Raw genomic sequence first — 68,175 nt, 5'->3', positions numbered from 1 at the left:
GATTAAATTACTTTAGAACCACAATTTCATGATATAAATTATTATTCTTATTTTCTTTTATACAGTTAGTCTTACTATAACACATTAAACGTTAGGCCTATCACTTCTACCGGACTTGACTTCACGTTAAAATGTTTCGTTCGTTCGCTATCACTTCGTTCTTTCCTCTTTTGTGTTTGTATATTTGCAGTTTCCCGTTGATCACATATTATTTATATGTTTATTACTAAATCGTCTGGTTGCTATATTCTCAACATCAATGAGTTAGAAACATGAGTTCCAATAATTGTCTGCTTTTAACTCTCTTATAATAATAACAATAATCAAAACATACCATAAATCATAAAATATGTATTCACAAAATAAAGTAATTAAAAATATTTACACCAAACGTATCTTTTGTCTTTTATATCATGACAGCCAGTGTAACGCCTTTCCCCAATATATGGAAAATATATACAGGGTGGCCCGTAAGTCCCTACCTATCCATATGTAATAATAAACAACGTTATAATACTAATGATGAGTTGAAGGCAGCTGTTACCGCAGCATTTGGAACAATAACCCCTGCTATGTTGAGGAAAATGTCTCACAGAACATGGCGTCGCATAATATTATGCAGCGAGAATGAGGGATAGCACACAGATACACTGAATACATAAGATATATGGATGGGTAGGGACTTACGGGCCACCCTGTATATATATTTAAGTGGTTAAATTTCGATACTGTAAAAATGTTTATTATTTTTACACACGATATGAGAATATTTGCGTCATTAGCGGATGTGCAAGTTATCTAATTAGTGCTGTAGTAATTTCTAAACTTAATAAGCGCATCAGATACCACAATACTGTCAGATTCTATACTTTTATTTTGTGGAAAACAAGGTATGTGTAAAATATTGAATCAATTCGCGCATGAATAAATGCTTTAAAGTAGAATATTTTCACATATGGAACTAACTAGTATACCACATATTACTTTGGTGCTAGGTTTAGTACTTTTTATCATAAAACTCGCAATTTTTCTACAGTGCTGTTCCACTCACTACTCTTGGAAAAATAAACAACTGTTTGTGAAGACATCTTTGAACCACATACAAGCGGAGGGCCCATGCTTCTTGTACAAAACCTTGGTTACATTAAGTGGTTAGCGTGTTGAACTTTGGATTTAACGTTTTAGGGTTCGTAGTGAGATGCCGATGAGCACGCTTCGTACTTTAACCTGCGAGCGCATTATAAAAGTGACAGTCAATTCCGTTACTTGGCAGAAAATTCCAATTCTAAATCCCGTTATCCAGTTCACAGAATTGAACACATCCACTGTGACAGAGGGCGCTGCTGATTAGATGTCTTTTCTCTGATCCTTAGTTCAAAAATAAAGATAACCTTTCCTGAATCCAAAAACCCTATGACCTGACCATTTAGCCCACATGCATGTAAGGTGTCTCTTAGGTTTAAAAATCCAACTGCTAAGCTAAACGCTCTTTAGCCCTAAGGATTTAACACTATTGGTATAATAAAATCTTTAATACAATTTACTATGTATTGTAGCCTTCTGAAAGTATCTTAATACTATTAAACATAGATAAATAAATATATAATTATATTTCTTAACTTTTATGGAACCACTTTTCTTAATCAGATAACAAACATTAGAGCCGTGGCCTTTAGTGTGCTCAGCTATATTTTTGATAGTAAACGATCATTTTGTGTGTTTTTATGTTTCTTTTTGTATATTGTTTTAATATAACATTCAATTAAAGGTATTATCTTAGTTATTATGCTGAAAGTGTTATTTTCAGATAAAGTACATAAGTCAGAAATTCCACTTCTTGTTGGAACATTTAAATTTCTTTACGGTCTCTCAAGTGGCACAGCGGTATGTCTGCGGACTTACACCAGGTTTCGATATCCATAGTGGGCAGAGCACAAATAGCCCATTTTGTAGCTTTAAGATTAATTACAAACCAAAAAAGTCATTTCATATCATCATTCGCCACTGATGATCTGAAACACACGTGTATGGGTCTTGAAAGATTACAACTTATCATGAAAAACACATTCTAAATTTTCTCATAAGTATTTCTTTTTAATCCGACAGAAATAAAAAGAAGAACAACTGATTATAAGTTGTGCAACAGTCTGAATGACATCATTAGAATGTGTAATGTGTCGTTAGAAACTCTTTGCAGAATTTTAAAAAAATTCATTCAGGGTAAAATAATATTTACATATACTTCTTTCAGCATTGGTAATTCATGTGAAATTTCAGTATTTAATAGATTTTTCCTTTGTAACATCATCGAATACAATGTTTACCTTAACTGAGATATTTTCTATTCGGCTATAAAGATAATGACGACTTTGACGTAACTGGAGAAGTTTGGAACTCATTTCAACGATTAAGGACGTCTGTTGCAAGTGTGCCTTGATAATATATCAGTTTCGTCTTATGGTTAGTCACGTGAATATTTTTGAAACACTTTAAATTATTGCCACTAACAATACTCTAAAATTTTCACTCCTACGCTGAGTTTTCCTTTTTTAACATCGTAATTTAACCATATGAATGAAAGTATATAAATGGTATTGATGAAACTTTAAAGGTGAATTTTACAGAAAAAAGAAAACTTTGTAGTCAAAAGAACTACTCATACTGATTAATTTTGCATGTTTACATTTTTTATAAAAAATATGTGCTAATAAATGAAACATAGAACTTGGTGCAGAAAGAGCCCTTTCCGAGCGGCAGTCCGAAAGTTTTGGTTTTTACGTTTGCCGATAGGAAAAGTACTGTGACGTAATAGTTGCCAAACAAACCACCAACGCCAGCGCGTTGAATTTAAATAAACATGGCCAGTGCATACGAAGAAACAGTGGCGGAGACTGATTTGACTTTGTGTTCTGAACAGTGTCGAGTAGCGCCATATCAATTCAAACCTACTCTGAACGAACCTAGAACAGTTACTTTTGACACAGATCTGACAAATTCTAGTGATGAGGACAGTTCCACGAGCGAGAGTAGCGGAACTGTGAGTGATACTGATAGCGCCCAGGTCGGTTCCGAGTAGGTCATACCTCCAGTGTAAGAATGGTAAGCCTAAGTCATGCCAACAAATATGGTCTGTATTATTTCACGTGCAATTTTAAGCATCTCGAAACCTGTCTAGTGTTTATAAATTATTGGTATAACAGACTGGGTTTTATTTGTTTATATTTTGCCGACTATGGTAATTAATACTCGGCCCTTCCACAATCATTGTACCGAGTATTTATGAGTCGTAACAAAATGAATTTCAATTATACGTCATAATTCTGTCTATAAAATCAAACTAGATAAGTTAATTTAATATTTACCATAAATGTATAATTTATATGACATATTCCGTGTGTTTGTGCAAGGTGTAGGTGTGGTTTATGCGAGCAGATGCCAACCAGGAGAGAGTGCGTTTGTTGTCGTTTGTTCTTTTCGTGATGGCAAGGGATGGCTTCAGAGGGATGGAATTTGTACGCTGCAGGCTGAGATCATTCCTCAGCTCTACACGAGGAAAGATGGTGGGGACGATCCTGTCTACTGCCGATGGTTTTTTTCAGTCTCAACCTGCCTGGCTTGAAACTCACGGAATCCAAAAGAGTGGGATCCGACACAAAACATGAGTGTTCAAAGTGATCCTGACAAAGCTTTGCATGGTGCGAAGGAGTCCAGTTCTTCCTATTGACCATCCGCACCCACTGTCGCCACCTTGCCGGTTCCTTCTCCTTGCACGGAAACGAAAAGAAGCTTTTGTCCTATGCCGAACTGTTTTTACAACCATAAGCAACGCAGTAAACCATGTTATCATAAAACAAACATAAAGTAGCAATATCAAAACAAAAAAATCTCACAAAGTATGTAATCCGAAAAAATCGCCGATAGATTTACATAAAACACCAGCACTGAGAGGAACAAAATGGTCGGCGCGCAACGAAGCGCGTTTGGCAAGTATTACGTCATAGTTGTAAAACGTCACGGAAAAAGCCGAACGACCAAGAGGAACTTGAGTTCGTGAACCCGTATATTTTGTTTCATTTTTTACCCAAAAACTAAAGTGTTTAAAAATATGGCAACCACACAGGAATTATAAATTAAAATTAATAAATTTGTTAAAAATTCACCTTTAACTGTGATTCGTGTTTATGTACTCAACATGTTTTACATACAAATGAAATAAATTAGAAAACTACTTAGTCGATCCCCAGAAGCTCAATAGTAAGCTTGAGGGCTTATAACGTTAAAAATTTTGGTTTGAACCGTTTGCAGGCTTATTGCAGTTAACCTGCGATAGCCGTGCTTAATTTAGCAATGTAAGAATAGAGGAAAGGCAGCTTGTCATCACCACCCACCGCCAACTCTTGGGCTACTCTTTTGCCAACGAATAATGATATTGACCATAACGTTATAAAGTCCCCATGGCTGAAACTGCGAGCATGTTTGGTGTGACGGGAATACGAATCCGTCGTCCCCAGATTACCAGTCGAGCGCCCTAACCACCTGGCCATGCCGGACTGCCTGGAAATACTGAGATTAGTTTAAGAAAATTATTGCAAATGAGGACTAGTTAAAAATAAAATTTGTGAATAAGACGTAAAAATAATTGAGTAATTGGGAATTAGAATAAATGAATACCTAAAAGGTCGGAGAACTAAGAAAACAAAACACAATAATTTTATGTCGAAAATTAGCTTTGAAAGTTGAAACGTAGTCTGAATAAAAAATTCATAAAAAAGGATATATTTACATAACAATTTGCATATGGAGTAATCTCTGACCATCGCTGTGACTTGTGATCATGTTGAAAAATGTCTTGACATTCTTGTTGCAATTCATCTCATTCATCTTGATTTGCAAGTGCAGCTGGGACTCTAAATTAATTTCTTCTGGGAGGATTAAGTTATAATAGTTAGTAATGCCAAATTTTACTATTAAAATGCATGAAGCAGAAAATTTTAGCATTTTTGTAAAAAAAGAAGACATATCTCTTTGTGTTTTCTTATAGCAAAGCCACATCGGGCTATCTACTGAATCCACCGAGGGGAATCGAATCCCTGATTTTAACGTTGTAAATACGTAGACTTATCGCTGTACCAGAGGGGCACAGACGTATTTGTAGTATTGATCTATACCGGCAAAGCAGTGGGTCGAAATCAAGTACAATGGAAATTCATGATATACCACTGAAAGACATCTCTTCTGAACTTCTTTGATGTTGGATTGTTTAAATAAGACTTCAGAGGTCTACGTACACTTGATGGACTTTGAAAAGTTTGTTGAAAGGAGAGCGAACAGCATTGACTTTAGTGTTGTGCGCAAAAAGTCTCCTCCAATGAAAATTGCTTTGCAGATGTAATAGTCAATAACCAGAACCATCACATTAAAGAACATCGATGGTAGAAGAAGGGCTTGTAAAGTCCAGGTACTTATCATAGTACCATTACTCTAGACTGTAAACATCTTTCTGTAAACATTTTAGAAATGTTGGGTAAACACTGATTAAATGTAAAGATTTTTTGAAAGATTTCTGTTGTTTCTCTATTGTTAAGCACAAAGCTACACAATGGGCATTCTGTGCTATGCCCATCACGGGTATCGAAATCAAGTTTTTTAGAGTTGTAAGTCTTAAGATTTACCACTAAGCTATTGGTCGAGGCATTTTGAAAGAAACATGTTAAACTGAAAAAAATAAAGTAAATAAATTTTGTGTGTGTGTGTGTGTTTTTCTTATAGCAAAGCCACAAAGGGCTATCTGCTCAGCCCACCGAAGGGAATCGAACCCCTGATTTTAGCGTTGTGAATCCGGAGACTTACCGCTGTACTAGCGTGGGGCTAATAAATTTTGTAAAAGATTATTAATTTAAAGATATGTCTCGACACGATGCAGACACGAAACGTTTGAAAATAGAAGGGTAGACCTCAAGCGTAGAAGAATAAATAAGAAGTGGCAGTCCTTCTATGATAGTTCCTTCTTTTGTTGAAATAAATAAACTGTTAAAATATATTTGGTAGCAAAAAATGCCTTTATTTTATGTCAGTACTGGATATTCTTTTATGCACTTTACGAAAACGTAGTAAAGGTAGTCACAAGATCGAGATATGTCTGCAAATTTTCGAGAACATCCTAAAGACCATGTGAAGCATAATCATATATTTTAATAATTATTCTATTGTGTACGTATGTGTAAATTATATTACTCCTAAATTATGTGTTTATATACGTATGGTTAAATTATATTAGTCCTAAGTTATGTGTTTTCCTGAAGGATATCTGATAATTATTGCATTGTGTCCTGCAGATTATTTAATTTCTCGGTGTTTAATTCAAATCTTCTTAATATTGTGTTGTAGCAAAATGTTAGCAAATTAATCAGATATCAAGAAAAGTCTGGAGTTTTAATTGGTATCTGATTACACAGAGAGCAGACCAAGAACTGCTTGAGTGAAACCTAAGTCAGGAAAAATATACCTTAACGCTATGACGAAACCTTAGATCATTAGATCCACTTCCCATATTCAAAAGGCACAATCAACAATCAGTTTCCTAGCTATCTCTCTAATATATACCAAGCCACCATCTACAAACACTCACACATTTATTTATCTAATATATACCAAGTCACCATCTACAACCATTTACATATGTGTCTATCTAATATACACCATGATCCTATATTGAACCACTTACACATTTATTTATCTAATATATAATAAAGCACCATCTGCAAACACTTTGGTAGCAATCTACTTATCGTATAATAAGGCACCATCTGCAACCACTTACACATCTATCTATGTAAAATATATGAAGACACTATCTATAATCACTTACTTAGTTATCCACTTCACATATAACAAGGCACCATCTACAAACACTTAACTAGCTATAAAATTACATTGATTGTTTGTTTGTTTCTTTGTTTGTTAATTAAGTACAAAGCTGCAGAATGAGCCATCTGTGCTCTGCTCAACACGGATATCGAAACCTTATTTCCAGCGTTGTAAGTCCGCAGACAATCTGCTGTGCCAGAGGGGAGCTAATCCATTGATTTCAAGTGGGATGCATAATGATCGTAAACACACGTCTCGTCAGTCCAACCAGAACGATTCATGTAATGGTGTGAGAATATATTACAAATAGTCCAGGATATATCTAATGTTTTTGTTTTTATAACAATTAACGAAAAGAAACTGATATGTAAAGGTTTAATGAACTTAGGTTCTTTGTCGTATTAAGAAAAACGTTTTCGTACTTTACAATACTTCCAGTTGACTATAAATTAAGTTCGCGATTCAGCCACCTCTGAACTCTTGTGAGAAACAAGAGTTGGTTAAAGCTATTATTTAGTTCTCTCCCATGATTTAAATGTACTATAACTTAAGGATTTATTTGCTATTACTCTTCAGAAATTAACAATTTTTGTCTCTTACTCAGAGTATTAAGCAGGTTCAGTCCTTATAGTATGAGCTAATTTGACATTTATAGTTTGAGCTGGTTTGGTGCTTAAAGTTTGAGCTGGTTTGGAACTTAAAGTTTAAAATGGTTTGGTGTTTAGAGTTTGAACTGGTTTGGAAATTACAGTTTGAATTGGTGTAATTCTTAGAGATTGAACTGATTTGGAACTTAAAGTTTGAACTAAAGTTCTACATTATTAGTAAAAATATCATAACCTTTTTACTTGTATTTTTGCTTTTTATTAAATCGTAATCCACTAAAAATAATCTGAATTTGTTTATGGTTTTGTTACACATGGAGCTATTTGTGATATGACTACCCAGAATACAGAAACCCGAATTTTAGCATTATGTGTTCACAGATTTATCGCCGAGCCACTGGTGGAGCAGGACTGTTTTGTAAATTACTTCAAGTCCTCCTAATCGCATTGAACCAAACTATGAGTTATAGTTCGGTTATCATGAGACCATGAAATACTAATACACTAAACTAAACAGCTCACGCTTTATTCGTATATGAAGACATAATACAATAAGAAAGTGCCATATTTTTATCTGTCAGCTAAATATACATCATCAGGTCAGTTATAAAATACTAAATATATCCTGAGTTTGTATTTGCTAACTACACGGCATGATGTTGCAACATACGAAAACATTTATTTCATCATAAATTCGTAATTTTGTAGTACACGAAAGATATTATGTTTTTTTGTCTATTAACTGCTCACTATATACACGAAAAAGTAGCGTGTGTTTAATATGTCAATTTTTCCTCATGAATTTGTAACATATGAACACATAGTGTGTTTTTCTTTCAACTGTTCATCATTAATATGTGATATATGAACACATGGTGCGCATGGTGCGTTTTTATGTGCAAATTCATCATCATGCACTTATAATATACGAGTGTGTGTATGTGTATGTTTTTCCTTATAGCAAAGCCAGATCAGACTATCTGCTGAGTCCACCGAGGGGAATCGAATCCCTGAATTTAGCGTTGTCATAATACACAAAAACTTGGAGTGTTTGATGTATGAATTACTCAGCATCAACTTATAACTGGTCAAAGCACTAATTTTACACATATGTGTGTATATATCGTTTTTAACATATTGACTCTTAATCACTAGTTCTTAAAGTACAATCATTTTTATTTTTATAAATAAAATTTTACCCCAGAGGAAATTAACAGAGATATGCGATTTTTATGTGCACTTTGACTTTCGTATTAATTTTCGTAACGCTAGCCTGATAACCTTTACAAGTGGTGTGACTCACAACTCATTCGAAAAAAAATTGTGTTATGGCCCTAATTAACACGTAAAATATTATACTTTAGAATTATGTAACACCAAATACTACACTAAGTAACTCACTAAACGTCTTTGTTGCTCACAGGTTAGCGAGAAATAAGGTCAGAAGAGAAAACGATCCGTGGGGAAGACGCAGAACGTCTCCGAAACGTGAGGTAACTGGAAAAGGAAACATATTACCAAAGGAACTGTGTGAACAGAACACTGAGAGAGTCACATTACAATCAGACTGTGGTATCCGAAATATTCAAGACGCATGAAAGTGAAATAACAGATAAAGGAACACCATTTTTTCTTCTATAAAGCTCTGCTACTACAAACAGACTTAAATCTATGAAAAGTGACAGATCATGTATTATCTTCTGTATTGAGATAAAATGTACATATATATTTTTAAATCTAAATACTTTTGTAACCCAAATTCATCTCTACTTGAAACGTAATGCGACTACATTATCCCCAATACAACTTTTCAAGAAAGGCCAATTCAACATCTGACATTGATCCGATTGGACAAACACGCTTCGCTTCCTCTGTATTGGTATTTGGGTAGTGATGTTAAATACCCGGGAGGGTCAGGCGCATTAGACCTCTTCCTCCATTTCGAACATTGATGGTGTCTTTCGTTAAGTGTTTGTTAATTGGTATAACTTTGGGCCAGAGTATGACACCGTACTCAGGCACGTTTCAGAGCAGTGTCCATGCATAGTCTCGACAATATTTCTTTCCTTTTTATGTATATATATACATTATTTAATTATTTATTTTGCTTCTTCCATAGATAAAATACTACTACTACTACTAGTAATAATAATAAAATAAAAGTAAATAGAATAAAATAAGAAAAATAGGGTACAATAATACAAAACTAGGTTTAAGTGTCTCGTGCATGGTGGCCAGCTTGTTTAATATTTCTTAAATATATGTTAAAAGGTGAGAGGTATTTAGGGCTACTTTCATCATGTACGTAGTATCTGTCGAGATCACACATTAACTCATTTTTATGCCAATTCTTATTTAAATACTTTAGAAAATTATGCAAGAATCTTTCAGATATTGTCTCTATGTTTGCATACTTGTGCATGAATGTGGATGAAGTGCTACATGGTACTTTATAGGCCGAAGTTAAAACTGAGTTTTGTATTCTTTGTAGTTTCTGTAATTGTTTGGGTGCTGTGTTTATCCAGGCAGGAGATGCGTATTGTATTATGGGTCTGATGTATGTTTTGTAGATTTTAATTATGTTGTCTGGTGATGTTCCTTGGTTTTACCTGAAGGACTTCTTGCATAATTTGCTCTTTTCTAGATTCGTATCAGTATGCTGTAACTACGTTAATTTTGTATCATAATTTAAACCAAGAAATTTAGCAGAAGTAGCAGTCAGTGAAAGTGATCCATTCATGTATAACTTAGGTGGATCTTTTTTCAGTTTATTCAGTCTGCTGTATAATATTACTTGGGTTTTCGGAATATTTATTTTTATTTTATATTTCTGGCAGTATTCTTCGATATTATTCAGGACTGGTTGGAGGTTTGTTGCTGCAATTGAAGGAGTGGGGGAACTTGTCCAGACTGCTACATCGTCAGCAAATTGTGATGCAGGACAAACACGCTCGGTTAGTGTTTGTTTGTTTTTAATTTCGCGCAAAGCTGTACGTAGGCTATATGCGCTAGCCGTCCCTAATTTAGCAGTGTAAGACTAGAGGAAAGGCAGTCTTCACCACACACCGATAGCTCTTTTACCAACTAACAGTTGGACTTATCGTAACATTATAATGTCCCCACAGTCTAAGGCGAGCATATCTGGTGTGACGAGAATTTGAACCTGTGGCCCTCAGATTGCAAGTCAAGCGCCCTAATCACCAGGCTATGCCAGGCGTAGTGTTTGTTAGACAGCTACATTGTTTATAGTGACACGAAGAGATACAGGCTTTGTGATATTAGAAATACATCTTATCTCCCAGAGTTTTCTGAATAAAAAAAAAACTATTTACACACGCTAATGAAGTGGCATTTCGCCGTAGAAACAAGCTGCTATGGAGATTTTACAGCGCAATGTCATCAACATTAATTTCAGCTTCAGAATTATATGACTGCTCTTTCTGAATGAGAATTATTTATATAGCTAGCTTGTTACATGATACACATTCAAAAAACACAGCGTTAAGAAAAAATAGAGGGAGATGTCGTCACAGCTCTTCGTGGAAGCATAAATAATGCCGAGGGATAAGTTTTATAGCAATAAAGGGCTTCGAAAATATACACCAAAAGTCAAGTTGGAACAATCTAGCATCTGCAAATTAAAGACTGTGGTTACGAAAAAGAACCTTCCGACCTATAAAGCTATTGCAATATGTTAAGGAACTTTTACTAACACATTTAACAAGATAATAAAATATCACTTGAAAATGAGGTGAGCTCACAAGAGAAAAATGGAAGAAGAAACTGAAATTACAGTTATCCTATTTGACCACATAGTTGTCAAGTCCTCTTCGTACAATTATAATACTCTTTTGTGCCTTTTATTTTTTAACAAGCGTACTTGAAATCTGACATTCATGTTCAGCAGAGAATCTGTCGAAAGTCATCGAAATGTGCAGTCTAAAACTGAACTCACTGTCCTTCACTGAAGCTCATTACAATGAAAACTGCAACATTGGACATCGGTGAATTCCAGTCTATTACATTGGAAAACAGATCTGGGCATTATTGATGTCCATTATAATATAAACTACAGAGTTAAGTATCACCGAGGTCCATGATAACGGAAAATGTAATACTTGGTGTTAATGAAGTTCATTGTACTGGAAAGTGCAGTGCTGGACACCAGTGAAGCTCATTACAATGGAAACTGAAGCAATGAACATCAGTGAAGTTCATTACAATGGAAATTGTAGTATTGAACCAACTGAAGTTCATTGCAATGGAAACTGTAATATTGGAAACCACTGAGGTTTATTATAATAGAAACTATAGTGCTGGACACCACAGAAGTTCGTTACAACGGAAACAATAGTGTTGGACACCACTGAAATTCGTTACAATGGACACTGTAGTATTGGACAACTGCGCATAATCACAGCCATCAGAACGAGTACGTTCAACAATAGGGGAAAACTTCCATCATAAGACCTGGAAATTTTATAACTTGTAATTAACTCCCAGGAACCTCACTTTGTTTTACTCCTCTCTTTTAACTGAATAAGGTTTTTGAGATGACTACTTGTTTGATAAGTTTCATAGTTAGACTGGGTGAATGAAAATTAACCATTAAAAACATCTCTTCCCTTAGTTACTAATAAGCTCCTTGATTTATTACATCATGTACATACTATATCCGAAAACTAATTTAACAATAGAGAACCGTTTGAAACCAAAGACAGTTTTAACCCCAAAATATGGCATGACATGTCCTGGTGGTTAAAGGTCTTGTCTCGCCACCCCAAGATTGCGAGTTTAAATCCCCATCGCTGAAAATGCTCGTCCTTTCTACCGTGAGGAGCGTCATAATGTAAAGGTCACTCCCACTATTCGTTGGTAAAATAGTTGGCGGTGATTGTTGTTGAATAGCTAGCTGTCTTTCCCCTAGTCTAACGCTGCTAAATTAGGGATGGCTCATGCAGATAGCTCTCGTGTAACTTTACGCGAAACTCGTAACAAATCAAGTTCAAAAATATACCTGTATTCAAAGGCACGTGTACCGAAAAACTGTGCTAAAACCTAACCGAACAGTTTAGAAGTAGATGTGCAATATGAAACTCTTTCTTATATCAGGAAGCAGTGAACAGCCCAGGATAAGTACTAGAAGCTTTTCACTCAAAAGTATTCATAGTGTTAACGTTTTTTTTTTGTAATTATTAATGAAACATTAATAGCTATAAAACCTGCAGTACGTATTTTTTATAAACTATTTTATGTGCTCATTTCTTCAATTATTCACTGTTTTGTTTTCTACTTTCTCTTTCTTTCGAAACATTTACATTGAACAACAGGAAATAGAAATGTTTTCAACTTATAATTATAAATAGATAAGCACTGTAAGATATGCACGTGGTCTTATTTCCGTGTATACGTGTTCGAGCGAGCTGAGCTCCTCTCAATGTTTGTTTACTGCAACTCTTCGGTTTGTTACTACGTTAAGACTACAACAAACGTTTGACGAGGCATAGTTTTAATTCTTCCTTCGTTATTATCTGCTTTCTATGAAAAGAGTTTTAGTAACACAATCTATTAAGGAAGTAAATTAAAACAGTGTTGTTAGGGACCAGTTATTCCGCCTGTAAAACATAAATTTTTAACACGTATTTTTAGCTTCGAAGAAGGTTTAAATATATTGCATTCAGTTCTGTTTTTTATAAATTATGTAAGTGTAACAATTTAAATACACTTCAAACAAACTATTTTACATAACTTATATATCTGTCTGGCATTTTACCTGAATTCCATGTCAGACTTCAAAGATTTAAACATTTTTCTTCAAATACTGCATTTGAAAGTAAAAAAGTAAAACACAGATGGTATCAAACTAACTTCTTTTTTTATTCATCCTCAGGTAAGATATTATTTTCAATATAATAGTTAAGCTTGATTCGCCTAGTGTGACTTTGTTTCAAAATTCGAATCCCTGTCACACCAGACATGCTTGTCCTTTTAGCCGTGGGAGCGTTATAATGTGATAGTCAATCCTACTATTCGTCGGTAAAAGAGTAGCCCAAGAGTTAGCGGTGGGTGGTGATGACTAGTTGCCTTCCCTCTTGTCTTACACTACTAAATTAGGGACGGCTAGCACAAATACACCTCGTGTAGCTTTGCGTGAAATTCAAAACAAACCTTTTGTTTAGCGGCGAGAGCTTTTGTTTGACCCTGATATGAATTACTGTATGGTAAAAATTATAATTTAATCTAGCTCATAGACCAGGAATGGGCAGCTACTTGGCCACTGGCTACATGTGGCCAGTGGATAGCACAATTGTGGCCAGCTCAAGTTTAGGAATCAACTTTTTCCATCATTTATTTTTTGTCGCAAATTTGATAATCAGCAACTGCACTGCCTCACGCCATCGCTAATGTCGCACGCTTCATCACTGCCACAAATTCCGCCCATTTTGTAACGTCAGTCTGGTTTAGATGTTTGTTATTGAGTGTGCGTTGTTTTGCATGCACTTGCAAACGTATTTTTATTGTGCAACTTTCAAGTGTTTAAATATATTTTGTTTTCAATTCCATAATATAGATAAGTGGATAATTCGAAAACAAAAGAATCCAGATGATGGTAAACACTCAGAAAATAAAGACAATTTAACTGATTCTGGCATTACTGTCGAAAAGAGAATGGCGCGTGACTGGCAAAACGTGAAACGAGAATTTAATAAAAGTTGAAAGTTGAAATTTGCAGTGATTGAAGCAAATAATAAACCAGTGTGTCTTTTGTGTAACAAAGATTTTAGGAATAATAAAGTATACAACCCTAAGCAACACTTCAACAATTTTCACAACGAATTTGATGTAAAATTGCCAGTTGATAGCAAAAATCGTATGAATAAAATTAGACGTTTGAAAGCAAAACTTCATGAACAAAAGGGAGGCCTAAAAAGATTTTTATGATCGATAGCTAGCTACAAAGTAACTTGGATTCTAGTTAAAAAAAATAATATTCTGATGCTGAACTAGTAAAAGAAATATTGATTGTGGTAACTAAAACTCTGTTGGAGAATTATGATTCAAAAATAAAAGATGATATTCTTCAAAAGGTAAATAATTTGCAATTAAATCGAAGAACAATTGTCTGCAGAATGGTAGAGTTAGTGAAAGACATAGAAAATCAGTTGTTTGAACAACTAAAAGATTGTTTGCATTTTTCTTTAGCATTAGATGAGTCAAGATATGTTAGTGACACTGCACAGTTGATATTTTGGATTCAATATGTAACTTCAGATCTTCAAGTGAGGAAAGAAATGCTTGGCCTTTGTGGATTACGAGATCGAACATGCGGAAAAACATCTTTGAAAATTTCTTGAAATGTCAAAAAATTCAATCTGAATTTTTAAAAACTGGTTTCTGTTACAACATACGATGATCCTGCCATGACTGGGGCAAAATTAGGGTTTGTTTCGCTTTTGAAGCAGCATTTAATTGAAAATAATGTGAAGTCCAAGCTCCTATCTTTCCATTGCATTTTGCATCAGAAAAAGTTGCATGCTCAGATGTCTAAAAGTGATGAATTGAAAAATTTGAGGGACATTATTGTAAAAATTGTGAATTATACTAGAAGTGGAAGCTCTCTCATCCATCGACAATTTGTTGAGTCTTCGAAGAAAAGCAATGACTGTACTTTTGATGATCTTACTGATTTTGCAAATGTAAGATGGTTTAGTAGAGTAAAAGTCTTGGAACGATTTACTTCCTTATTTCCTCAAATAAAAGAGTATCTTGTTGAAAAGATTGAAAATTTCCCTGAAATTGAAACTTTTTTATGGTAGTGTGATTTTCACTTTTCATGCGACATGATGGCTTACATTAATAATTTGAATACGAAACTTCACTGAAGAAGTAATATAATAAGCGAGCAATCAATAGAATTTCAATTGAACCCAAACTCCCTTGCGGAACAATTACAAAAAATGATTTGACACATCGTACAAAATTGAATAGTTTCTAGAAAATAATAAGGACTATGATTTCTCTGATGCTATAGATGATCTCTATGTAAACTGGATCAAAAATCTATCTCAAAAATTTGAATCACGTTTCTCCAAATTTAGAAATATGAAATTGATAGTTGAAGTTTTGCATGATCCATTTCAATTTGACTTAGAAAATTTCAGTAAAGAAATTACATCTTTTTTGTCTTTGGATAAATGTGGATTTGAAGACGGAGATGCTTACCCTGCAAAGTGTAGAATACATAAAAGGTAAACAAAAATGTTCTATCAGAGACATGTGGTTCACTATTCTGACAAATGAATCTTCCAAATTTAAAGATAGCAATTTCAAAATTATTTTCCATGTTTGGATCCACACGGATGTGTGAGTCAACATTTTATACACTAGATTTTCTCAAGTCTAGATACAGATCTCGGTTTACTGACATAAATTTAGAGGCAGAGCTAAGATGCTCATTAAGCATAGATATTAAGCCAAATTTCACGAAACTTTTTGATGAAAACCCTCATCAATTTTCATATTGAAGGTTAGTTGAAATGCAATTATTTTGATTAAACTAACATCTTTCATTTTTTTAATAGCGTAGCCAACGTTGTTTTCATTAGCCATAGTTGTGACCACTATAAAAAATAGGTTGCTCACCCCTGTCATAGACCAATGTTCTCAATATTTCGCCACTGATTGAAGGATAACATATTGTCGAAGTATCAAAAATAAAGAATTTCTCGTTAAAGAAAACTGACACCAAATAAAATACAAAAAAAGTTTCATAACTTAATTTATTAACTGAATAACCTTTATTAGGATCATCTGAGGCAAGCATAAATGTTCCATTACATTTTATAAAAATGATATTTTATTGACGCCTCCAAGGTACTGCTTAATACATTTTGAGAAATAATACTGAATAATAATATGTCATGAACTATATTGTCGGATTCGCGAATAAGCTGAGAGCTAAACTATGTATTAAGAACAACAAAAATTGTATGTTTACATTAGTAATTTATTGCTTTCATATCTCTTGTTTAATCTAACTAAAATGGCATTTTTTAGGGAGAGATGGGATGGAAATAGCGATGGGGAATTTTATAAATAAATTCAACAAGGGTATAAGTTCTAAGTAGTTTGGAAGAAGTACCTTATAAGTTGAGTCACAATAACAAAATAAATCAAATTTTTACCAACAAAACATATCCATAAGAAACATTGCACCATTGAGAAACAATTTATTAATCAATATTTAATCCTTTGAACTGTATATGTTGTGTCTTTCTGACCTACAGAATATTTGTGAAGCTGGTGTTTACATTCCATGGATGTAGAATGCTGGTATTGACAAACATCCTGTAGATGTAAAATGTAATATCAATCGTGTGTTCAACCAGTTTAAGCACTTGCTTTAAGTTGCAATATCAAAAAAAAGTATTATTAAATATATCAATCCTCAGTGATATTAGTAAAATGAGTAATACTGAAAAAGAAAAACATTCTCGAAAAGAGAAAATACGTGTTAAGGAACAAGAAAATGATAGATAAACACGTGATGATAATCAAGATGGGAAGAATAATGTTCTGTTTTTGACTTTGTTTACTTACTTAATTTGTTTAAATGTAATTATTTAATTTTACTAGTATGTATTAGTTTGTTTTAGTATGTATAGAGCAAATACCGTTTCCTCCTGTTATGAATAATACATTTTTCAGCTCTACTTTTAGGTAGGTAGACAGAGGTGTGTAGGTAGATGTGTTTTTTTTTAAGTAATATATTTTTTCGGCGCTTCTTTTAGGCTTCGGTTTGGTTTGTTTTGAATTTCGTGCATAGATACATGAGGGATATCTGCACTAGCCGTCCCTAATTTAGCAGTGTAAGACTAGTCATCACCACACACCGCCAACTCTTGGGCTACTCTTTCATCAACGAATAATGGAATTGATCGGATCGTCACATTATAACTCCCCCACGGCTGAAAGAGCGAGCATGATTGGTGTGACGAGAACTTCTTTTAGGTATATGTAGAGGACTAATACTACTTGTTCCTTTTCTAAACATTTAGGTACAAAAGGTAATTCGCCTGGAAACATAATATCAACCAATTTTTATTTAGAAATATTATTCTAATTGCATGTGATGTCTGATCTAGCATAATTAATAACGAAAAACCATTTGAGAATAACATTTCAGGTAACATGAGGCGCTGTGCTTTGAACTATTTCATTTATTTTCATGTTCGTGAACTCATATTTCCACACAACTTTGATGGATATCTATTATCTCTGTCACATATTTAGTGAACAGTAGAAAAATTCTTAAAAACAGCTCTGTAGTTGAAAGAGAAATTATGCTATCGTAATTGGAGTGACATTGGTTAATTTTACCAATACATGGAGTCATCTTTCTACTGTTTTATATGCTAAAACAACGTTAATTTTCTTATTGTTTTTTAAGGAAATATTTCTACTCTAATTGTTCGATATGTTTTGTTGTTTTTTGTTTGAGCTATGTGGAAGTCACGTAACATACAAAAATTCGTAGCTCATTTACATTGCGCAATGATTGTTGCTTAGCAACGTTCTGACGGCAAAACTTTCAGCGAAGAAGAAAAAATTCCACTGGCGATATTTTCCTGACCTATTTATCGATCTGTTGTTATGGGTTATATATAGGTGCCAGTCTGATAACTCTCTCTCTTCGAAATGATCGAGAAAGCTTTATAAATCTTTTAACTTGAAGCAGTTTCAACACGGCTTAGAAACTTATAATTATTTAGGTGTGAAGTTAAACAGTTAATCTCATAAGAACTTAAAACCGTCTATCTCCTGCATATCCGCTAGAGGCATAGCCAAACGTTTTAGTAAGACCATTGTCAATTGATCGATATATTAAACTATAAACTATTTTTATGCTTTTGAATTGTTTATCTTATTCAAAACGATTGCTAAACTATTGTTACAAGCACAACTTTGTGAAATACTGGTAGAATAAAAAGAGCTTTTACTACTAAGTAAATACTAACTGAGCCATTATTTGTAACCACAAACAAATTTCACATTACACCTTTTACATATTTTATTCGCTTGTACTTTTAAATAACTTCCCAGTAAAGAGAACTTGTATGAGGCTATGACATCATTAGACTATTCTTGCTTATTTGTTTGTTTTTGAATTTCGCGCAAAGCTATACGAGGGGTATCTGCGTTACCCATCCCTAATTTAACACTGTAAGACTAGACGGAAGGCAGCTAGTCGTCACCACCCATCGCCAACTCTTGGGCTACTCTTTTACTCTTTTACCAACGAATAGTGTGATTGGCCGAAACATTATAACGCCCCCACGTCTGAAAGGGTGAGCATGTTTGGTGTGACGGGGATTCCAACCTGCGATCCTCAGATTACAAGTCGAATACCTTAACCACCTGGCCATGCCGGGCCCACAGGAATAGAAGTTGATATTCTTAAAACACGCTTGTGCCCTCTTACAATATTGTTTAAGTGCTGCACAAACACAAACGTCACAATTTTGAAGTTATAGACCGTCGCGTTTATAGAGGTCCCAAAGTACGAAGCATGTTTTTGGAAAACATGGGATGTGAGCCATGAGCTCTCAGGTTGAAAGTCATGAAATGCAAAGAACCAGGCTGTACTCACAGCCTCAAAATATGCTAATATTTTAGTATTTCAATAAATCGCTTGTGAATTTAAATCATTGCCCTCGAAGCAGAATGATGAAAATAAACAAGGATTCGAAGCAATCAATTTCAGTTACGGAAAGTATATATGATTACAAACATAAAGAGATATTAAACAACGAGACAAGACCGTCTTCGCATATTTGAATTCCGATATACATTTAAATAAACTTTAACGTAGTCAGGTGAAACTTGCTGGCACGGTATGGCTAGGTGGTTAAGGCACTCGACTCCTAGGGGCGCGGATTCGAATCCCCGGTACACTAAACACGCTTGGTGTCATGGTTGGGTTTTAACCCATTAAAAATTATATGTGAATATAAAATCGTTTTTCGTATATGTTATATTCATTATGATTATCCGACAAAGAGTTGTATTACGGTTAAAGTAGAATGGTTATATGTATGATATTGATACATATTTTCGCTTCGTACACTACCACAAGATGTAGTTTTATCATGTCATTAACATCTATTACGCATGAGCATTTAGTACAACGTTTTACATGTATTGAAAAGCACCTGAAACTTCTACTATTAACGATCATTCTATGGGAAATAATTTATTGAATTAACCATAGAGCTACACAATGAGCTATCTGTGATCTGTCCAATACGGGTATCGAAACCCAGTTTTTAGCACCGTGAGTCCACAGACATGCCGCTGTGCGACTGGAAGGCAACATGAAATAATGCAATTTACAATAAATTAAAATAAACATTTTCGAAAATGAATGTCTTCGTGATATATAACAATATTACGTAATTATGAGTATTTTTATAGTTTATATTGTAATTTTAAATTAAAATAAATATTTAGAAAATGTTTATTCGATCGAAAATTAAATTAAAGTAAAATTGCTCTATTATTTATAGTGTTCGTTAGACGTTTTTTTATAAATATTAATACTAACTAGTTGCATTTATCTTATAGTTTTGTTTCAATGCGTCTTTTTTATTATTATTTTTCTCTAATATGTTACTCAACTTAAAAGATTCTGTGAGCGGTGAGGACACATACTTTTCAACAAGCGAGAGCTCTAAAAGACTGAAGTGTTATACGCCCTTCTAGTTTTCTACATAAACAAGGTATAGAGGAAATTCTGTCAGTTTGCGTTTCAGATAACATCAACAGGATATTTTTCTTTGACCCATATTTTGTGGATACATTATCTCGAAAGCAAAGTAGGGGATATTGGGAAATGAAACTTTGCCTCATGATAGATCTCATATAGTAGTTAAAAAGATAGCAACAGTATTAACCCTGTTGTTATAATTCTCTGTTGCATAGAAACTGGAAACGGGGGTCAGTGCTCTTTGTGTACATGGTATCATCCACTTTGCTACTTTGGTGGCTTTTAAAAATGTTACATCGCTCATTTACAAGACTACAAAAATTGTAGTGTATCCCACCATAGCCAGAGGCGCGGGTTCGAAGCCTTGTCGCATCAAACATGCTCGTCCTTTGAGCCGCAGGGTACTATAATGTGAATCCCACTATTCGTTGGTAAAAGAGTAGCTCAAGAGTTAGCAGTGAGTGGTGATGACTAGCTGCCTTCCCTCTACTCTTACACTGCTAAATTAGGAACGGCTAGCGCAGATAGCCTTTTTGTAGCTTTGCGGGAAATTAAAAACAAACAAACAAAAACTGTAGCAGCGGTTTCCAAAAGTCGATCCGCGTAAATCATTGATATTCGTTACTTCTATCCCTGTAAATCAGCGGATGGTGGTATTTCAAATCTACAGATGTAAAAGTTGGCAACGTTTGTTACAAATGGCGCCAATCTGTGTAGTGAGTTACGTCAGTACGTTATATAAAAAGAAACCCTAAAGTTAGAAAACACATTTTTGAGACACGTCATAGGCCAGTATACGTACGAAGTAATGGGAATAACTCATCTACTGATTATTGAAGTAAATGTGTCATTGGCTAACATTATACATTCCTCATTCCCACGCACATTAATTATAGATCATGAACAGGATTTGTAAACTCAATCTCACTACTGTACATTCTTAAAAACTGTCAAAAATAATTTGTTATTTTAACGAGTAACAATGTTTTCATTTGATGTCAGTAATACAGAGGAATCGAAAACTGAATTCCATGTGTACGTACATATGTCTTTTATTGGACGTACTAAAGGTATAGTTGAAATAAATAGGTGAATTTTTTTTTTATTTATTGACACAACATAATACATTCAAATAATGTACTGGTTTAATGTATAGAATAAAAACAAAAGTACACCATCTATATACAAGATAGCCAAAAGTACACCATCTCCATACAAGAAAGCCAAAAGTACATCATCTCTATACAAGAAAGCCAAAAGTACACTATCTATATACAAGAAAGCCAAAAGAACACCATCTCTATACAAGAAAGCCATGTAAATATTAAACTTCCAAATATCACTTTATACATATAATTATTTTACTCACCTAAATAATTGTTTCTTAATTTTAAAAATATTTTATTCATAAATGAAACGTACTATCTCATGCTTTCTGATCATCAGTGCAGAGGACGAGATTATATCTTAATCTTGCTCGACGACACAAGTGGCTGCATGCGAAAGGTCAAATTAATTGCTGGCTCTTTCCTATAAATATTGTATCTGAAAATACAGAAATAAATAAATGAACTTCAACTAACATCATTAAACTACAAAAATCCATTGGTAGTGGCATTACATCATGAATTTTTAAGTGATCAGTAACCATTGCAAAACGTCACTAGTCCATAAACCACCTAGTCGTTAAATGACAGCTTTAAGCCATGATTAATAGTCATTGCTTAGCGTCATTTTTCCGCCTACACGATGATCATTGAATGATCTTTTTAAGCCATATATAATTGAATGATCATTTAATAACGTCATTGGTCTGTTATAATGAAGTATGTTATTAATTCGTGTGTAGTTAAAGGTCATTCCATAAAGTCATCAATCTGTGGTATGTTCATATAGCACTGACGTTACCATAGGTCTACGGATTTACAACACTACAATACAGTGTTTAATTCCCCATGGTGGGCACAGCAGATAGTCTAATGTGGCTTCATTCTACATCAAGCAAATAAAAACTTCCTCTAAGAGTGACAAGATAGGTCAGCAGTATAACAAAGAATCTTCTAGTGGCTCAGCAGTAAATCTGAAGGATTATATCACTAAAGACTGGCTTTCAATACCTGTGATGGGTACAGCCCGTGCAGCCAATTGTGTAGCTTTGTGCCTAACTACAAACAAATAGAACAAAAGAAGATTCATCAAAATATTTAGTGTGAAATGGTTATGCATTTTCTGGTAAATAAAGAGAGGATTATCACAAATTAAAAATCCCAATAAAAAATATTTATTATAGTGAGAGTGTACCTAACTTGGATCTGATGTCTCTTCTTTCTCTTAAGTTGTTTTAAGCTAACTCGGTCAGAGTGAAGAAACATTACATTACTCACATCAATCGGTAACATTAGGTTTACACAGAGCGACTAGCGATACCCATGTGACCGGTCATTCCAGATCAAAGATAAAGGACCTCATAACCTCCATAGATAATCTGACTACCAATGGAAAAGGCAGCTATCTAATTTCAAATACTGCATGCGACTTTATAGCTATCTTTCTCTCGAAAAGACGAAATCTACTATCTTAGGTAAATAAGATAAAATAATAAATGGTTTGAGCTGACAGAAAGTTAACATAAATAATACATTTTCAAAAATTCCTAAATACTTATAAACAGACAGAAAGCATATGGTATGCTTATATAGCACAATCCCGTACATACTCAGTGGCCATTGCCTATTCTAACTTAAGAGAATTCTACACTGGATTAAAATCCCGTAGTAAGTTATTCGGAGTAAATTATACAAATTTATAACTATAAATACAACATATACTTATTATTATCTATCACTGGAAATAAAGAGCTGAAGCTAAATCATATCTTGTTCTTTGTATTTTCTCTTGTTCCTTAGATTGTATAAGAACAAGTACAAGTTTCACTCTTCTATTTTTTACCTCCCGTATTATTTTCTACCAGTTTCATGACTTCAAAGATCACTCTAAGAATCACAGAAATGACAATAAAATTATCTGTGTAATTACATTTTGAGGAGTGACCTTTGACTGGTAAAAGTAAAAAAAGAAAAACAGAGCTCAATATTATGGTGTTTTATTGTATATATGAGTGAAAGTAAAGTTTATATTAAATCATAAGTTAACAATGGACCTCTGAGTCAAACAGATTATGTATTTTAATAATTCCACTGTACAACGCCCACATCAGAAATTTTCTCAATTATCTTACAAAATGTGTCTTATATGAAGTTTAGCAGTGTTTTCAATACAAAAGCTTAAAAAACTGGAAGAAATACGGTGATTTTATTTTCCAGTAGATAGAAAATTTTCTATCTACATTTTGTCTGAGGTCATGATGTTATTGTAATACGGTATCTACAGAAAAACTGTAAGATCGGCCAAAGGATGTTCTGTCAGATTTACACGTATTTCTGAATACATGTGCTACTGATGCCTACTTACAAGTATAAAGTAGCAAAATGATTGTAGTGCTACCAGTGAAACACACAGTGATGGACCATGACGAGATATCAATTACAAGAATGTAAGCCGTTTAATGAAGCTAATTTGGGTAGATAGAAAACCACTAATACCACTATGTCCATATAAAAACCCGAAGCCAAAAACTCTTTAGATTAAGCCTTTCAGATCCCTATATTTTATTCCATCTTCTCCGGATTTACGGATCTCGTGTGGACCTTAATTTGTTGCCAAACATTTTTCACTTTGTTTGGTCGACTCAGAGATTCGTTATTAAACCAATATTACGCGATGAATTAAGCTCGGGTAGTTCCCCGTGTAGCTTTGGAAAAAAAAAAAAGAACTGAATTATAAATAATCAATAACGGCTATTTTTTTTTTTTTTTTAATGGCAAAGGTTCAAATATCGAAAAGCTTTACATCAGCATAGACAAGTTCCCTCTCTCAGTTCGAGCTAACGATATAAAGACGTGTAAATATTTTGGATAGATCGTCAAAAGTTAACGTGATACAAATTACCCTACTGGAAGTTAAAGTAATTATTTGTTCTCCATTAATACTTTACTATTAAATATTTATTGTGTCCATGACTTGAAATATAAAAAGCTTCTAGTGAAACTCTCTCAGCTATTTATTATTCCTCGGCTCTGTGATTACATAGCGATTTTTAAAGTTTTTTGTTTGATTTTCCATAAAATGAAATATCATGTTTAAAAATTGTTTAGAATTTCGCACAATACTACATAAGAGTTAACTGTCGCACAATGCTACATAAGAGTTAACTGCCCATAGCCATCCCTAAATCTGAGCTGATAGACTAAATAGAAGGCAACTATTCAAAAGAACCCATTACCAGCTTTTGGTTAATTGATTATGGGATTTCATCGCAACAGTACACCCATGAAACTAAAGCAAAGATCCTGTTTTTATAACACTGGGTCACAAACATGGAATACTCGGAATAACATTCAAGCACGTTGTATCGAAATCACACTCAGTCCCTTCATAAGACAGCAACTTAGTTTTATATAAAGAAAATAAATACCGTAAGCTTAGACTTCTAGAAAAAAGAGAAATAATCACATAAAACTAGCTGTTTAGAGTATTTACTTTAGCACAAAGTTGCATACATGGCTACGTGTCGTGTCCTTACGGAGATCGATCCCAGAATTTTGGGAAAAGATTGAATCAGATGTGAGTTGTTTGAAGTTTTCAAACTAATGCGATACTTCAAGTACATATTTCATTTTGCCATCTAACAACAATTTCCCTAATTTAACAATTCACACACGACGAAAGATATTTTACCTCACGAAAAAAAAGACTAAAACAACTGATTACTACTCTGTGATACGATTGCAGTATGAACTGTGAAAATAAACAGTTTTGATATTTACTTACAATAAAAAATCATCTTATTGTATTTCACTATAGGATGACTCCATACTAACTTTGTGTCGTACAAAATAATAATAAGATAGCAATCTCACACATAGTAATAACTATGCTCGAATCACTAATTGTTTGTCGTATTGTAGCTGTTGTTTAGGAATATATATTTCTATGCTATCAGCAGTTTATTAAACAAGGTCATGCTCTTGAAGTACAGTACACTACGCAGCACATATCTATATGCATTTCGTTTGAGATCAAACATCTGGTGAAGGTAACATATGCATTGCTTATAAACAGATTTGTTTGCACACATCCACACGAGGAAGGCGAGATCGTGTGCGTGACCGACATGTTACTCATCATATTATATATACTAGCTAATATTTTGTGCTTTTGACTGACTGTGAACAGATAAAAATAAATAGAGGTTATTACGAACAGATAGGCAGTATAAAGTGATAAGTTGACTCAATCTTCTGAAGTCATATTACAGTCTCTTTAAAAGTCGTGGTATCAGCAAGCACTGCATAACAAAACAAAATTTGTCTTGATTAATAATTAATAGTGTTAGGTTAGTTACTTGGAATTAAGCACAAAGCTACATAAAGGGCTATCTGTGCTCTGCCCACCACGGATATCGAAACCCGGTTTTTAATGGTGTGAATCTGTAGACATGCCGCTGTGCCAATGGGGGGTAATAGTGTCAGAAGAACGTGGCCTTGGGTACATGTATCCACTTCTAATTTTTAAACCCGTGTTATATTTCTACTGAGAAAACACTATTAGGCTTATTATATGGTTTTATCATTACGTTGTTCATACCCCAAAAGAAAGGGAAGACACTCTAAGGCATCGAACAAAGAAGTTAGTGTCTTGTGATGAATATAACCGACTTGACTCGCGCTTCGCCAGCTTAAAATGAAAGGTTTTATACACCGTAATAACTGTTTCTCACTTTTATTTATTTATATATTCGTTTTAAAACGGAAGTTTGTAAATGAATGTCAAATTAAATGCATCAGTAATTGTTTTACTTAAAATCACTGGTTGACCTGATACATCACAGCTGAACAGGGCTTCCACACACAAACTGACCTGACCACTTTAACACTAACTGCTATAAGTCAAACAGCTGCATAATTGGGCTTTTCTCTAAAAATAACTATTAAAGGTATATAAAATAGCATATATTGTGATTACTTTATAACCAATTTCATATAAGTTAGATTATCCTGGAAAAAAAAATGCCATTTTTGATACCCTTAGCTTGGTGATTTTTTTAGAGCCATATTATGAAGCATGTATGTATGACGAATGTTTCTGACGCATGCGTATTCTGCATACGACCATATATGTCGCCCAGTGCCTCCGACTAACTGCAAGTCACTCATTTTTCTTTGGAAACCAGTACAAGTGTAGGGCTGCGGTGGCGAATGTTAACATTCCATGAAAGGCTACTAGTGAGTGGCTGCATGTCGTAAGCACTGAGATACAGGGTCGTTTCAAAAGAAATATCCGCCATTCCTTCACTTGTGAGATCACTTACTTCTTTAAAATATTTTCACTTTATATAATGTTTATGTCGTAAACATTACCACAAAAATTAAAGTTATAATGTTGACTTTAAACAAACTTGATTACTCGCTCGCATTCCGATATTTGACATGTATACACACTGATCAGGAATGTTACATATTTAATTTGGATCTTCTAACAGTATGACGAAAATTGTTTATATTTTAAATTTGTAATGCGTGGACTCAAGTTACATGTTAAAGTTTACACAATCAGAAACAGGAATATGAACTAGGTAAAACCGTTAACAAATTTTTAAGTAACGACTTTTCTTACAAATATTATGGTTGGAAATCAAGTGTATTGAAATCATGTAATGTATTTGCAGATGACAAAAGACGATTCTTCAGGTGAAGATGTGTACAACACGCACATTTTAAGTCACTCATGTCAAGTTTACAATGAACATTCTCAAACGACTCGGTACGTGTAAGTATAATTTAAGGATATTTACGGCAAAAAGTTGAAATGTCCTTCTTGGAACGAAATGTGTAAATACAAAAGACAAAAATGGTTGATAAAACATTAAGCACAAGTAATACGTCACAAAACGAAATAACAACGGCATAACAAACAACTCAGAGGGACAGGTATGGTGCGTGGCGGATTGTGTTTTTGTATTCGCAATCGAAACGTTGCGGGTTCTAAACGTGCTAGTCGTTGTGTCCATTGTTTCAGTCTGTTCAATTCTAAAATGGGTACAACTAATAGAAAGGGGTTAATCCGCGTTAGTCTGGTATTCAGTCCAGGGAATTGTGTCACAGTTCTCATCCACATACTCCACAGCAACCAGAGTTAAACATCGGTTCGTTGTACCTTTTAGAACATAAAACTTTTATGGAGTAATCTAATGACTTTAAATTAGCATTACTATTGATCACATGTGTTTCAGTACAGCCTAAATGTCAAAAATCTTTCTTCAATTTCAAATTGGGTCGCCAGTTGACCTAGTCGGTCGAGCCGACGGGTTCGCGAACCACTTAACACTCTCCGCACTTTAAGTTCTGGATGTATTATAAGGGTGACAGTCAATTTTTTTTGCGTGGATGGTAAGTGGTAAGATACTGTAACTTCCCGCTTTCCTTCTGGGCAGTAGTTCAAAAAAGAAACGGCGGCATACAGCTTTATATAGCAATTTGGCCAATAAATACAAAACTTCAAATTTCTCCAGAAAATGAAACTGTGAAAAGGGATCATATCAGAGAAGTGTATAAAAATGGGAATATTAAACTAGTGTTAACTTAGTAAGCCTTGTGCACGACCAAAAGCTGTAAATGATTTTAGACATCAAATGCAGTTAAAAACTGAAATAACTTTATACTATATCGGGGAGAAACTGTGTAATGTACTTAACACTTTTTACAGACAAAAAAAACCAATAGAAACAAAACTAAGACCAATAGAATTATCACTAACATATTATATAATATGTTTGAATAACATTTGGTCGTCCAGAGTGTGTAGTGCTTTCTGGAGAGACTTGGACATATTGTCAATGAAGTTAGAAAAAAAAATGACATTTAATCTCCTGATAATAATCCCCGTTTTAGCTTCATTAAGGCTACTTACTAACTTTATAACGAAAATTTAACATGGACTATCTCTGTTCTGCCCATCATGCGTATCGTAACCTGGATTCTAGTGCTCTGAGTCTGCAGACATACCGTTGTGCCACTGTGAGGAAATAACATAAGTAAATATTTAGACAATACTTGTTTTAAGAGATGGGAACCTTTGTTGGCAAGAGCGTGATCCGTTGATTAGTGTTCTGGAGTGTAGAACTGCATGTACTGTGTCAGTGTCCTGTTAGCTCAAAACAGTAAGAACAAGATGTTTCGTACTTTGTGGTTGTGAATACATTATAAGGATGACAGTAAACTCCAACTTTTCGATTAGAATATCCCAGTAGTTGGCGGTGGGTGGTAATGACTAGCTGCCTTCTCTCTAGTCTATCATTTCGAATTTAATGATATCTAGTGTAACTATTCATTGAATATCTTGGCGCAACTATCCGAAAACAAAATAAACAAAGTACTACGTTAGCATCGGTGCTGTGACCTCAGTAGTCTTCAACGATTACTGTCATTTGCTTTTGTCCATTCAGATCCACGAGAGTTAGAATGCTTGTAATAATAATAAATATAACATAATAATAATTATTAATGGACATTTTTAATAGGATTGCTGAATTCTTATAGGAATGGGCTATCTGCATTGTGTTCACCGCGAGAAACTGAACTTTGGATTTTAGAGTTACAGTAGGTAAACTGATTGCTGTCCCACCAAGGCCATGAACAATGTTGTTATCCAACATAGATTGTTTCTTTTGGAATTTCGCACAAAGCTACTCGAGGGCTATCTGTGCTAGCCGTCCCTAATTTAGCAGTGTAAGACTAGAGGGAAGGCAGCTAGTCATCACCACCCACCGCCAACTCTTAGGCTACTCTTTTACCAACGAATAGTTGGATTGACCGTCACATTATAACGCCCCCACGGCTGGGAGGGCGAGCATGTTTGGCGCGACGCGGGCGCGAACCCGCGACCCTCGGATTACGAGTCACACGCCTTACGCGCTAGGCCATGCCGGGCCGACCCAACATAGAATACAAAATTCCTCGTATAATCATGAGCGCAGGTGCAGTGCTTGTCCAGTGAGGGCCCTAAATAGGAATGTTTTGGCCACCTCACCACCCCCAAAAATAATACTTGCGTTATTTCTATAAACCAAAACGTTATACCAGCACTTGTGACGTGCACAGGAGGTGGGTAGCCTGGTTCAAGCGTCTGTCTTCCTTACCTTATGTCCCTAAGCTGCCCCTTTTTTGTGCCATAAAAAATGTCAACAACAAAGAACACACACACCTGATTTCACAGCTTGCTTGCTGAGAGTTATTAGGATAAAAAACAAAAGGATTTTGACGCTAAAAGAAATGGAACGCAAGGTCTTATAGGACTTCACTATAAACAACATAATTGTAATATCTTATTACGTGTTAACATGCAACAATGCTCTACTTTATATTGGATTATAAATGTGTTTACAAGACCAATTTAATAGGAACAAAATAGGATTTCTTTGTTTTTACTGGCTCTTTTAACTTATGTGTACCACAGACAATCCACAGCCTCCCCTAATATCCCTCCAAACAAAAAAGACTTGTTTTACAACGCTTGATAAACGTAGTTTTTTATTGTTGTTGGAAATGAATAAAAACCCTAAAACTCGAGCGCTTCCGAAAGTTGGATCTTCCTTCTTCAGGGGCAGATCACAGATACAAAAGCCCCGAATTTTAACGTTATAAACTATCAGATTTACCACTGAGCCACTAGAGGGCTATGGTAAAAGATTAATTCGGCAAAACCCAAATATCGAAGCTTAAAAAAAACAAAAAACTCGTTGTTCGATGACCTCAAAGAAAGGGGCTTTTAAGTGATCGAAATAACAAAATTTATTTTTCTCTAAGTATAGCACAATTCAACAGCCATGTGATGTCGAGAAACCCACTTGTTGAGAAATTTATATGCAAAAACGGCTCGTTTGGGTTGAGAAAATATTTTACATAGAAGAGCGAACAACGTTTCGACCTTCTTCGGTCATCGTCAGGTTCACAAAGAAAGAGGTAACTGACCGGAAGCTGACCACATGTTTGAAAGGGGTTGTGTAACTGAGTGTCGGAATGTAGAGGGCGGTATTAGATGTTTGAATATATAATTTTATTTATTTTATTATATTAATATAGGTATAAAGGCGTTCCTTCATACTGGTTTATTTTGGGTTTAAGTTGTTGTATAAGTAAGGCTTCTTTAATTTTGCGTTTGTTTATGTTTGTTTCTTTATTTAGTATTTGAGTGTTTTCTATGGTTATGTTGTGTTGCCTTTATACCTATATTAATATAATAAAATAAATAAAATTATATATTCAAACATCTAATACCGCCCTCTACATTCCGACACTCAGTTACACAACCCCTTTCAAACATGTGGTCAGCTTCCGGTCAGTTACCTCTTTCTTTGTGAACCTGACGAAGACCGAAGAAGGTCGAAACGTTGTTCGCTCTTCCATGTAAAATATTTTCTCAACCGAAACGAGCCGTTTTTGCATATAAATTTCTCAACAGCCATGTGTATATTTCATTTCAACTGACATAAAATTATTCTATATTACACCGTAGTCACCTGACTGAGTCAGCAAGGAAGGTTATTGTTCTTATAGAAAAAGCCAAAAACAAGCTTTTAGCACTGATGCTATGAGTTCATATCAGATGATTGGCACAGTCATCGTCAGATTACATCGTGTTTTACACGTGATGATGTTTCAGCAAATCTTGGAACTAAGCCTAAATCACGGTTAATAAGCAGACACTTTTGTCTCAGCCGTTTGCAAAATCTTAAAATAAAAGGATAAAAAACTAAGAGATACTCAAACTGAAAAGACATGGAGCGAACTGTTTAATTTGTTTTGTGGCCAAAATTTTTCTCTATTTCTTGTTTTTTATTGGCGCTACCTGCAATAACCGCCGCCAAGTGGCGTAGGTGGAGTTTCATGTTTGTTTGTAGGAGGTGTTATTCTAAGAATGTCTTTAAAAAAAACTTTTGTTTATGATGAAGGAATATATCTAAGTGCTTCAACGTGATGTAGATTTGAACTGCGTATTATGTTTTTGTTGTTGTAGAATGAAAATAATAATTAAATTGTGCAATCGATCCAAAAATGAAATTTCACATTCTTTAGGGACAGTCTTTTACCTCAGCCAAACGATGCAATTTTTTAAACATTTTTATTTGTTTTCGTTCTTCAGAAAAAGGGTCTTCTTGACTAGTACCCAAGCTTCTACAAACTGAATTTCATTACTTTTTCGATACACTATTAAAGTGTATACATTAAAATAGTTGGTTGGTTTGTTTTGAATTTCACGTAAAGCTACACGAGGGCTATCTGCGCCAGGCATCCTTAATGTAGCAGTGTATGACTACAGGAAAGGCAACTAGTCATCACTACCCACCGCCAACTCTTGAGCTACTTTTTAGCTCAACGCATAGTGGGATTGACCATTACTTTATAAAGCCTTCAGGGATAAAAGGACAAGCATGTTTGGTGGAACGAGGATTCTCACCCGCGAACCTTGGATTACGATTCGAGTGTCTTAACCACCTGGCCATGCCGAGCATAAAGTGGGTGGTTTTACGATTATATTACACTTATACAAGTACTGGTTATTGAAGTTAAATATATAATTAGATTACAGCTCTGTGTATTTCGTGTTTAAGTGTGCAGACAAAGTAACTAATTTTCAACTCATAAAACCTAACATTAATTTATTATTTTTTGCTATTTAGGTAAACATTTTTCTATTCTAAAGATAACACTTACAGAATGTGTACAATTTGATACCTTACTATCATGAACAGAACAGGCCCGGCATGGCCAGGCAGTTAGGTGCTCGACTCGTAATCTGAGGGTTGCGGGTTTGAATCCCCGTCACACCAAACATGCTCGCCCTCATATTCATGGAGGCGTTGTAATGTGACGATCACTTCCACTATTCGTTGGTAAAATAGTAACCCATGAACTGACGGTGGGTGGTGATGAGTAGCTGCCTTCCCTATAGTCTTAAACTGCTAAATTAGGGACGGCTAGGGCGGATAGCTCTTGTGTAACTTTGCGTGAAATTCAAAACAAAAATATGAACAGAACTGTAGTGTTATACCTGTAAATAATTTGTGATGTTTTTTATATATATATAACCGTATCTGTAGTGATCCAATTAAATAACAGTTAGTGTTGTTTTTATATCCTACCACGTGTGTATTTCCAAGTCTCGCGCATGTAAGATACCCGAAGATCATAAGTTTGAACAAAATATGTGAAGTGATATGTTTTAGAAAATGAATCAGATTCTTTGAGGTGAACAGTCTGATACAACCAATAAATATACATTTTTTATAAAATCATTTATTATTTACAGGGGCGTAGATTTTTTACACTCGATATGGGGGATGTTTTTTGCAACCACTTATATGGACTGTTCAATTTGCAAGTTGGTAATCTCTGATTACATGAACCTGAAAGCTGTAAACATGCAGTCACAGAGTAATCTTGTTGTCACGATACTTCAAGGTTTCCATGTAGGTTTGTATAAGTGAGGTGTTGTGAACCGTTTTCAAAATGTTAATAGAATAAAAACAAATGTGTCACAATTTAACTGCCACATGAATTTATTCCTGCACATTGCACAGTATAAAAGATGGCCATTATACTTGACAAGGTTACTAATAACTTTAATTGCATGAATTACGTTTTAAAATATTAATAAAATTGGTAATTATACTTGATAAGTTTATATCTGCTGAAAAACTATTCATGTTGTTTGATAAAAATAATTAAAATGTCTTGCGAACTCTTGAAAATTACACATCAATACAATATAGCACATAATTGTCTGACGATACAATATTTTCAAAGATTGTATTGTATTTGCCTGACCTCTGAAGCAAGACACCAAGTTCATGTACCCATTGGATAGAATCTCGAACACATTCACAAGCTTCAACTGCATGTTGAATTATTAAATTAGCCTTGTGTGCTCCGCAGTGAAAAAGCAAAGCTGACGGTTACTTCTCTTTTATTTTTGCCTGGCATCCACTGTACGCACCACTCATGTTAGCGGCTACATCATAAGTTTGTGCTCTTAAACCTGACAGTGGTAAATTGAGTCTAGTCAGTACATCAAGTCGAGGATATTGTTTCACCAGTTGTATTGGAAACAATGTACAAACCAAGAAATGTCTCATGGACGTCAAGGTTCTCATCCATGTATCATACACATATTGCTTCCTGTTCGGCACCTGTAACATCTTGAGTGCCATCAACCATTAATGCAAAGACTTTACTTTGCTGCACTTCGTGTGCTACGTTCCTCAGTATTTGGTGGCTGAACATCTCCATTATTTCATTCTGAGCCTGGAATGATGTGAATGTGGTTTTCTTTGACAAGTAGACCGTCAACTCAGGATTTTCCTCTTCCAGGAGCTTCACTAACTGCAGGAAATTCCCCTCTGTATCAGTATTTCTACTTAATGCTAAACCTTGACGCAGTAAGAAACGTAAACTTCTGAATATTTTGGCTAGACTTCTTTTGCATTCTTCCTGCTGCTTCTTTTTTCCATCATGTATCTGGACAGTCACTGGAGTTACATCAAGTGAACCTTCTGGAGATATAGCGAATCTGTGCTGAGCGAATCTTGGTGTTCGTTGAATTTCTGTTTTGCCTTTTTCCAGTTGCAAAAACCGGTGGATATGAAGGTATACTCCACTGTCCTCTCCAATGTCCCTGTAAAAAAAGCCTCTATTTTCCGCTTTGACACAGTGAAAGCATATGACTTTTTGAGTCTGATTGTCGAAGTACAGCGATGGGAACTCATCAAACCACTTGCCTTGGAAGTTGATATTTTGAGATTTTGCTTTCTCTCGTGGTATTAATTGTGCATCTGGATGATATGGCTTTCCACACTGTATCTGTAAAGTGTCAGATTTTTCATTACTGCACAAACTTATTTCACAACTATCTGGTGGTTTATGATGTGCAATAGTTGCACAAGCGTTTTCAGACTCGTCCTCTGATGCACATGGTATTTCCTCTGTATGGCAAGTTTCTATTCCTTTGCTTGAGGCTGTTGGATTATCTGCATCTGCATTGTCACTTGTAGTACTAGTAACGGGCTTGTAGAACTGTCTAATATCGGAAAGTTTCAGACGCTTGCTTGTCATAATTGGAATCTGTTTCCTAGATGACTCAACAGGCTAAAATACAGTCTTTATTGAGAAACTCTAACGTATAACGAATGAAGATAGAACAGAATGGAAGTAGGACTGAACTGTACAACGTATTTTAGTCAAACGCGCGAACCTCACAATGACTACCGAGCCGACTGACCGCCTGGGCATCACTGGGACAATAATGTGTGCTAGTTACAACACAAGTAATTGCAAGTTTCTTGAAAAATACTTAAACAATCACAAATATATTATATTCCTGTTAAAGCTCATCAAAAGGCAAACACGTTGTGATATAATGTCTATAAGCACGTATGTTAAATAAAAACACCTAAACAAAAACTAACAATACAATTCAAGTAGAGGCTTCAGGCCGTTGAAATCCCTCCTTTTGTGTTCTAATTATACAAGAAAATGCAATATTTTTACTATCTATGATAAAAGAATATATTGTTCTTTTACCATAAAGCACCAGCACTTTATTAGAGGGCGGTGATAATCTGAAATTTCATGGATTATTGAAGGCCACAAACATAGATCTAATAAGCCCTGTTGTAAAATCGAGGCCCAGACTAAAGGGACCGGAGGGGGGTGATGTAGGGCGCATCTGGATCCGAGCGACACGAACCTGTCGTTAACTGTACACTAAACGGACATTAAGGTCAGCGCCTTCGGCAGCTAAGGAGAGTAAGGCGTACGACAATAAAACTGGCTAGATATGCATAAGAACAAATGGCGCAGAAAAACCGCACAATTTACACATAAGATTGATGCAGCTACAAGCTACAAATGGCCTGCCAGATCTAGATCACAGGAGTTTACGCTCGGGAGTAATATTTTCGAATTTCATGTTCTGTTCAATCTGTTGTGATGAAAATTTTACTTAATCTTACACTATGTACAAGACGTAGGTAGATTCTGTGATGGTGCTTGCAAGCCTTGAATGTATACTTAGGCCTTCTGACTGATACTTACGAACTATCGCTTAGATCGAAAAGCTTAGAAGCACGCCTATATTAAAGATGTTCATTTCGGGTACTGAAAAAGCCTACATTTAGGCCTAATTATGTAATTCGATCGGCAAGAACACGAAAATCATAATAACAAACACAATTTGTAGGCCTGTGATGCAATAAAACAACTCAACAGACCAAACTGTAGGGAGGATGGTTGTATGCACCATACCCCCACCTAAAATGAGGGGGGTTTCCCCACCCCCATGATCTACGCAACTGATTATTTAATTGTATTTTAAGTTGGATACTAAACTTCTCAGATATATTTAAACAGGAAATATTACTTTGTATTATAGTGTTTTCATGTGCAGTTTTGAAAAAAAAAGAGGCTGAAATTTGGAGGAGATGGACTGTCAAAAACTAAACGTCTTTCTAACTTTTTTTTGGCGCAATTTCAAACTTGGCCTGTTCGTACAATACTTAGGCTGCCCCTTTTAAAACTACTGCGATACAACACATTTTATGAATTGAAATAACACATAATATTGCAAATACAATTTCCGTTAATCATATTGATTTAAAATGTGTGAAACGTTAGAGTTCAGTGGGACCGTATTATAGTACAGACGGTGCGTTCGCACAATGTTGACCTATGGAAGAGCCGCGAGTATAGATTAAATTTTTTGAGAAGGGGAACAGGCTTTATATCTCACACCTAGCACCATCACCGATTGGTACAGATTTGTAATTCAGGGACCACGTTCAGATTCAATTCCCGTACAAACAAATTAAACGATATTTTCATTTCATGAAACACAAATAATAATAAAAACAAGCAGAACATCATTTACAAACTAAAATGGTCACAGGAGAGTCTGCGCTTCTCAAAGTAACAAGATATGACTCAAATGCTTGTTTGTTTTTCTTATAGTAAAGCCACGTCGGACTATCTGCTGAGCCCACTGAGGAGAATCGAATCCTTGATTTTAGCGTTGTAAATCCGTAAACTTACCGCTGTACTAGTGGGGGGGGACTGAAATACTATTCTTTAAAAATTAACTTATAATTTTAATACTTGAAAATAGTGAAATATCAGCAACTTAAGTTGTGATATTAGAAACAAATTATTAAAACTTAACTTTTTTTTCAATAGATGGTGGTGTACGTGAACTATGTATCAACAGAAAATCAATTTAGAGTAATTGGTGCAAATGACAATTAAAAATTAATCCCGGATTGGAGAAGTATTATCTGAAATTTTAAGCAATTTGTAATTCTGTTCACAATGACGAAAATATTGTTAAATACAGGAGCAAAACGTTACTGAAAATAAAACAAAGAAAGACACAAGACGAGAAATGCAAATATAAAGAAAAGCTTAATAAAAATTGAAGTACAAAAGGAAAAAAGAGGAGCCGAGAACTTAGATAGATGTTGAGAGGTACAGTGAGACAAGAACCTTTAAAAAATTAACACAAAATTATGTGTACAAGCGTATTGAAGACACTTGGGTGTGAAAATCGCCAGGAAAATATGCAAAGTACTTTCCAAGGGAAAATGAGCGAAATATACGAGTTTGGTGGAAGGGTTATTGAACTTTGTTATCAGGCTGATATAGAAAACAACCAATAAAACAGTATACGCAGGCTAACAAAACTGTTATTGCACACTACATAAATACCAAGCATCCCATCCTCTTGTACTATGTGTCCCATACTTACAAAAATTAAAATTTTTCTCAAAACTTTACTTCTGAACATATACCAAATCGAGGTGAGCTGTTTATTCAGCCCTTGGTGTCAGGCTCTGTAGCAATCTCCAGTCATGAGAATTATCTACTGTTTCATGGGATAGATGTATTGTGTCCTACTTAAATCTTGTGTAGGCTTGCTTTACGACCATAACGTGAACAAGCGATATTTGTGGATGCTTATGATTCAATTATCTGATTGTTCAGCTATACAGATAGAGTAAGTTCAGGTATATAGAGAGAGTAAGTTATTTTAACATTTCCAGTCAGCTTCGTTTGTCTTAGAAGAGCCATGACTATTCTTTGCAGACTTATCCTCCAGCAAGATTTGGCTCTGAAATCCTAACCACCTCTTTGTTTTACCTCGCTAGTGTTCAAACTACTAATCCTTTGTACTTATTTATTTCTAGCTAAATACCCAGTATATTATCTTATAAAATTTATTCTAATTCCATATTTAGGCAAATAAAGTTGGTTTTATTATCTTTGATTTAAAAACATTCACATTATTTCGCATATTTTCACTCAACTTTAATAAACACAACGAGGCAACAGTTGAACCACCTACACGATCGATCATTTTTTCCAGTCTCTTGTTCATCAGCTGCGTTTGTTTTGAATGTACATTTGTGACTGTCTTTTGTCTCTTTTACTCCACTATTCTACTTGCAACAAATCTCTTGACTTCTCGAAACAAACTGGGTCCTCGAATCTTCCTTTATTTTGGATATCAGATGTGCTATGCCATGCCAGGCCTCACTCGTCCCATACTTGCAACATTGTCGTCTTGTTTTTATGGGTAATAATATTCTCATTGTGTTGTCGCCACAGCACTAACGTGAATAACATTCCATAAAGCACACCTGCTCTTTGAAATGAAGTATGCCGCATATTAGTTTTCTTATCTATACTAAACACTGTCTTACTTTGTGGATAAGACCGACATGGCCAGGTGGTTAGGTGGTGATGACTAGCTGCCTCTCCTCTAGTCTTACACTACCAAATTAGGGACGGCTAGCGCAGATAGCCCTCTTGCAACTTTGCGTGAAATTCGAAACAAACAATCAAATACTTTGTTGGCTTCAAGACCTAGTGAACAAAACTGTGAACCAGCGTCAACATTGTTCTCAAACAAAAAGTATAATCTGTGTATGTCTGTTTTTACTTATTTTTATTATCAGACAGTCATAGACAAGCTATACTATTGTCATCAAACATGAAAAATTTTGACCTATCGTAGTGTTGTAGCCCATGTTCCAGGAGAGATAAGCCTTAGTTTTTCGTCATTTACCTCTCACCCAAATGCATGTGGAAATGAGAATGAAATATAAAATGTTTTGAAAGATTATTCCTCACAATTTAGAAAAGATGCGCTGTTGTGAGTAGAATGTAAAAGTTCCCATTTCAGATAGTTAATTTTAAGAATACAACTCCTAGATAACTGAAGAAAAAAAGCATGCATCCAAAGTAACTAGAAAATAATGTAAACAAGATATTTAGGCAAAGAAATAACATGAACTGGTAAACAAGGTACGTATCCAACGTCACTCCAGGAACTCGTGTAAACAATGGAAGGTAGTCGAAGTGATGGCAGGTGCTAATGTAAACAAAGCACATTGTCGAAATAACTTCACGAACTCGTGTAAGAAAGGGGCATAGTCAAAGTGACTCCAGGAACTCGTGTAGGAAAGGGATATAGTCAAAGTGACTCCAGGAACTCGGGTAGGAAAGGGATATAGTCAAAGTGACTCCAGGAACTCGTGTAAGCAATGAAATGCAGTTGAAGTAATGGAAGGTGCTAGTGTAAATAAGGCACGTTGCCGAAGTTACTCCAAGAACTCGTGCAAACAATGCACGTTACCGAAATTATGCCAGGAGCTCGTGTGAACAAGGCACACAGCCGAAGTGACTCCAATAACTCGTGTAAACTAGGCACGCCGCCAAAGTCACTCCAGAAACTCGTGTAAAAGAGGCACGTAGCCGAAATCGCTCTAAGAACTTGTGTAAACGGTATACGTAGCCGAAGTATCTCCAGGAACTTTTGTAAATAAGACACATGGACAAAACAACTAAGAAGTTGGATTTTAATGTTGTTTTTTTTCATCTGCATTGTCTGTTTAATACTGTTTTGGTAAATTGTTGAACTCGTATCAAATGAGATTTTGTAAAATTAAACATGTATATAGTATCTTCAATATCCTCTCGAAGTTCACCGGTACGTTTAAGAGCTTATAACACAAAAGAAATGGTGGTTCACCCCGAGAGGATGGAAATAGAGATAACCAGTTTTGTGACTTTTGTGTTTAAACACAAAGTGGGATCTGACAAATAAGAAATATGGTTATTCTCACCATGTCATTATTAACATATTTTTTTCTGTTACTGTTTCCTTAAATGGCTTGTTGTTTAACAAGTCTATTTTTTATTATTCTAATTTACTAGTTTAGCTAGTACAAAGTTTTGTACTTCCGGAAACCGGTGGACGCGTTACCTGGTATACTTACTTGAGTTCAAAAAGTGAGTAAGACTCTACGCACGCTCTGGTTGGATGTTTCAGCCAGTGGAAAAGTTTAGCGTCTATTCTTAACGTCTGTGGAAATATTTACCATTGTTAGAGCAAGTTTTAGAAACAATATACCTTTTGGACTCTTGAACGATTAACGTTCAAATGCACTGATACATACAGCATATAAATTTAATACTGGCTTAAGTCTGAATTAAAGATATTAATTTTTTTTTAAATCGTAAATCAGACCTTTATTTTTTGAAAATGAGAAGGCTTAGGTTTTCGAATAAATTTACAAATTCGCGTATGAAATCTCTTTCAAAGTAAAACACAACAAACGAATTAGTAGGAAGATAAAATAAGATAAATCAATAAAATTGAGAATTATTCGAAGTAAGTCTAAATTATTGCTGGTTGCGAATAGTTCATGTACTCTGAAACAGCTGAGTAGGATTATTAAAATCACCTTCAAAACAGAGGCCAAAGTTCTGTCACAATATTATTACGTGCCTTCTGACGCCGTTTTCCTATTTTGTCGAAAATTCAAAATCACTAATTTTCCCCTATTTAGTGAATAGAAAATTTGTGTATGTCGTCTTGTCAGGTTAATCATTTGTAGCAAATACGTTTTAAGCAACAATCTGGAAAATGCAGATGTTCCAGACTTCGTTGAGACGGTTTCTGGGAGTTTCATTGGAACTAAGAGATTACGATGTGTACCAAACGTGTAAACCCATTACAAGCCTGCACTCCTGCGAGTGAGTGAATCGTTAATTGTTAAATATTTATTAACAACTATCAATCTGAATAAATATCATGTCACATTATTACCCTGATGTCCCCCAGTGACACAGTGGTAAGTTTACGGACTTAAAACACTAGAAACTGGATTTTGATACCCGTCATAGGTACACACAGATAGAACATTGTGTATCATTGCGCTTAACAAGCAAATTACCATGATACTTTACTATTATGCCCTATGTTTCTATATCTTGTATGGTTGCCGTTAGAGCCAGCCATCCTGACGTAGCACTTCTTGACTTCAAAAAATTACCAGCCGACCCCAAACTAGTTATGGAGAAGAAGATGCCATATTTTACCCTAATCCTCATTATCTTGTACCTTACAGTGACCTTAATGTCTTAATAATATGTCGTTGGAAGTCCTGATTATTAGTTTTAACTTTGTTTATTACTAAGCGTAAAGCTACACATCACGAATATCAAATTCCTACTTTTAACATTACAAACCTTTAGCCTTACGGCTACGCCACTGCAGGGGAAGGGGGATTAATTTTAGTAGACAGGAAAGTAGAGTTATACAGCTGCAGCGTTTGATGAATGAGGATAACGTATTGGTCTATCTGTTTGAAGTTAAACACAAAACTACACAACGGCTACCTGTTCCTCTGGGAGACGTAACCTCTATTTTTCAAATTATATCTACAATTACAGTCTGAAATTAACAACAACATATACTTCATCTACAACGTTAGACACCAGGGTTCCAAAAAAACAAACGTTGTATCTAAGGGTAAAATATCAACCATAGAACAAACATCCAAACTAAATACAAGAGTAAGCTATACAAATCAACTGCTTCTAGACTGTGTTTTTATCTGACAGAAAAAAAAAGAAGAACAACTATTAATTTAATAGTTTTTGATATTTTTTAACAATTTTGTCATTGAAATACACGTGAAAATTTTTGCGGCCTAGTTAAGATGGTTAACTATTTATAATCGTTTCTTTCTATTAGCTTTTTGTAATAATAAAATATTTTCTTTATATTTTTATGTTCAAAAACTGATCCTTGGATGCACAGCGGTAACGCTATTTGGTCCGATTGTGGACATATCGCAGACAATTCATTGTGTGTCTTTGCTCTTAAACACGAGCAAACTTCTAAAACATTTTTGAAGAAAGTGCGCGACTATATTGAATACCATTCCTCTGATACGGTCGTTGAAGTGCTTAACTGATTTTTTTCCTTTCAGCAAAAATGTCCAAATTTGTTTTCTCTAATAAAAGGACCATTTTAATACAGTATATACTGATCTTTATGTGTTTTAACGAATGTTTCAATACACTGCTTTATTGTAATATAATATCTTTATAGGTACTTTACAGATGTTTTAATTATCTAAAGAATATTTATAAATAGAACGTTTGCCTAACAAAGATACCTATTTCGCACTGTGGTATTTTTATTTGGAATTTTGTTGTCTAAAAATATATTGCATTTTCTAAGAAAACATCCCAACTTAGTGTTATCGTTACATTTTGTTGGTTTATATTTTGTGTTGCGCTTCTTTGGTTAACATCACCCTTATTGTCCTTCCTCGGTAATGCCATTCTCTTCCAGAGGTGTTTTGTTTTTAGAAGCTTTTTGTGATAACGACGAACATTTTTATTGTTGAGCTGTCGTTGTTGTAATTTTCTTCTCAGGTTTACAAATCTAAATGTTCGTTATAAATGTTACTTTTCTCTAATACTCTAATATTGTTCTCAAGTTATTTTATTTAAGAATTGAAAATGGAAGTGTAGGTAAGCTAAACAGCCACGTCAGAGAAATCAAAGTCGTATATATAATATTTATTTTTCACTACTGATCAAAGGATTGTTGTTGGTGGTTAGTAAGGACAAAGCTATACAAAGGGATATCTGTGCTTTGCCCACGACGGGTATCTAAACCCTGTTCCTAGCAGTATAAGTACGCAAACAGACCAATGTGCCAGTGGGATGCTGACCAGAGGGAAAACAGTCAACCAGCAGCATCTGTCGTCAGATGTTCTTTGCCACTTTCTGTAAATCAAAGAACAGCCCACCCTAGTGGTACAGCGACATGCCTGCCGAATTACAACTTAGAAACCAGGTTTCGATACCCGTGGTGGGCAGAGCACATATAGACTATTGTGTAGCTTTGTGCTTGATTACAAACAAAACCAACAGACCAAAGCACAAGACTGAATGTGTCTTACAACGTATCCACAGGTGAAAGTAAATACCGTGTTTCGAAGTAAAGCAGAGAGAACCAAAGACCTTTTAATATGCAGCTCAAAACATTAACCACTGATCCACGTCAGGGCCATGTCGTCGGATGGTACAGAATAGAACACTTTTCTAATATCATCGTTGCTTGTTTTTTAATATGTTTTAAAATTATACATCGCTTTAACACAGTTTTAGTTTTAAGTTATTTTAATCGTCTAATTGTTTTCCTAAATGTTTTTTTAAATGGCACGTCTGTTTATTTGTTTGTTTGTTTTAAATTTCGCGCAAAGTTATTCGAGAGCTATCCGCGCTAGCCGTCCCTAATTTAGCAGTGTAAGACTAGAGGGAAGGCAGCTAGTCATCACCACCCACCGCCAACTCTTGGGCTACTCGTTTACCAACGAATAGTGGGATTGACTGTCACGTTATAACGCTTCCACGGTAAAAAGGGCGAGCATGTTTAGTGCAACGAGGATTCGAACTTGTGACCCTCAGATTACGAGTCGAACGCCTTAACCCACCTGGTCATGCCGGCCAAATGGCACGTAACTACTGTCTGTAAGCTATTGCTTTCGTGTTTTCTGAATGATTGTTTGAAATATTTTTGAGATAACCGGTATGCATAGAGAAAAAAAAACGTTGAATGTATGAACGACGTCTAAATGAAATGAATATTGCTGGTATTAGGTGCTCTTGTTCTAAAAAAAACTCCATTTATATACACGAGCTTAAATCGATATATATTAATAACGTATTAATAAAGTACATTTTGTTTTCCAATGGGTATCAACACCCATTCTTTGACGTCCTAGAAAGTGTTGTTTCAACTGAGATGGTTGGTTTTAGCTCAGCTACAGCAATCGGATGCAGCTGAATGTTGTTTCCTGAACAACAACAACAACAAACACGTGAAGCAAATGCAGCATTTTCATTCCAAGTGTATAAAAAGTTTGACATTTTATATTTGTATGGCCAAAAGTTTGTCATTAGTGTAACTTCAAGGGTTGTAATTAGCGTCATGTTACAACTTAATGGTCAGTTTATCATTTAATCATTTGATAAACCTTATACCAAAATATTTTAATGCTGTTCTATAAAAAGAAATATGACCAAACTGCTATTATTCGACAGAGGTGATGTTTTAGAATAATTACTTGAATTCCTGGGGTTTATGTGTTGTTTTTTATTTATCAGAATGGTTGAATTGGAGACGTTAACAGTGGGGTGAAACTCATTGAAAAACGTTCAACGTTTTTTTAAAAGGGACAATTTTTGGTTTTTTATTTTCAAACATGATGGACTAGCTGATGAATGCTTAATCTTTCTATGCGATTTACTAAAAATGAATAGTGTTATTATAAACTATACCTAAAAGACTGCAATTTTAATAGAAAGTTAACAAGTTCCTAAAATATCACCCTGGTCGAATAAACTGTAAGTGAAGTATTAGGGTTAACTACAAATAGAAATGCCCATACCCAAAATACGTAAAGTAATTAGTTTAAATTGAAAAGTCTGTAGTATGTTGTAAATAAAAGCATTAATTACTAGTTATTAGGCCTATGTGAAGTTAACAATAAAAACAGGAGGAGCACTGTGCAGACAACATACTAAAAAAGAGCAAAGTGTGAGAGAAGAAGCAACGTTTAGACAATATGATGAAAATAAAGCAACGGTTAGAAGAAACGTTGAGCAGAGGAGTAGTATATAAACGAAAACTTAAAAGCGAAGCGCCTACAGACGACACGCTAGGAAGAAACTAACGTATAGATGAAAGGTTGAGAGAAGGAAAAACACATCAACGAAACGTTGATAAGATAAACAACAGGTGGATGGCAAAAAAAAAAACGTGTTAACTAAGTTTATGCTAACAAGGGAAGTAATGTACAAATGACACGTTGGAAAGGTAAAACAACATGTAGACGAAACGCTGAAAGGAGGTGGAAAGACAAGATATAGATGGAGCTCTGGGAAGAAAAGAAAAAGGAGAGGAACAACATATAAACGAAATGTAGACAGGAGAAGCAACGTGTAGGTGAAACGTTATGGTAATGTAGTACTTGGTGTCGTGCGTTACAACAACCATGTAGTGTACCTGCACACTTAAAAAGTTGCATTCTTAGCGGTTAGAGAAAATATAAAAACCATGAAGTGATTTAGCTAATTAAACCGTCATATGATGTTATGTAAAAATGTGAAGGTATATTTCTTGGAAAACTAACTTGAACATTTATCATAGCTTCAGAAGAAAAAAAAAGTTATATCAAAATCCAGTAATATAAGAGAGGTTTTTGGGGTCATAATTTGACCAGGTGTCAGTTTCATAACATCATGCTATCATAAAGATGATATGCTTCATTGTAGGGTTTTCTTAGGTAAAGATTTTGTGTACAATTCCTTAGAATGAGTGAAATTCTTATGTGATTTTGGGCTAATGAGAAGCACTAGTCAAAAATATTTGGCCACTTTCATCTCATTATTATGTAAACGAACTTTTTCATCGTTGTTCTAAAAAGAAAAACTATAATGTTGTCAGTGACCTGATGTTTTTCTCAGGACCTGAACGTCAGTTAGCTCTATAAGATAATGTAGGCCCGGCATGGCCAGGTGGTTAAGGCGCACGACTTGAACTCCAAGGGTCGCGGGTTCAAATCTCCGTCACACCAAATATGCTCGCCCCTTTTAGCCCTGAAGGCATTATAATGTGATGGTCAATCCCACTATCTGTTGGTAAAATAGAAGCCCAAGGGTTGACGGTGGGTAGTGATGACAAGCTGTCTTCTCTCTAGTTTTCCACTGCTAAATTAGGGACGGCTAGCGCAGATAGTCCTCGTGTAGCTTTGCGCAAAATTCAAAACAAACCAAACCAAGCTAATGTAGAGAAATTTTTCAAAACGTGAAGACACGTAAACGAACCATCGAGGAAATGGTTTAAGTTTTCACCAAGTCCTTGAATTAAGAGCCTTTTTTCTTTGTATAATCATCATGTTATGTAATTATTCTTCCGGTACAAAGAAGGATTTCATATAGTTGATACATAACGATGCAGTTTATGATAATAAAATGAAAAAAAACCCAACAAACTCCTTATGGGCGATAATTTAATATCGTCTGTATCATATACTGTCTCTAATGAAACTTATGAGTTTCAAGCACAGTGGAAATTTCCACTATTTGTTTAGAATATCATGTGCCTCGACATTTTTACGGATAAAGGGCGTGATGTCTGGGCTAAAATACTAATGACAAGATGGCGCCAACTTCTTATAAAAATTCATCTATTAATTCTAAGAACAGGACATTAGCACTAACTTATAGACTGTTTAGACCACTCCCCGCGTTTGTTTTTTATAGCACAGAGCAATCATGAAATAGCCTTATTTGCTGTTAGCAAACGCTTTTATATTATATTGTAGCAATTTTGTTGTACAATTCTATAATTACGCTGCAAACAGAAGTATCAGATTAAAACGCCGTCTGGATTTTTGGACTTGTTTCAATTTTTTTTTTTACTGTTTATCTGATGTTCCTAGAAAAGCATCCTTGAGCTGGATGCAACTGGAATGAAACCCCACATAGGTGGTCATGAACAATGCACAAAAAAAACAAAGAACAAAACAAACCACAATGAAGTTCGGCAAAGGTTGACAGCTATAATAATCTAACCTATGTCGTTTCCTGATACACTAATTTCATTAAATTTACTGAATTGTTGGCATTTCAAAAGATACATTCGTGCTCTTGACATAGTTAAAGAAGACAATGTATAACTAATAGTGCAAATACACAAATGTTTTGTTAACTAAATTGGCAAAACAAAAATAATAAAATAAACCACGCTTTTGGAACAGAAGAGTGTGCAGGACAGAAGAACATACAATGAAACTTTCCCAGCCTTCATGCTAATAGTTTATTGCAAAAATATGGTTTATTTTTCAATGCGTAACTATTTCGTCATAAAAGGCCTATTACATCCATTCGTTAACCGTCATGGACTACTTCTGTTTAACCAAATATTTTAAAATTTGACCAACAATCTTATACGTACCAACAGAATGTTAAATGCATTTTTGTGACAATAGCTGTCGAACCATGAATCCTATGATTCACAGAGCAGTGCTAGCAAGACTTTACAACAAGAAAAGTTATATATTTCATTTTTCATATTTAATTAAAAACATAAAAGTAATTTTTCTACAGGTAGCGTTTCAACACAACAATCTTGTCTCAAAACAAGTCTGATGAACTTCAAAGAAAGATGTTAGTTATTTAAACGATTGACAATTATTCCAGACTTTATGAACTTCGGGCATCCTAGTGGTTCAGCGGCGATTTTAAGGGCGAAGAATGTAGTGGGCATGACACAGATAGCCTATTGTACACTTTTTGCTTAACAAAAAAGAAAGAAGAAGAGAGCGATTAATAAAACAAAGCACAAGCTTGGTTATTTTTAACGCATGTTTTATATTACCTGACATAAAGTATTAATACTTATCTTATTTATTTCATCCAGTGAAATAATTCAAATTATTCATATTTTTCTAGTGCATATAACACTAGAGCAGGAGCTACTATCATTGCACATTAAGATTTGGCCGTCACTCTTATAACGCACCCGAGGCATCAAAGTGCATTGCGCAATTTATGGTAGAGAGCAGTAACTGGGCGTGACATACTAAATCTTAAATCCCCTGTTCAGGCTACCCTTGATGTCTGAGTACTGAGACCGTCCAAGGACGTCTGTAGCAGTGTGAATCTGTTTATCTAGGCCTAGGGTAACGTCACTTGTTGGTTACCTGTCTGAACTGTATCTTTAGCATATGTAATTATATTACAAAGTTACATTTTTAAGGGATTTCAGAAAAAAAAAGAATTTTAAATTAATTGTCTCTTAGTAATAATTTTATCGAAGACGTTTTTATATTAATTAAAACAACATGCTTTGTGTATCACTTTAATTACTGCATTGCTGTTATAGAATGTAATTGTATGATGACCGCAGCTAACTTCAAAGATGATAATCTAATACCTTAATACATATTTTACACGTGCATTAAGTTTGATTTTATATTCATAAAGGTAGCTGAGAAACTTTTAACATTCCCATAAATAATTTTAAAATGTTATTTCATGTGAAAATAACTGCAATTAAAGAATTTGAGACATGTTATTAAAAGTAAGACGAAAAATTGATATTTACCAATCACGTTTACTTAAGCAACTCCTTGGTTAGAAAATAATCTAATCCTCCAGACATTCGCCTAGTTACAGTAGACAAACCACAGAAAATTTCAAATCAGTATAATTAGTAGACACATCACTTCAAAAACAACATAAAGAATAACTTACAAAATAAACTTACAGATCTATCAGTATCCCGCTAGGATAGCGGTAAGTCTACGGATTTACAATGCTAAAATGAGAGGGTTCGATTCCCCTCGGTGGTCTCAGCAGATAGCTTGATGTGGCTTTGCTATAAGAAAACACACACAGATCTATCATATCTAGCCATTTAAGTCAGAATAGATAGTAGACACATCAGCTCAAAAACAACGTAAAGAATGACTTACAAAATAAACTTACAGATCTGTCATATTCAACTATCATATCTAACTATTCAAGTGAGAATAGATAGTAGATAGAGCACTTCAAAAACAACGTAAAGAATGACTTACAAAATAAACTTACAGATCTGTCATATTCAACTATATATCATATCTAACTATTCAAGTGAGAATAGATAGTAGATAGAGCACTTCAAAAACAACGCAAAGAATAACCTACATAATAAATTTACAAATTTGTCTTACAATTAATAACATGCACGCATTGAAACCTTTTGTGTAAGTACATATAAACACCTTATTATATAGGATCATATAAACAAAAAAAGTTACAGAATTTCTCTTTGTTCTCGTTAAGCGTAAAGCTACACAATGGACTATCTTTGTTCTGCCAAAGACGGGTATCGAAACCAAAGTTTTAGTGTTATAAGCCTCCAGAGTTGCCGCTGAGACATCGGAGGACTTACAGAACATACAATCACTGAATTAAATTACTAATATTCATGTATAATTTCTTAGACCTACTTATCCTAAATACTAATAATTTTAACTGTTCTTCTTATTCAGTTTAGTTTTTCCTTTCTCTTCTTACAGTTTTAGGTTAATTCAAGTGTTGAACGCCCATGTGCTAAAAACTTCACCATGTACGTCATTATATGTTACCAATTCTTCAAAAGAATGAATAAACAATAACTGGTTTTTCATTTTATTTCGCAAACTGTTCTTCTAAACCTATACTAATCAAAATTTGAAAATTAGTTTTTGCTTAAATACGTACCATGGAAGAAAATGACTTTGACCACCTTGAATTCCGTTAGATCAACATCTTACAGTTGTCTCACGTATTTATCCGAATACTCATCAGTTATAATCAAAGCTAAGTGAACTTTACATTCATAGCAAATTAATGGTGCGTCTACGCTCCGACATATCGTCGTTGGTGGCTGCAACATTTATGCACTGTGAAATAATGTTTGAAAGTTCACTAATGTCAATATAATGTGCTTCTTATTACATACAACATAAACTGTTTTATATGGAAAGTGATGTAGTTTGAGCTCATTAGACTAAACAATTTCAGCTTTTTCTCAGATTACAGTATTTAATTTATCTATTTAGAGATATTATCGAAACTGTCCCTCCAAACGATCTGTATGAAATTTACCAAACAGTAAATAAGCTAAATTATTAATCAGTTCTATTAGATAGCCTATCGTGTATGGAGTTGAATGTTGATGGAAACATCAGGAGTTTCTTGAAAATCGAGCCGCGAGCAAAATTCCTTATTTAACTTTCTTTTGTTCTTGTTCTGAGGACTTTGATGCCGGATAACAGGAGCTCTCTCACGGATGTTGAACTTTCAGTGGTTGATAAATATTTACATTTTCACATCACTCTGTGTTAAAAAAAGATGTGTGTTCTTCTTGACAAAGACAATAAAAAACATTTTTGCACTTCTAGAGTTGTACTGCTTTCGTCATAAAATAAACGTACAATATTTGACACTTTACACTGGTACTGAACGGTGCGTTTTCTGACAAAATTGTAGCCAACTTCAAAGAAAAGACAGGTGTTTAATTGCAGTTCTTTTAGTTCAACCAATTGCTAGAAATCACGTCAAAAATGAACCAATTCAAACAAAATACAACATCACAATTCGTGATGAGGAGAAACTCATTTGAAGTAAAAATGTATCTCAAGACGGTTGGTATCGGTATTAATACTTTTACCAAAATAAAGCAAAGAACAAATTTTCGACTTTTGCTCCTCCTGTTTTTATTGTTAACTTCACATAGGCCTAATAACTAGTAATTAATGCTTTTATTTACAAAATACTACAGACTTTTCAATTTAAACTAATTACTTTACGTATTTTGGGTATGGGCATTTCTATTTGTAGTTAACCCTAATGCTTCACTTACAGTTTATTCGACCAGGGTGATATTTTAGGAAATTGTTAACTTTCTATTAAAATTGCAGTCTTTAAGGTATAGTTTATAATAACACTATTCATTTTTTAGTAAATCGCATAGAAAGATTAAGCATTCATCAGCTAGTCCATCATGTTTGAAAAATAAAAAAACAAAAAGTGTCCTTCCTAAATAAACGTTGAACGTTTTTCAATGAGTTTCACCCCACTGTTAACGTCTCCAATTCAACCATTTTGATAAATAAAAAACAACACATAAACCCCAGGAATTCAAGTAATTATTCTAAAACATCACCTCTGTCGAATAATAGCAGTTTGGTCATATTTCTTTTTATAGAACAACATTAAAATATTTTGGTATAAAATCACGATTGTATGAAAAATATTTTCTTTTATCTTTCTACCACACAATTTCATACACTTCTTTCTATTTTATTGATCATAAATTAATGTAAGTGTTTCATATCTAACGTCACACAATATGTGAAACATTTACATTCTAAGAACTTCGTAAAACTAGGATGTATTCATAAATTTTACTGGGAATAAATACATAATGACTTTATGCTTTTAAAAAGAAACATATATGTAAGCATACGTGTTTGGATCAGTTGTAACTTTAATACCTGAATTGTGAGACATTCTCTCAATCTTATATCCCTCTTATAGCATACACCAGGTTTGACATGAATTTTGAGAAACATTTAGTTTACGTTAATTTATGAGTTTAACTTTATCATGTTAACACGTGATTTCTAAATACCTTACTCCAAGGTCCGAAGCTCCAGTTTTAGTTGTTTTTTTTTTCATGTAGGATGAATGAAGTAAAAATAGCGTTTCTTGAAGTTGTCTATATGGTTATACATTATAAAAGAATTCATGTTAATATCAATGTATATGATGTGTATCTTAGCTGTTTACAATTCACCAACAACATTTTTATTGGATAAAGTAAAGTTCTTCACAAAATAAATAGTAGACATTTATTACAGACACTGATCTGCGGCGAACAGTTTATCTGAATAACCTATTGATTTAGCAGAACGTGTGGTTCAATAGAGAATCAAATTCAAACCCTCGATCATATTCACGTTCAGTGCCTAACACCCACATAATTTCACTTTCATGAAAAATTGCATATTGTAATAGACAAATCCAACAATAGTTTAACACGAACAAACATCTTTGAATGTGGCACGTTCTCACACTTTAGAAGACAAACACCACTGCTTGTTTCATCTGAAAGTACAATGCAATCTTTTAGAATTTAATAAGCTACTTGTTTACTGAAATTGCCAAATTTAAAGTATTTTCATCTTTACGACACTTTTGAAATTAGTTTTTTATGAGCAACAATTTGTGCGAAGAGTTGTTGTGGATCTTGTTTTCTTGGAAGGGCTTCTGAACAAAAATATGAAAGCTGATTTTCAAAAACTGAAGGATATCCATGTTTTGAATCTGTAAGTGGAACTTTCAAAATGCTGTCTTGTAGCTCATTCTTCATAGATGATAAACTTTCTACTGAAACTTTTCTTTCACACCACACTATCAATTTCTGGATCAAAGTTATCATGGATGTTACGTCCCCATTGGTCTGTACGAGAAGATTTCTTTGTGAAAAGAGAATATCCTCGTGCACTCCTGGCTACAATATATATGTATATATAAAGCTCATAGCGACAAACCTGGTAAGAAATAGATATAAGAAACAAAAAGTAAAACACAAGAACTACACGCAATAGCTTTCTAAAAGTGAGCGCTAAAATTTAGTTGCAATCGGTGAGAAGTACTAACAGACTACTGTTTAGACAAAAATTATAACATTTATATTTTGTACGTTATTAGTAGAAGCTCACCTAACTCACATACCTAGTAGTAGGTCACACTATAATTAACGCAGTTTCGTTTTGACTTTACTTGCTGATTAAATATATTTTATTATAAATTATAACCTTTAGAGCAAGGAAGATAAGCGCCCAATTAAAAACAGTTCACACCTCCTACAACATTTAGATTGGGCAATAACGCCCAGCTTTGATGTTGTTAACCTATTCTCTCAAACCCTTTGTTATGAAGTAATATAACTTTTACAGTAGAAATTATTTCACATGATTCCCAAAAGAGAATCAACATCAAACAAGAACATCTAACAGAACTGCTACAACTAGCCATATTTATTTACTTTCAATACAGAGATTCTTACTTCCGTCAGTTACATAGATTTGACATCGGAAATCCATTACTTGGTACTTTAGCGATTATTTTCTTACATCACACAGAAAAACATGCCGTAGTCACTTACACACGGCCCGGCATGGCCCGGTGGGTTAAGGCCTTCAACTCGTAATCTGAGGGTCGCGGGTTCGAATCCCGTCTCACCAAACATGCTCGTCCTTTCAGTCGTGGGAGCGTTATAATGTGACTATCAATCCCACTATTCGTTGGTAAAAGAGTAGCCCAAGAGTTGGCGGTGGGTGGTGATGACTAGCTGCCTTCCTTCTAGTCTTACACTGCTAAATTAGGGACGGTTAGTGCAGATAGGTCTCGTGTAGCTTTGCGCGAAATTCAAAACAAAACAAAATACTGCTGTTCGTTTTTAAGCATTAGCTACAAGCATTAAAATATTAATGCATTTTTGAATTATTACAATATAGGTGTATGACATTTATTAACTCAGTAAGTTTATGCAGATTAGAAACATATATAAAGTTAGTGGATCAGCGTTAAACTTATGTACCTATAACGTGTGATAGACAGAGCAGAAGTATCTCAAAGTGTAGCTCTATGCGAAACAGTTATGTTTGTACTGACTTGCCTATTTATGACGATACTTAGTTGCAAAATGTATTTACAGTCAATAAGAATTACTTAGATATTACTGTTTAGTTAAAAATTCTAACACAATTTATATATTATACATTGGATTCCATACCCCGCGGTGGACGGAGTACAGATAGCCTCTTGTGTAGCTTTGTATTAAGCTAACAACTATTGATTGACCTTCCCTCCCAACCCCACAGTCTCTCAGATACAAGTATGAAGAATTATAGCGCTAAAAATCGAGTTTCTATAAACCTTGATGAGCACAACGCAGATAACCTATTGTGTATATTTGTGTTTAACAAACAAACTAATAATAGGCATAATGTCACCACAATAACAAAATACACTTCGAATATTTGTTTGTTAGTATAACAGAACTTTGAGAACTGAGTCATCTAACTAGAAACATAAATCTAGAAGAATACAGAAATCTCTGGTGGTAGTTTAAGATTGGCAGTTATCCAGTTACCTTGAAAACCTAATATTTGTAGGTTTGAGACACTAATTAAGGTTAGGAGATCACAAAAGTAACTACTCTTTTTCACAGAGAAGGAAAACTTTTTAATGCAAAAAAAGTTTAAAAAATATATGTAAGTTAATGAATTACTTTGTTTTTAAGATCGAAACCACACTTAATTAGCTGCTGTGTCCAACCAACGCCTAGGATTCGAACCTTCGAATTTAGCGTTGTAAGTCCGTAAAGTTACCTAAATTACTCTTACAAATCAATGGTTAGGGTTCTGGAATATCAGAGGAGGAGAAACATTCATCTACAAAAATCCATCTTTATATTTCTTAACTAATATACATCTTGAAAACAAATACTTCTTTTTTGCTTTCTACGTGGTTTTCTCTGTTATGACAAATTGCACGTGCTATGAATTAATCAGTTACATGTTTTTAAAGAACTAACAACGGAACCTATTTACGACGAAGATTGAAAACACTTCAACGTTCAGAACCTTCTGCACGTTGATAAGCAAGCTCAACTGGTTGAATATTGAGAGAATAAGCATTTATCTCAATTAGATAATTGACCAAAATGCATATTTTCCTTGGCACCAGCTTTGAAGTGGATTCTTGGACAAATTGTTTTATCCTCCAGTAGAACATTTTGCTTTATATGTCATGGAATAGCCACTGTACAAGTTCAACTTGTATTACCATCTTGAAAGCGTTATTTTAAGGGTCGCTTTTTGCTATCGAGAAGAAATTCTCCTTTAAAATTACTTTGTTATTTAAGGAACAATACCTCCTCACGTTGTAACTGAATCAGTTATTTCGTCAAACCACACCAATTCTAAGCATCTCATATAACAAGCTCAAATGACGCCCTCTCCTCAAAATATTGCATCACCAATTGTAAAATACGTTTTGCTTTTTTAAACTAAACCTTTAAATAAAGCGTCTCACAGCCGCTCGAATCTCAAGTAAATGTTAATGGATATTTCTGACTGTAAAGGTTAATTTATTGCAGGTCTACGACTATTTTGAAGATTGCGATCACTCTAAGCCTATACACAAAGAGCGTTGGAAGTGCGCTATTCTGTCGGATTTATATCCTCTGTGCGTTTACTGCGCGATCCTGGCATGTCGTTCTGATATCTTATTGTAGACTAAAGTATAGACGGTGGGAAATGACGGAGAAAGTACTACTAACCTTCCCCCTTCTTCCATAGTATATTCTAATCTCACATTTCACAGCTAACAGAAATAAGTAAATTTTGCGAAATCAAGCTTGACCAACAAAAAGGCAGAAAGGGGCAGTCGAGGCAGTCAACCGTCAGTAAATTATTTTGTGAGTCAAGTAAAATTAAGATCATTCATGAAATGAAGTCGTAACATATTTATAGAATAATTATAATTAAACACCATTTAGATTAACAACTTCTAACACATAGAAAAGCTGGTTCATTTTGGTAACACTACGTTACAACAATGGCTTTTATATCGTATCAACTAGCAACAAAAGTAAACCTAATATTGTTGTTAGTCAGTGTACTGAAAGTATAAAATGAAATGGATAAACAACAAAACTGAAAAAAATATTTGTTATATTCTTAATTTATAGTCTGTTAATTAAAGACGTTTGTTTTTGTTTTAAAAACTGGGGATATAACAGAAAAAACTTAGAAATTATATAAATTTAAAATTGAATTGATATTTTTACTTTCAGGATAAATTTTATGCTCTTGGCTCTAGAGTATGTGATCACACACTACTCTTTACTTTAGGGTTATTTTACCAACACTCACTACAGTTCAAAGGTTTCATGACACCCCTCTCACAGCAAACAGCTATCGAACTCTTCTATCTGAATAAATGCATTTTGGCATTTGTGACTCGCCTTACTTCGAGAAAACAAGCGTGATATGATGTGACGTTATACACAGTCGCTTTTATAAACAATAGGGACGATGTAAGAACCTGTACTGTCTTACAGTAAGGAAAATGTAGGAACCTGTACTGTGTTATATGTTATGATTTATCTCGGGCGAGTCTTCCATCTCGTATGTTAAGTACTACAAATAACATGAAATTTGAATTTAGAAGTTAATTGAATGTCGACATATATTAAATTTATCATATTTGCTAATAATTTGATACACTGTTTTATTTCTTAACACAAACATATCTTAATATAAAAATAATAATTCAGTTTATAATAACGGTTATTAAATAGCTATAACAAATATATATAGAAAAGTTTTACAAACCTACAAACGATATTCATTCTTCTATCTGATCTGGAACTCAATATTTTATTGACAGTTCACGATGAGCGAATTAGTTTCGAGGTGACATCAACAGAGTTTACTTAAGGGGTAGCTAGCTAGTTTTTTCACCAAGGACATACGTGAGTTTTTCACTGATGAAGATATGTAGTGTCCTCGCAGAAATATTACGTCCAAAGTTAATTCACTGAAGTTAAAATGTTTGTAATGTTTTAAATCTATAAATGTTTCTGGTCAAATATCTGTAGTTTCTCGATTAATAAGCGTTTATCACAGATATAACTTCCAAGGTTTATAGCATACTAATTGTAACAAACAAACAATATAAAACTGTCTCTTAGTAGGATCCTAACGAAACTCGAAAACTTAAACCAAAAATTGTCAATAGAAGGAATGACATTTATTTCATCCAACAGTGCAGAAAAAAAACTAATCCCTAATTTTGTAAAGATAAAACTAACTAAGAAATTTAGCCAGTGTACAAACCTTATCCACAATTTACAGAAAAAAAAACCCTACTAAAAACTGTCTCTTGGTGCGTCGAGTTATAACCTTTAGGTGAGGTTCTAAAAATTTCAGTTGACAACAATACTGGTATTTACATACATATATATACAATGTCGATTCTTATGCTCGAGAATCTTCTACAATAGTATAATAGGCAATAATTTCGCAATACACATTTAACAGGTACACAAATTTCTAAATATATATTTAATAACACAAACAGAGATATTAAAATAAACATATAATAGTCATACAATAGGAACAACTGTATTGCAATACAAAAAATACACTGGAACGCCAGTATAGTTTGAAAAACTACATTTGTTATGTGATGTTCAATAAACTGCATCTGCACATTTACCAATAAAACACGAAACTATTCTACTAGAAATGTATAAGCATGAACTGAAGCTCTGTCCTAGACTAATGTTTCTGTGATCATTATTCGTGACACATGATAACAGCATATAGCAACGTCTTTCCACAACTACTGCAGATACGTGTTCATATAAATAGTAGACCCCCGTATTTAATGAACGTTCCGGAACTGCAGACATTTCATCTTGAGCAAACCTTCCATGGTAATAATGAGGGGAACAATCCTTAGTGTAAAAATATAATGAGTAACGTCTGTTCTCTTCATTATCAGCGTAACGTTCATTCAGATTTAGTTTAACATTTCTCTTTTTACCATAGTTATTAATTAAAACTTTTTTTGCCATAATTTCAGTAAATTTTTAGCTAATTCAGACATTGAATATCCACTTGCCAAAAGTTATTCTACTTTATTGTCTTTTTCTTTTTTCCCCCACAAGTTATGTCAAGTTTTTAACGCCTGCGATATTTGAAAGCTATAACAAGTTTCTTTATAAAGTCTTTAGTATCCAAATGTTACGTTTACTGTATCCGGAAGTTATGTTTAGTTTGATATATGCCTACGATAGCCATAAACTATGTCTAGTTTTATATATGTATGTGCAATATAGGAAATTATTTTTAGGTTGATATATATGTCCACAGTATCCGGAAGTTGTATTTGGTTTGATAAATGCATTTGGTGTCTAGAAGTTCTACCACGATGTTAAACTTTTGAAAACTATAACGTAGTACTGTAACTAAAGCTATTATAAACGAACGTTACATGTGCTTATTGTCAGTTACAAATACTCATGTGTTATCAAACACAACTATATCTTTCGTATTACTCGTTTTTACATAATCCTAAAAGTTTAGTGAATTATTGATAGAGTTTAACTCTTATACTAAAGAAACATATTAGTTTTGTATATTTATGTGCTTATTATTTCGTTAACATCGGAAGTCTACATTTGAATTGTTTTATTTCTCATGCGTTGTGATCAATCAATTTTTTATTGACTAAAACGATTCTAGTTTACAGAGGTTGAGTATGTTATATTAACGCGATTTTGGAGTTTTATCATATCGTTCTAACTCATGTACTATGTCCGATTTTGTTCTATTTAAAAACCATGTGTTTTTTTGTTTTGTTTTAATATTTATGTATAATAGTTCTATTCCAAAATGTTCTGCCAAATACTGTTATGCTTAAAGCACATTACTCCTCCCTGTAAACTTTCCATAATCCATCTATTGTACGAGATCACCAGTTTCTTAGTGATCATTTCAACAGTCCCATCACACACAAATATACAGACGCTACGAACAGCAATATGAATGGCATATGCTTGCATAGAATAGCATAAGTATTTATTTCAGTCTCCTGCTACTTGAAGCATTTGGTGGTTTTAAAGATATGTTGCGAAAGTAACTTGTTTACACGTAACTTGTTTAGTTTTTCAGATATTTATTGCTTTGATTATGTTGAGTACTATTGCCTGGAACACGTGGTTCACCACTGACATTTGTACACTGAATTCTCACTTATTACCCAATGCTGCATTTTCCCTACCATGACTGAGTTACTTGTATCTTTCTGGGTGGTCTTGATACTCCAAGTTGATCCATATTATTTTGTTTTCAATGATGTAGGTACAAGGAATTCTTGACATGGAAATTCTAAATCCTCCATTTGAACACATCTCATTTTATGAATACTTTGCGTCAGAAAGAGCTATTACATATACTTCCAAAAAGCGATTGCTTTTCGAGGCAACATTCTACCTACAAAACGCCAATCAATGTCAAAATATAGTTATAATACATTCCGTTTCACCTCTACTTCATATTGACTGTAGTTATCACGTGATTTGCTGATTTCATTCATAATCTTTTATTGTTAAAACACATAAAGCTTAATAAAATAAAATTTACACTGCTTTATTAGTGTAAATAATACACTAACATTATTTATCAGATAAATAATGTGATATTTTAAAAAAGAGAATTCGCTATATGTGAATGGGATATTCCTAGGGTTATGATACATACTTTGTATGTCTATGAATATAATTTAGAAGAGATTTTTAAGTATGATAAATTAATAGTTTATTGTTTTGGGTGGAAAGAAGTTTTCGAAACATCGTGGTTTTCGTTTTCTTCTTGTCAAATTAAATCTTTTGTTCAATTGTTGGATTATATTGGTTTGTCTGGTATGTCGCTTGGTTAATTCCCGAGTCTATAGCGATGAATTTATGGTACCCTAAGGAAGTAATAGACTTAGGATAATGAACGTTTTAGCCATCAAAAAAACATTATGTCTCAAGGTCAAATGAGATTATTGAAACGATTCAGATAAAGATGCAGTTGTTGTTCACCCAAGACTTTACGGTTAGCTAACTTATTACGTGAGGATACAGCGCCATCTCTAACCAATAACAAGAACAATAATAATGTTGAGACGTAGCAAGAGTGTCTTTGTGTTCTGCTCGTTATTTACACACGGAGAGTGGAAGCTTTGCTACATGCAGGTAGCTCATCTTTGGCACATTATTAGAACAAAACACATGACACTACTGATGTTGAGAAAACAAAGACAAAACTAGATACAGTGTGGTCTATAAACCTTGGAGTGTAGACCCAAAATCATGTTTTTGTTAACCAATGACAAAGGTAGTTAATAAATATTTCTCTTTTATTTCAATATGATGACAATAATCAACGAAACTCCTATGTTTCCAAAGGCATAGACCAGCAGTAAAGAAAGAAGGGAAGCGAACAAACCGGTTGCATGTTACAACATCTTTTTAGGTGACTTTGGTTTAGGGGTTATCAGCCACTGCGAGATGTGTATATTCTTGTTGCATACCTCAGAAACCGATTCTGTTAAATATATAAAGGAAGTCACAATGTTGTTATATGACACTCAATCATTAAAACAAAATCAATTTATGATTCATATAAGAAAAATATAGCTCCTCTAAACAATGAAAATAATCAGTTTTTAATTCGTATAACAGCAGTATAACTCATATGACTTGTGTGTGCATGGTATTTATATGATGGCTATATAACAAAGTGAACATATATATCAATTAAGTTTATACTTTCTTCTTAACATATCACATTTTTCTACGCCTTCATGTTTTAATATTCATTTTACTTGTCGAACAGTGTCAACAGGATACACTAACATTAAATAAAAGGTTTATTAAAACTACAGAGGTGTTGAGCTTCAAGTTATCGGTAAATTTTATACTACTGAATGTGGTACAGTTGAGTTCAGGACCACTAGGCCCGGCATGGCCAGGTGGGTTAAAGCGTAATCCGAGGGTCGCGGGTTCGAATCCCGGTCGTACTAAACATGCTCGCCCTTTCAGCCGTAGGGGTGTTATAACGTGACCGTCAATCCCACTATTCGTTGGTAAAAGAGTAGCCCAAGAGTTGGCGGTGGGTGGTGATGACTAGCTACCTTCCTTCTAGTCTTACACTACTAAATTAGGGACGGCTAGCGCAGATGGCCGTCGTGTAGCTTTGCGCGAAATTCAAAAACAAACAAACAGTATCACAAGAAAGATAAATAATGTGATATCTTAAAAAAGAGAATTCGCTATATGTGAATGGGATATTCCTAGGGTTATGATAAAATTTAAGTGTTTAAAACGAGGGAAAAATGCTTGAAACGATGGACTGGAATAACAGCTTGATTATATATTCAAAAAATGTTTTTGCAAAACGTTTATTTTGCGTCCAAGTATTTATATTTATAGAATTATTACAAGTTTCTATGAACGGTAAAATTTAAAAATGGTATAAAGAAAAAAGCTCTCGAGTAGCTTTGTGCGAAATTCCCAAACAAACAAACAAAAAAAGTTAAAAATATTCCACTACGTTATTTATAAAATTTTAATTGTCATTAAATTGTAGCTTATTAAAAATACCTATTTAAATAAGAGATGATAATATTTATTCCCTTTTCAGGTATGATCTGCTTCACACTATTTAAAAGAAATATCATACTCCATAAATAATTTTAACCTCATTCGATCTGGAATCCAAAAACATCAGCAAAGGCTAGTGGTGATACACGTGCTAAAGACTTTTAATATAATGGAAATACTAACTACTCAAACTATTCATTTAAAACACTTTTTAAACACTTATGTTATCCAGGTACCACACCTCAGGTTAACATGTTACCCAGCTACTATATTTCATTTTAACGTGTTACATTGCTACCATACCTCATCTTAACATGTAATCCAGTTACTACATATCATCTTAACATGATACATAGCTTCCACCCTTCATTTTAAGATGTAACCGAGTTACTACATACGCTGCTGGCCAAAACCTTAAGGCCAATGGACGTAAAGAAAAAATACGCATTTTGCGTTGTTAGACTCAACCACTTATTTGAGCAGAGCTTCGAAAGATGAAAATAAGAAAAGGAAAAATAAATAAATAAAACTTTTTTACCATTTAATAGGGAAAACATGAACACTATGAAATTAGCCTAAATACTAGCTGGTCAGAAGTTTAAGACCATACTGAAACGAAGTGTTAATCGGTAAACACGAAACAAAATTTAGTCATTTGTGTTCAAGCATTAGCGTTGTTAACATCTCCTGTGTTACATTGGGTAAAAACAAGGCAAAGACTAAAAAAGTTGACAGTTTGAACGTGGCAGAATTGTCGAGCTGCAAAAGCAAGGTCTCTCTCAATGTGCCATCGCTGGTGAGATTGGGCGTAGTAAAACTGCTGTTGCAAATTTCTTAAAAGACCCTGAGGAATACGGAACGAGAATTTCAAGTGGTCGGCCCAAAGAAATTTCGCCGGCGTTGAGCAGGAGGATTCGACGGGTTGTCCGACAAGACACCAGCCGATTGTCGAACCAGATTAAGGCCCTTACGGATGGAGAATGCATCTTCAAACATCTTCAAAGGCCACGCCTCCTTCCACACTACGAAAGAGCTTGTTTAAACTATTCTGAGAAGCACCAAACATGGGACGTAGAAAAGTGGAAGAAGGTTTTGTTCTCTGATGAGAAAAATATTAACCTGGATGATCCAGATGGCTTCCAATGTTACTGGCACGATAAGGATATCCCACTGGAGACATTTTCTACACGACACAGTGGAGGATGTTACATCTTGATCTGGGATGCTTTCTCCTTCCATGGAACAATGGAGCTTCAGGTTATACAGGGGCGTCAAACAGCAGCTGGCTACATTGGCATGTTGGAGAGAGCATTCTTATTGACTGAAGGCCCTCGCCTGTGTGGAAATGACTGGATCTTTCAGCAGGACAACGCTGCAATCCAGAATGTCCGCAGGACAAAGGACTTTTTCATGGCGAATAACGTGATTCTTTTGGACCATCCAGAGTGTTTGCCCGAACTGAACCCCATTGAAAAAGTTTGGGGGTAGATGGCAAGAGAAGTCTATAGAAATGGACGTCAATTCCAAACAGTGCATGATTTTCGTGAACACCATCGTTACCACTTGGAATAACATTCCTGCAAGCCTTCTGCAAACGTTTATATCGACCATGCCAAAGCGAATGTTTGAAGTTATTCGCAATGACGGACGTGCAACTCACTACTGAGACCTCTTGGTTGGACATTTCCTACCCCGTTTAGGACTTCTTCTTGGTATGGTCTTAAACTTTTGACCAGCTAGTATTTAGGCTAATTTCATAGTGTTCACATTTTTCCTATTATATGATAAACAAGTTTTTTAGTTTTATTTTCCCTTTTTTTAGTTTCACCTTTCGAAGCTCAACTCAAATATGTCGTTGAGTCTAACAACGCAAAATGCATATTTTTTCTTTATATTCATTGGCCTTAAGACTTTGGCTAACCTTAACATGTTACGTAGCTTCTACACCTCATCTTAACATGTAACTCAATTACTACATCTTATCTTAACATGTTACCGAGCTACCACACTTCATTTTAACTAATTCAACTCTTCGTTCAGTAAACACCTGAACATGGTTTTTGTTGTTTCAGATATTTTTGCAGGTCTATGTTGCCACTGTGCTTTCAGAGAAAAAAATCATGTTCCTTGTTATTGCTGTGGAGAAATATAATATGAACATATTAATTGAAACGTGTAGCTGAACCTAATTGTTACTACCATTTGATATTACCATTGGTTAAAGCGCATTTGGCAATGTGTTGTGAAAGACCCATACCAATATATACTACTCAGGCTAGTGTCTATTCATTCCTTTCTTAAAGAACTTAATTCAATTTCATTATAGTATTTAATTCTAGTGTATTAAAAGTCGTGTTATTAACTCTAATAGCTTAAGTTCATAATTTTCAGCTACTAGGCCCGGCATGGCCAGGTGGTTAAGACACTCGACTCGCAATTCGAGGGTTGCGGGTTCGAATCCCTGTCGCATCAAACATGCTCACCCTTTCCGCCGTGGGGGCGTTATAATGTTACGGTCAATCCCAATATTCCTTGGTAAAAGAGTAGCCCAAGAGTTAGCGGTGGGTGATGATGACTAGTTGCCTTCCCTCTAGTCTTACACTGCTAAATTAGGGACAGCTAGCGCAGGTAGCCCTCGTGTAGCTCTGCGCGAAATGCAAACCAATCTCAGCTACTCTGAATAAACCAGAAGGAAAAGAAGAGTTTCAGCGTTTTAATTACTATATTAGCTCTAATCTTCATCAGTGTGATCTTTATAATTATTGTACTTGTTGTCACCGAAATTACTCGGGGGCAAAGTGAAGTGAATATTTGTCTAGATAGAAAACAAAATAACGCATTTACTTCCAGATATATGAATAAAACTTTTTCTTTTATTAGGTAATTCAATTTTTCGTAGAGTCATTATTTTTTATGCAAAATATTAAAAGTTTTAACAAAATGTTTGTTGATCCTGTAAGAAACCGTTTGTTAAGAAAAGTCACAGTTTGTTCTCTTTCTAACTTGATTGAGAGTAAATAGATTTTAGTTTGCTGAAATATAACGAGTAATGTGGAAACTGAATAGAATAGGTGTGGTACTAAAGAACGTAGCTAAAAATGAAATAGAAACCCTATAATCCGAGCGCTTTCGAAAGGTCCACTTTTCAAAAATGCTCGGGTTATAGGGTTTTTATTTCATTTTTATCGAGACTTGTTGGACCTATGTGCTTTTAGAACATCATGAAAGAACTTAGTTACAGATGCTAGGTTATTCTTTTTTTTCGATGAGTAAAGTGTTTCAAGAAATGAGCCAAAATGAGATGTTGATGAATGATCACAACCTGGAGTAAGCATTTCAATAGACCTTGCAGAATAAATGACCACGGTCTGGTGTAGGCCTTTCGATACACCTTGAAGAGTGAACGAGCACGGGATTCAGAGGATATATAATGTAACATAAGTTTGAATCCAGTACGGTATACACATGTATTGTTTTCAAAAAAGGAAAATCAATGAACTTTGGAAAAGAAATTACATGAATATACTTTTTTTTATTAATAATGAATGCTACTTAGTTTTATGACGTATGTTGCTGTTGCAACATTGTTACTTAAAACTGTTTAACTCAAAAGTAGATTGTACTCTATTTCTTCGTAGGAATGCAGTGATGAGGTCCGAAGTTAAAAGCGTGTCTGTTTTATCTCGTTTTTTGGCAGAGGACTAACTGAAAAACCAGACTGCACTGGTTCGTTCTTTTAGGGTGCTGACTACAGCTGAGCGGTTTACTGTCTTCCTACACATACAGAATTCTCACGTGTTACCCAGGTAGAAAGCACGTGTTGCTTACGCTTACGTGCCAAACTTAGGTGCACATATGAAAGTGTCCGTGAATTATGCCTATGTTAAAGTTGTTGTTTTAATAGCATCCACAATTTTAAAGTGTCCGATAAAAGTAATGCATGTTTTAATAACATTTTTAATGTTTCATGCAATGTATAGATTAGATATAGAGAATATTATTTATTTGTTTTGTTGCTAAGCTACAAAATTGCACTTCTCACCCCGGATATCGAAACCTGACTTCTAATGTTATAAGCCCCCAGGTTTACTGCTCAGCCACCAGGGGAGGGAGGTGCAAGAAGAATAAGTAGCTAAAATTTGATAATAGTGACACGAATACAGGCTCACAAAGCGAGCAAGAAAAAAGTTATTGTGTAAATAAAAGAACATACACATAAACATAATCGCCCTTTCAACCGTGGGAGCGTTATAATGTGACGATCAATCCCACTACATGATGACGGGTAGAACAAATCAACAACAAGGGGTAAATCAAATGATATCTTGAGTGTCACTCTTTTTTATTTTTTTTTAGTATTTCAACTCTATATGCATGGGTGTGAGCCAACGTGTGCAACGACCTTTAACAGTGTAATATGGTGTTATGTTTGATGTCAGAGTTATGAACTCTTTGATTTAGCAACAGTTTGTGATAAAATATAATAAATTGTTTTTTGTTTTTTTAATTTCGCACAAAGCTACTCGAGAGCTATCTGTGCTAGCCGTCCCTAATTTAGCAGTGTAAGACTAGAGGGAAGGCAGCTAGTCATCACCACCCACCGCCAACTCTTGGGCTACTCTTTTACCAACGAATAGTGGGATTGACCGTCACATTATGACGCCCCCACGGCTGAAAGGGTGAGCATGTTTGTCACGTCGCACGCCTTAACACGCTTGGCCATGCCGGGCCATAATAGAATCAATACCAAATACATTGTACAGATATGTTTGAATATTGCGTAGTTAACATTAGGCAACAACAAAATACTTTTTTGTCTACTAGTAATAAAACTGCAACTGTTTTTGAGTAATTTGACGATGTCGATTGCAAAAATTTTGTTGAAAACTATTGATCACATTTGCTTCTCAAGTTATACACACACACACATATATATTAAAATATTCTTATATATCGTGGAAATAACAGTTTTCTTTTCATAACTTTACTTGTTCATTGAAATTTGTCTTGCATGCTGTAGTGAGAAGCAAAACATTGTCGGTGACTTCGGTAAACTAAAACTCTTGTTCCTGGAGCTAATATATTCCAAAGAAGTTCTCCATACTGATTTGATGGAGACAAATCATGAATCAGATAATTTAATTACTCTTGTGAGATCAGATAAGGCAATTTATGTTGAAGTGTTACAGGAATAGAATTACTAGAGGAAAATGATTCATTGTCTTCTTCGCAGGATATCTCTTCTGTTTCCAATTTGCTAATACATGAGATACTGGTTTCATTAAAGATGCCATATCTGTATATTTAATGTGTTGTTTAATTTGCCTGAATATCCAGAAACATAAGTCAAGCAAAAGTAACAGTCAGGAAGAAAGTTTTTTTGGCCTCACGCCATATCATGGAAACTGCAGATGGCATATTTGCTCTCTTCTTTGTCAGCCACTGTGTACAGCCATATGTGCCAATTCTACAACACACGTGTGGAACATAATAGTTTTCTTTGTCAGCAATTTTTACACCAAAAATAGTGGTAGTAGGTTATATTGACCTTGTATTTGATGTTTTTGTTTGTTAAAGTGTAATATATTTTTTTAAAAACTCGGCAGAAACTATTTGGTTGATTTCGGACTTTACTTGAACTGGGCTCAGCCAGCTATTCAAACGAGTTTATATAAAAAAAATATGTAAGATAATTTATGTTTACAGAGTTTAAAATAATTTTGAAAAAGGTTTTGAAGAAGTTGATTATATCAAGGGTAAGATGCCAGGAAAAAAGATTGGAATTTGTTTGATTGTGTGCGGAGTAAGAGATGTCTGGCTCCACCTCCTTTATGTTCAGTCGATGGACTTTTGGAATGTCTTAACAAAGTCAGCACATGAGAGTTTCTTGATTCCAGGGTGGAGCAGGTGAGCGTGGAAATGAAGCAAAAATGATGCAAATCGCTACAGTTATACGAAGAACAAATAGCATATGTGAACAATATATTTAGAATTTACACAAATACAATATAGATCTTGTTTGAAGTTATCAAAAATGTGTGTCTTTACCCATTAAACTTCTAAATAAATTTAAGTTCAGAGCTAACATTTTAAAAATATAATGAGTATTTGTCCATCTGATTTAGATTTTAATTTATTATAATACCTCAAATTTTTAATCAGCACTATCAAAGTACCCCAAATTACTTGAGTTTTCTCCTGTAGCAAATATTTGGTTGTTCACTGTCGCGCGTGAGCAGTTTTAAATAGTTCGTCCGTGCATCGGGTATGTATATCCCGAAAACTAACTCGTGTTTGTTCATTTAGTTCGACATCAAGGCCCAATTCACCTTGTTAAGCAATACCAGTTTTTCTGCTGGATCATTTAGTTCGACATCAACAATATCATTGATTAACAATGTGTATTCCTTCCATATTTTTATCAGCTTGCGTTTCTTCAATACAGAGATTAGACATGAAGATTCGTTAACAGTGTTGTTTGTTAGCAAGCACAAAGTTACACAAAGGGCTATCTGTGCTCTGCCCACCACGAATACCGAAACCCGGTTTCTAACACTATAAGTCTGCAGACATACATACCACTGTGCTACTATTGACAATGAAAACCCTCCCTATATCTTGTATCTATGATACCTATGACAAACGTCTTCAGCTGAAAAAATAATTCATTTTCAAAGTTTGGTTTCAACACTGATAGGTGTGTGTGTGTGTGTTTTCTTATAGCAAAGCCGCATCGGAGTATCTGCTGAGCCCATCGAGGGGAATCGAACCCTTGATTTTAGCGTTGTAAATCCACAGACTTACCACTGTACTAGCGAAGAGCCCCATAGGTAGAACAGAAACAAAAATAAATATTTGTGATGCAAATCTTATTAAATTTATGATTTTCTTCACACCCCATTTAATTTATCCATTAAAGATTTTAAATCAGAAAAGTGCAAAAATAAGACTCCAGACCTTTCTCTCACACAAGTCACTACCTAGAAGGACTTTCGATTGGTTATCAGCACGTATGTCCACACAAAGTTAAATGTTGTACGAAACAACAAAAACGGTTGAACAGTTTCCTGTGTATTGACCAACCTATCAAGTTGGTCAGTACATAGACAACTGTTTGATCAAATTAATTTAGTCAATACATGCATATAACAACTTATTAACACATATTAGGGGTTGTGCTTTATGTGTCTTTTAATGCGAAATGAAAACAACAGAGAGAAATTATTGGAGATACGTGGAATTTATTGTTTTAAAAATGCAAAATTCAGAACATTAATTGACAGTCATTAAGAGTTGAAATGATAATTGAATAACTCGGAGAACACAAGAGCATGAGACATGTGTAAAATGGCACAATACATTGGGTAAAAACGTAAGTACATGCACTGGGACATAGTTGTCTGAATGCTAGTTTATAAAACTATAAATTTTAATAGGCTATTTTATTTTACTTCAATCAAGTAACAAGTTTGTTATAATTATAGGTGTTTTTCCTTTTTCTAATTATTCATCAGCACTTTATGATGAAACGTTAATATTCTTAGTGATTTACATATGAAAAATGTGAAAAGTAAAAATTAGACATCACAGTTTCCATTCGAACGAAACAAGAACGATTACAAAAAATAGGCCTAGCAT

General features: G+C 34.5%; 3 long non-coding RNA genes across 3 annotated transcripts in view; 1 reads left to right on the top strand and 2 right to left on the bottom strand.

Moving 5' to 3' along the window:
• LOC143222264 (uncharacterized) overlaps positions 1–9,214 on the top strand; it is a 20,165-nt gene extending 10,951 nt beyond the window's left edge. The window contains exon 2 of the long non-coding RNA XR_013012136.1: positions 8,896–9,214. This is a non-coding gene — a long non-coding RNA (uncharacterized LOC143222264). The remainder of the gene's footprint in view (positions 1–8,895) is intronic.
• Positions 9,215–21,337: 12,123 nt separating this feature from the next.
• Positions 21,338–49,161, bottom strand: LOC143222265 (uncharacterized). Its single transcript, XR_013012137.1, has 3 exons — positions 49,023–49,161; positions 48,043–48,153; positions 21,338–21,783 (listed from the first exon to the last, which is right to left on the bottom strand). It is a non-coding gene; the product is annotated as an uncharacterized LOC143222265 (long non-coding RNA).
• A 1,949-nt stretch (positions 49,162–51,110) lies between these two features.
• LOC143222263 (uncharacterized) lies at positions 51,111–55,389 on the bottom strand. The gene is made up of 2 exons (XR_013012135.1): positions 55,253–55,389; positions 51,111–51,859 (listed from the first exon to the last, which is right to left on the bottom strand). It is a non-coding gene; the product is annotated as an uncharacterized LOC143222263 (long non-coding RNA).
• Between the last annotated feature and the right edge of the window lie 12,786 nt (positions 55,390–68,175).

This window comes from Tachypleus tridentatus, chromosome 8, assembly GCF_004210375.1.
Source record: "Tachypleus tridentatus isolate NWPU-2018 chromosome 8, ASM421037v1, whole genome shotgun sequence".
Lineage (NCBI taxonomy): Eukaryota > Metazoa > Arthropoda > Merostomata > Xiphosura > Limulidae > Tachypleus > Tachypleus tridentatus.
This window is presented reverse-complemented; position numbering and strand designations above follow the sequence as displayed.